Source organism: Stegodyphus dumicola, chromosome 8, assembly GCF_044657685.1.
Source record: "Stegodyphus dumicola isolate Sdum_Otavi_A_Nest chromosome 8, ASM4465768v1".
In the NCBI taxonomy this organism is placed as follows: domain Eukaryota; kingdom Metazoa; phylum Arthropoda; class Arachnida; order Araneae; family Eresidae; genus Stegodyphus; species Stegodyphus dumicola.
The window spans coordinates 123,746,568-123,818,656 of NC_140775.1; the positions used below are offsets into that span (position 1 = coordinate 123,746,568).

The 72,089-nt window shown below is 33.2% G+C and overlaps 1 protein-coding gene across 3 annotated transcripts; it reads left to right on the top strand.

Annotated features, from left to right (window-relative positions):
• Positions 1-827: 827 nt before the first annotated feature.
• Positions 828-49,405, top strand: LOC118185295 (neuropeptide F-like). 3 transcript variants are annotated; one of them, XM_035355135.2, is made up of 3 exons: positions 830-1,116; positions 34,646-34,685; positions 49,140-49,405. In XM_035355135.2, exons 1-3 carry the CDS (start codon positions 938-940, stop codon positions 49,182-49,184), a joined length of 264 nt encoding a protein of 87 aa, XP_035211026.1. In that variant the 5' UTR covers positions 830-937; the 3' UTR covers positions 49,185-49,405. The 3 variants fall into 3 exon arrangements, with proteins under 3 accessions (XP_035211025.1, XP_035211026.1, XP_035211024.1); XM_035355133.2 differs by having other exon boundaries at positions 838-1,116; positions 34,646-34,691; XM_035355134.2 differs by lacking the exon at positions 34,646-34,685 and having other exon boundaries at positions 828-1,116.
• The last annotated feature ends 22,684 nt before the right edge of the window (positions 49,406-72,089 follow it).

Genomic DNA, 72,089 nt, shown 5'->3' on the forward strand with positions numbered 1-72,089 from the left:
CTGATTATTTGCCAGGCAACGTGGAAGATAAATGAAAAGAACTTAAGTATTACGCATAGGCAACATTTGATAAGTTATATGCATTATAAATGCAGATAGCAATAACGTAACGTAATGGCTCAAAATTTTTAGACTGCGCTAAAGACCTTTCCATTTTGAAATTACATTTTTTGCTATATGTTGTGAGATTTAGATAAATTACTAAAAAGGAATAAAGATATAAATTAAGGAACAGGCATACTGTTTTTAAATTGATCGCAGTAGACTGTTTTAGATTTCGCAGTAGACTGTTTTAATTCGAAAGTTAAAAGACTTTTTCGCGTGGAATAGCATCTCTCGCCATAGGAGATTAATGACTTGGACGAGTAATATAATTTAAAGTGACCAGGATACAAGAAACACTCAGTTACACGACTTTCTATTTTACAAATATTGCTAAAGAAGGTCATACATTTTCAATAAAAAGCATATAAAACTTTCATGTTTACCTAAAAAAGGGCGAGATTTAAAAAAATGCCTTGTTTTTAAGAATGAAACATAACATAAAATAAAACACCCCCTCAAAAACATCTTCCATATATTACTTGGCCTTAAACAAACATACAAAAAGAAAATTCTTATCAAGAGAGAGACAGAGAGAGAATGTAAAGCTCACCTCGGAACATTCCGATATCCACCTATGAAACGGCATTGATTTTGTCATGTGCTTTCTTACTTTCGACCAATGGAAAGCTCTCTTCAAATTACGTAGGCTTCGCGACTGCCATTGGCGGGCGTAAATTTAGGGATACATATTTGTTTGATTTTCATTAGTTCTCCACCGATAAATAAAGCAGTTTTTGCCCCTTTACTTCCATTTTCCAGCATCTCTTGCTATAGGCGTAACAGCCGTGCTTTGCAGTATAGCCGCTTTATAAAGTACAGTATCCTGATATACATGATGAGTAAATTAGGAATCTTCCTGTTTGCCTTCAGCATGGTAGTGGCCTTGCTTGTAGTTAGCCTACCAGCAGGTACAAGGGCCAGTCCTAATATAGACGAGGCGGCTAACATGGCCGAAGCACTGAGGTATTTGGAACAGATCGACAAATATTATTCGCAGATGGCAAGACCCAGGTGAGAATAAATAGTTGTTAAACTAAGCAAACTATTAAAAACCTACATTTGCGGCGCATATATGACTTTTGAAAATTGTTTTGCTAATTACATTAATTGTGCAAGCGTTAATAATGTTATTAGAAAGCAAACATATATCTTTTAAATTATGCAGCTTGATAAAAGTAATGAGTTGTTGTAACACAGAAATTTAAATCAAATGATCTCCTATGCTGCGTAAAATGGTAACAGATTACAGAGCTGGCAGTTTACCAAGCCGTGTTGAAGTGGTGTGTAAGTGTAATGCGATACAAAGAACGAAAATGAAAGCATTACACTCTCAGGATTTTTTCAAAAATTTTTGTTGTTGAGGTGCCTAGTACAGGCATGGTCTTACATCCATTGATTCAGAATCTTTAATATATCTTTAAACGCGGTTTAGGTCAGTAAGGAGAAAAAAACTAAAAGAAGCAGTCATAAGCGTCCACGTGTAGGCAGATTGACACCCATCCCTAGCATAACCAAGATATAGCACTACAAACACCCTCAAAATTGCCTTCCCTCACATCTCCCCGCTAGTTTATTGAGAAACCATACAACCATTACTATCATAAACCATAAAAATAGAAGTTTTATCTGACATATTTTAAACTAGTGGGAAGTGAATATTATTTTTTAGGTTCTCTTGTAAATATTGTTCTTTAAAGTCATGTGTAACTTCATTTCTAACGATATTTATTTTTCCACTATTTACAGTGTTTTTTTTTCCTTTCGAATACAGATGTAATTTGAGTAATCAGAACTTTTTTTCCAGATAAAACTACTTGAAAATACAGGTAAATGATTACTAGTTCTTTTCTGTTAACATGACCCTTTTTGTACGATAAAAAGTCTGGTCAAGATTACTTTTTCTTTCCGATATTATGAGGAACTGAGGGCTTGAACCGCTTCCAAAAATTGGAGGTTTTGGAAGTAAATAAACATACCTGACTGCCCCCGCCGTGAGGCGGTTGCAACGTTTAGACTCTTGATTCAGCACGACTGTTTGGCTGAACATAAGCTATACCCTTCGCAGTAACTACAGCATTATGGATGGCCATTATACTTCTTACTGAAAAACTCTTTGTAAAGCTACCGTGGTCAATACTGAGAGGTAAGAATTCGAATGAGACTTTCGTCTTTTGTATTTCGCTCTTTTGTATTTCGTTTTTTGTTTGTGTTTATTTTTACTCATTTTTGCAAGTTATCTACCATTGGAAATAAAAAATATTTTCTGTTAACTATGTTAACATATGTTGTTCTTCTTTCCTCTGCTTTTTAACTCGAGCCTTGGACGTCGTCTCGATATTATTCCATGAATCAAGAATTGATTCCGTACTGTTGATGAATCTCTACTGTCAGTTGTAGCCAAAACACAAGCGTCCAGACATGCCCAGTACGTTCTTTTCCTGCATCTTCACGCTCGTCGCGGGTTTATATGTATAAGAGAATGGGAAAAGGAAATGCTCATGGAGCATGTTCTCAGGCTAAAACCCTCACAACTCTTGAGTTCACAGCCCACGTTGATGGTGGTAAGTATGTTGGTGGGAATCATTGGTCAATGAGTGTTTGACTCCTCTTCGTTTCTGTGCCTATACTTATTCTTTCTTACTTTTTTTCATTTTCGCTTTGGGCATTCATACTATTCTTATTATTTACGAGTAATCGCAACTTTATTACCTTAAAAATTCTTATTTGCCGAATAACGTTCTCAAAACTTAAAAGTAGTCAAGCTACGACTGCTTAGAAACTTTTAGGGAAATGAAAGATGTTTTAGGGAAATATCTACTATCCTTTAAAACAGTACAGTGTACTATATAATACAAGAAACGCATTCCCCTTTTTTTACACGCTTGCAGATTCATTTAAAATTTCAGAATCCTTTTTTGTCATAGGTATGCTTTAATGTACAATATACTTCATATTTCTATGTTGAATGGTACAGTTTATAATGTATTTTAATGTATATAATACTTTCTTTATTAAATCTTAGCAGCGTCTTACTTGTATAAGTTATCAAATAAACTTAACTGTAATTCAGCATGTTACATGAATATCCTGTTTCATGTAGCATTTACTATTATCTGGAGTTAAGTGAGTAATGTATTAGCTATGGACACAGGGCCATTTTGTACGGTGCTATAAATTTCTTTTATTTATTATGTTTTTGCTATAAATGTTCATAGGATTCACTAGGCAGCCGACCGGTAAACTAGCAATTTCATGAATACTTGTAATTCGACTTGGGCTATACGAACGGGTTGGCTGCAAGGGAATTTTCGCGGTTTTCCGGGTGTGTAATGTAAATATGAGCCAGGAGACAGTTTCTTTTTGAAATGACTAAACGAAAATATCCCTCCCGTAGAGCGGGTAACTCTCGAATACTTTTTCACAATCTAAATAATTTTAAGCCTAGAAAATGTTCATAAAATATGTTGCTATCGAAATGTATCAAAATAGTAAAGTATACAAAGAGCTTTTAATAAATTGTTATTGAATGCATTGAAGAGTAATTTTTCAATTTCGTGGAGGAATGTCTAAGAGTATTTTCTCACACTAATGTTACATCACGAGGAGATACATGAAAACAATAGACAATCAGCAGGGTTGAAACCCGGGTTAAGTTACCAGTGCATTCTTCCTATGCATTCAGCCAGTGATGGACGAGTCCAACCAGACGTCCAGTTATTCGAACACTGATTTTCTGAAGCTTGCAGTTTTTTTATTTAGTCTGTGCATTCTTGGCTCTAAAAAAGTGAAGACTCTGAAGTTTTCCGTTTCAGAAAACCCTCTTCGTATGAACTATCAACATCAATGGCTAGACATGGAAAAACATTTTCGAAATTCTCTGGGGGTGTTTTTAGGTTAGGCGATTCAGTATTTTCGCTCGAAACATATTGAAATCGCTTGCTTTTATTTCATAATATGTATTTTCTTCTGTATGAATGTGTGATAAATATGAATGCAAGTTCAGAACGATGGAAAACAAAAATGGGCTTTGCCGAAACCAAATAATGGAAATACCTGGTTTTCGGAATCACGAATTAGATGTTATTTTTCCTCGTCGTTTCAGACAAAAGGATTTTCAGTGAGAATATATTCTATTAAATGAAGTTTCACTGTAGGTAGTGAAGGACAGCTAGTGAATTGTAGACCGCATGCGACCCATGATTTGATTTTCTGTGAGAGACCCAGCAATAGGCTAAAAGAATTCAGTATTGATGATAGCGCATTCTTAACGTATTATATTTTAACATTTTTAACCATCATAAAACTATCTTCAGGGCTTAACTATCAGCAATATGATTTTAAATTGGACTAGACTGGATTATCGATTAGACACACTACGGCTATTTGCCTAAAGGCTTTCGTGGAGGACTTTCTAATAGAATTTGGTTAGTATTCATGTTACACGTAAAAAATACCACGAAAACTCCCATGCAGTTCTTTCGCCGCCACTTAAACTCATATCGTTAATTATCTTACCTGTAGCTATCTCATCATCGTGATTAGTTATCTTACTCATTCATCCATTCAGGCAGAAATTATGAATGAATAATTAGTATGAATGTGTGATAAATATGAATGCAAGTATAGTGAATTAGTGTGAATGAATTGTAAGACTATCTGCTTTATGATTTTAAAAGCTGTAGTACACGTTCTTATGTTTCTATAGAACATTATTATGGCTATGAAGCATGTACGTTACGAGAAATATTTGAATAAAAATAATCGTATCGCATTACTTTAAAACAAACAAAACTCTCTTCAGAGTATTTTCTGTTATTTACTAACTTTTCGTGTGCTTTATTACTATATCTAATTTTCACGATTTACGATATATTTTATCTCAATATATTTTACCTGTATTTCTCCCGTTAGTGTTATTTTTCATTATCATTTATTTGTTTAACATTTGTTTTTACATTTTTCAGTTTTATGCAATAAAATTTTAAAATGTGTTTTGTTTATTAGGTGTTTAGTTCACGTATGATCCGCTTATAGCAATTTTATCTAATTATTTAAATCTGCTTACCGTTCCGGTTTGGCTTTTCATACGTTTTCGGCACTTTCATTTGTACAGATCAAGCTCTAAGTACTCTAGCTACTGAAGTTTTCATTTATATTCTCCACTATTTCCATTCATTTCACCGCTCTATTGCTTTAAATTCTAAATTCCAATCTCGACGGAGCACATGAAATGGCATTCACTTGAAAATTAATCACCTAGCTCATCATTTTACAATAAATGTAGCTTTTAAATGCAGACTATTTCCGAGAGATAAATGGCAGCAGTTACTCAAACCTCTCATCTATGCAGCTGTTATTTGAAGGCTCGGGTCATGCTGCTGCGAATAACCATTATTGCCATGGTTATACGAAAACGACAGACCGTCAAAGAAAGAGCTAACGCTCCATTTAGATACATTATAAGACCCGGAAGAAAGCACCCCCCGGTGGGATAATTACGAGAAACTGAGATGTTGGTCCAATTCTCTAGCTATAATAAACACAGTAAACGATCTTTTATAAGAAGGGAGGATACATTTCCCGTTTCGACACTTGTATGAATAATATGCACTTCAATGCATATTGCGCCTATCACTAATAAGGGCACAGGTATATAAATAAGATTCCGAATCAACTCAAAGTGCAATGCGGTGATATACGGTATTTTAAATGGCATTTCCCTTTTAATATTCATACTGTTTATATGCAAGTATCATAACTAAAAGGTTACATTACATTTTATCTACACGTAATGCCTATTCAAGCACTAACTCATCGTGATTTTGAAGTATCATACATACACATACCGTATTTTCCGGCGTATAACGAGCATCTATAATTTCAAGCTACATTTTAAAAAATTTTTAGGTATGTTCCTCGTATAAACGTGCACCCAAATCTTCACGAATAGACCTAAAAGATACATGTGCAAAACTCTTGTTTTTTGAGGTCACTTATTCAAACATTTGTCCTAACTTTTCGAATAATGGTAAATCGCTTTAATAAACAATAAGGAGAACAATATGTGTGTGAGTAAAATGCTTGAGGGAGTAATTCCTGCAAAGAGGGTGAATTGTATTCAATGCAAGTGTCCAAAAGAATGCTACTGTAGAGCACTTCCGTCCTGAATGAATTCATGGAATCAGGAGTTTGATGTTTTCTCTTTCTGTAGTCGTTTGAACCCGAGATTTTGAAGTGAAAATCGAATGCTTTAGTAAATCGCATTTGCTTTAGTTGAAATACTGTTGATCGGGTGCTCCTTTTAACAGTAAATATGGTTTCCGCGATAAGAAACAAACCCAGTGCTGGTTTCGAACGCAAAGCCATTAATTTCGCGAAAGAAAATGGAAATCGTGCTGTAGCAAGGATGTATGGTGTTGGTGGTGAAAAATGGAACGGATAGCGATTATTTATTTATGGATCAAAATATCAATGATGATGAAGATGAAACAAAATTCGATGATACGCCTGAAGGTATAATGGAAGACGAATGTGATTAAACTCTTCATACAAGTATTATCCGATAATTAAAATGTTTAATTTCATAAGGTATGTTATTTTTTTTAAATAAGGACAATTTTGGTGCATGTAAAAATGTAATTTTTCCTTATTTTTAAGCTATCATTTTTATATTCGGTGTATAACGAACACCCTTAAATTTCGGTCCTACTTTTTATATTAAACGCGCGTGCTATACGCCGGAATATACAGTATATATTTTCCTTTAAGAAACATTTACAGAGACATATTTCGAAATTTTGTGGGGGTCGTTAAGTTACTTTTCGCAACTTCATACACATTGTCTGGTAAATATCGTCTTATAGGACACAAAAGATCTTTAAATATTGCACATTTGAACACATCAGTTCCGAAAGTCATTAAAATATCTTTTTAATTATAACGATTACTTAACAAACTGCGCGTTTAAAAAGCAAAAAGCGAGCTACTTGATGATTTATTCTCCTAGCTTTGGCCGCTTGCCAATATATTGCCAGTTCGCCAATATATTGCCAGTTCGGTTCGCGACTTCCTCATGAATAAATTGAATATGAATTTGTCTGTCATAGAAATTCCTCAACAAAGGCATTTATCTTAAGGCAGATATTCTTCACGAATTTTGTCACAAAAATGTATACAAATTAAATAATTTAAAAACTTTGTCAAACCGATGCAAGTGCATATAATTTATAAATAATTAGGAACACAGGCAGCATTCCTGTAACGTTAGTATAACACCGATGAAAGTGAAAGACAACGTGAATGTTTTCTTAGAAACGCATTTTCCGAGAACCAGTTCCAACGACATGTCGCTATAATCAATTTTTTTAGTTGATGTCCAGAAAACTGCTTTCGATGCTATGTTGCACGTACGCTAATCAGTTGGAAGAGAGAAAAGATCCCGAGACCTAACTAGGTAAAATTCAAACCAAAGATATCGTCGAAATTATGAGTTTGAGTATTGCGTTAATTTGTTTTCCGATGTGATAGCAACTTAATAAAAAATAGATTTCTAAAAATTCATGTTGCTTGCTTTGGTACGGAATCGAATCATTTGATTTTATCATTTCAAAATATTTATGAACTAAAAACTAAACTCAGTGGCGCAACAGCCCTAGTGGGACGGCCTGCAGTGCCCCGAAATCTGCTTTCTTGACCTTGGGCCCCGGAGTGCATCAACATATACGCTGGGCAACTAGTCAGCTTGTTGCAGGACCCCCTTTGTTTTGTGCCCAAGCGAACTTTTATCGAGCAACTCAAGGGATGAAAGGCTGAGTCAATCTTGCCCAGCCCGGGGATCGAACCCGGACCTGTTGCGTAGCTGCGCCACGCGCTAGCCACTTCGCCACCGGAGGGTCAAAATATTTATGAATATTTCGAAATATTTCGAGATTTTCAGTAATATATTTTTACATCTTAATTTTTTTTTTTTTTTTTTTTTTTTTTTTTTTTTTTTGTTGGTCTCACGAGCGGTCAAGTCGCTGAACACTGGTAGTTCGGTCCGAGGTTCGAATCCCGCGAACGGGCTGGCTGCATGGGCGTTTTCGTGGTTTTCCCCATGTGTAACGTGTATACGAGCCAGTTTCCCTTAGAAAGTCCTCCACGAAGGCATCCCTCCCCTTAGGCAGATAGCCCTCGTGTGCTTTTGCCATAATTAAATGTACCAACTTAAAGATTTTTTCCAGTCTATTAGCAATTTAATGAGTCTTATTAGCATCTCAAAGATTTTTTTTTTACCGTCATTGTTGCTTTCATGTTGTCCGATAAGAAAGACGACGTTTCTGCCAATTGAAGCGACCTGGGATCTTATTTCTGTTTTTCACAAGTAAAATAATAATTTATCTAACCATTTTTTACCTTTATTTGTATAATATGTTTAGAGACCAATTTTTAAGACGTGTCGAATTTCGTACTTCATTTAGCGTAGCTTCACAGCAGTCCTCAGGTTGTCTGCTTCTCAATCACTGAATTGATTTGAAAATATTTCTGTACTTTTATTCTTGAATCTTATTTATGTTTGCATATCAATAGAAATAACTACCAGCAAATGCTTAATTCATTATTTCTCAAGTGTGCAAGGTCACCTTTTTGGGAATGTTTTAATCATTCAGGAGGGATTCTAGAAATCAAAGAGGCAGTAAGGAATTTTTCAAAAGGAACAACTGTACTTGAAGTAATTTTCTGATAATATTACAGTAAAGCTTAACTTAATTTACCTAAGAACTGGAAAATACTATGCATGAGGATTACTTTGAAAGTCTTGAATTTGTCTGGAATTTGTTCTTTGCCTGAAAACCAACTGTTTGTTCTCTCAAACTACTTGATTATGCTTGCTTGCCATTCTTCCTTTCGGATGATACACCAGCATATTTAGTATGCTCTGTACTTTAAGTTAGTATGACCCTGAATATTTTCCTTGGTTTTGGGAAATCAAATGAGAAAAAATTTACATTATGAGGAAGATAACCCTCTGAATCTCTTAGAAAGTGAAATGTTTGCCCTTTCTGATTGAGATGTTGCCTTGTCATGATAGAACAGGCTTCCTAACAATCCAATTTCTCGACATCAAATTCTTAATTTTTCTAGCACATTAGGCAAGAATTTTGTTATATATAGTTTGATGTCACTGTTTTAATATGCCCATGTAAAAACACATAAAAATCTATTCCTTTATCTTCTAGTATCACAGTTCTAATATGTGCAGACATAAAAATGTATCAGCTTATCATTTTCTTTCAACATTTTACTCGCTTTTATTTTGGAGGGAGCATCTTCATGGCAAAGACCGTATATGGCATTCAGCCATTTGTTTTATACATCATGCAATAGAATAAAAGTTCATCCCCTCTTATAATGGTTAAGTATCAGATTTTCGTCAAATCATTGAGCATTTCCCTTTTTAATTCCACCAATGTTTTTGAGTCAGCTTCGGGGGTCTCTTTCAAACAATGAGGAATTTGGTGACTACAAGATTCGACTATCTTCTTGATGGTGTTTCAGGAACTTTTTTCTAACAGTTGCCAATCCATTATTTAGCCTGTCTTCAATTTGAACATTAACTGAATGATTGTTTTCTTTTAAAGTCTATGCCACAGACATATGTTTTGATAAGCTCAAGCATTGGCAATCGGCCAAAGCAAACTTTATCTTGCCAAGAATATTACTGCCTTTTTGTTTCACTGAACGACCTGTAAGTTATGTCTTGGGAAGGGGAAGTTTTCATAAAAGTAGCATGCAAAAGTTTAAAACATCCGACGTTCATTTTATCCGTCTTTAAAGTAGTAAACGCTCTGGCATGAAAATGCTCAAAAGTTACACTTTATAATATTATAAGGTATTTCTCCCGCTTTCCTAGCGTGCCTTGATGGTGTAGTGGTTCTGCACGCTGAACCGGTATTCCAGAGGTTCGTGGTTCGATTCCCGGCGAAGGCGTTTGCATACTTTTTATCTTGTCTCCTTCCAAAAAATGCCTAATGTCTCTACAATATTTTGCAATTATCTTAGAGAGAAAAATTAAAGGAAAAGCTATAAAAGGCGCTCTATGTCAATTCTGTTAAATAAAGTCCAATGAAAGTAATTGGTTGTAGCTTAAGATCAATGTTATCATGTAGTTCAATGAAATTCCACTACTCTACACAGGAATGTACGAATATTTGCACTCGTTCTCTTTCTAGACGTATGGAAAGAGTGCAAGCGGGTGCTTTGAATTCTAATTTCAAGAACTGAAGTGTATAAATAGTTTGATAAAATGTTTGCATACGAAGACAGAACATGTCCTTGAAAAGGCATTTGACAGATTGTGAGAAATCGCTTGCTGTTGAGAGATTAGAAACAGGATAGACATTGACGCAGCCCTGAAAAGATCTAAACGTAACTAACAGGGCCATGTTAAGCATCTGGAAACGATTTTAAGATACTGATGATCTCTGCATGCATCGAAATGAAGGTCGAAAACTTGCAGTAACAGACTATTACAGACAACTGATATTAATCCAAATTACAAGGTAGTTTACTGTAGCTATAAGAATTGGACTATCCAGATTAATACCGTGAGAGGATGCATAAAAGAGGGCTGTATGAAAAGAAGCCCATGATTTATGCTCACTAACTCGGGCTGCAAAACACGCCAGGTCGCACTGGTGCAAATATCAAGGGACTGGCGACTAAAAGCCAGGAAGCCATGAATGCGTGAAAGTTTTAATTGTGAAATGGTTTCAGACATGTTGCAATCTGGAAAAGCAAAACATACACAATAAACCTAAAAACACCCATAAAAGACATCGGTACAAATGTGGTGAATTATGGTGTGGACGGATATCATTTTGAATACTGACATTGCTTACACATTGACTTACATATTTCTATCAGTGCAATTATGAATACTGAGTTAAACAGAGATGATGTTCTTGATCCTTATGGCAAGCTTTTTTTTCTGCTGAAAAATGATAATGATAATGCCCATCAAATGTAACTAAATAAAAATATGAAATAATGTGCTTGCCAGCCTCTAAAATAAGTTTTCATTGCATATTTTATCAATATTTTCCTCGCATAAAACACAAAGTATTTTACGTGAAACATAAGAATTGTGAGAGTATAGGATAAAAAATAGTAGCAATATATTGATAGTTCCGAAAAGACGTTATTACCATAGATACAAGCACCTACAATTCTTCATTCTAATTACCTGCCATGTCGACCACTTTCTGTTAAATTACTGGAAGGTGTAGTACATTAGCAGTAAGTCCGCTTACGTTGACCTTGCAGAGACTACACGGATTCAAAGAGACGCTAAAGCACAGATAATAACCGTGATTAGAGCAGCCCCGCAAAGACCGCTTTAAGGCATATTTGCTTTAGAAAGAAGAATTCTATTATTTATTATCTTCATTGCTATGCTCTTTACAGTTATTCTAATTTATTATTCTCATCACTATTCTAATGGATTTCAGCAGTAGTTCTTTAATTTTCGCGAAGAGATCATAGTCAGGAAGACTTATATGGAGTGAGTATGGCACTTTACAGAAAGTGAGGTGGGATCATACTTGTAAAACTAGTTTGAAGTTATAGTGACTGTCTAATTCTTCTAATCCTGTTCTGACTTGAAACATTAATTAAGAAAATAATGCGATTATTGTAATTTCAATGTCACCTGCCACACTATTTCAGTATACTATTAAGGCTGGAATTAATGTTCTTATGGACTCTTAAAATCAGCGGGTGTTTAATTTTTCTTAATTTTCTGTAAAGAATTTAGTGTTTTATCTTTATGCATGTTAACATTTGAAATAACTTTTCCTTTAATTTAGAAATAATTTGGAAAAAATATTTAAAAAATTGGACTGATATTCAAATGCAATGAATCATTTCGTAACAACAACCTCCCTAAGATGACTCCCTTCAAAGATGACTAGTATTTTGTGAACATAAATTGATATCGGTATTTTTTGTTACGTCTGTAAGATTAAACTTTCCCTGAAGATCAGAATCATTCGGAAATGCTCATGGTTGCTTTACAGAAGATTTTAATTTTTTTTATAAAATTATGATTAGAAAATGAATCTTGTGTTTCAGCAGTTTTAGTTACATTCTTTATTTATTACATTTCATTCGTATTTTTAATTAAAAAATATGAGTTTTTGAAAAACTGTAATATTAAATTTGGTTTTCACTAAATGGAATTCAGAATTCGTCCCACTTCTGCATTGAAACTGATTTCTGTTTCTGTTAACTTATGATTCAACCGAATACAAAATAATAAAATATGCAATTAAATATTTTATTTGTTTCATTTTCATTAATATACTTGAGCGGCTATTGAGACTTTGATGACACGTATATGGTTAGTGCAACATTTCGATTGGCCACTGCTGGTCTAAAGCTTGTTTTTGCGCTCGCTGTTCTCACAGGAGAACTCTTTATCGTGGTAAACTAAAGATTTAAAGTTTAAAGATGTTTCGCGGAAGTAAAATATCTTGGAAATACCAGTCTGGAAAATTCTGAATATTTTTTCGTTGAGACATTTATTTAGATCATGACGGAACTTGTGAATCCTGAATGATGAAATCAACATTTGTTGTAAGCCCTCCAGGGGATTTTTGAGTTTTCGCAATGACAATTTCGGAAAAGATTTGTCCTTTATAATACAGACAATTTGTTACAAAAGTTCTACAACGCATGTGACCATCGTGTTTTCTCAAGACATATCTTATTCGTCCTAACTTTTAAAGAAAAACAAAACTGGTATTTTGTATCCATGAGGGATTTCAAATTTTCTTTATGTCTGTAATGACCTTTATATCCTTAAAATTAGTTTAAATGTCTAGAATGCCTACTTATTGCACGAGTTTTGTTCTTGACTCATATTTTTGTTATCGTTGTACACTTTGTCTAGACATTTTCTCTTTCATTAAATAACCGTCATCTACCAGTTTTTATGATGGATAAAAGTAAAAAATTCAGTTTGTAAGTAGAGATGACTTGCATAAATTGCTGCTAAAACCAACTATTTAATCGAAGGCAAGGATATATATACTGACTTTAATTATAAAACTGAAGAGAAAGTAAAATCGTTTTATGTAAATTCGCTTAACATAAACGGTTTATCTCTCTTATAGAATTTTTTTGCCGCATCTTTCAAATAAAATTCTCCAGTTATATGAAGAAATTTTCTTTTGAAAACTGATTGAAGTTGACAATGTTCCTAGAGATCATTTCTCAAAATGAAAATTTATAATTGGTTTTGTGATAAAATTAGGGCAATAATAATGGAGCCAATTTCCGCAATTATTTTTGCAAATTTTAGAGAAATTTTTATGATTTCGCATTATTAGATTTTTATATGAGTTTCGAATTAAAATTTTTTATTATACGAGTATTTACAGTTATTAGTCAATTTTCATATTTAAATAAATTTTATGCTATTTTTCATTCGCATTTGCCAAATAATCTTACCTTAAAACCCAAACTACGAGAGTGAAATTTGATTACTTCAACATTCGCTGGTCTTTCAGAATACGTAAAAGACTCTCTTCTCGAAGTTGCTTGATGTCGGTGCAAATGTTAATGTAAATTGTTAACCACAAAACTTTTTCGCATGATGATTAGTGTGAATACCAAGTCACAAAAACCTCACGGATTTTTTTTTTTTTTTTTTTTTTTTTTTTTTTTGTTGCTTGACCGCCTTGCGATCAAGGATTCTTTTTCCTTTTTTCTGGTCAAGGATTTAATTAGACATAATAATAAAAAAAAAGAAATTTTCTAGTAGTTTAAAGTCTTATCCTATGTATAAAGAACATTTTCAATTTCAATTTTTTTTAAATCATTTGTTTTTATAATTATACCGTTTTCAGCATTTCCCCACATCAAGTGAATATTATTGTTTTCACTTACGGTTTTTATATCTTGACAAAATAGGAAATTGCTGCCATTAAATGAGACTGACAATTTTACCTCCTTGTACGATGTAAGGGAATTATTATAATCTAACAAAATTTCGAGTTTCATATTTCAACAGAAATATCCATTTTGAACGTTCCCGAATCCATTTGGATAATTTTTTTACGTGACGTCTGCACGTACGGACAGAATAAAGAACTGCTTTTTTTCAAAATGGATTCAAAGAGAGACTATTTCGTGACGTCTATACGTACGTACAAACATACGTATGTACACTGCGAAAAAAAAAAAAATGGGGCAGTTTTGCATCTCCCGTTCTACTGGGCCCATTGACGAAATTTAAATTGCGTTTCTCATGTCTCGAAAGGGATATTATCAAGATATATATTAGGCTTAGGATACATATTAGATTTATATATAGCATTATTCTAACATAGGTATTTTGACACAAAATCGGAACTTTTTCTGAAACAACATATAACTTTTTTTTTATATTTCGATTCTGCGACTCAAATTATGCCTAGATATTATATTTTGTAATTTTTGGTGAGAAATTTATGGAGAATTTTAAAAATTTATCTTGGCGGGTTTTTTCAGTTTGCGCCAAGAATAATTCACTTAGCGAAATTCTTAATTTATAGTAATCTATTTACTTTCCTTATTTTTCATTGATGCACGACAGGAAAATGGTCCATAGTTCATTCTTTCAAATAATTTTGACAAAGGTGCGTAAACCACATTTTCGTTATTATCGCTTATATTAATTATGCCAAATTTTAATACTCGCCAAAATGTAAATTCACATTTATCTTAGAAAATTTTGAAAAAAAAAAATCTCTTAATTTTTTTGCAGATATGCTTAGAAATACATCTACTTTAAGAAGATGTTAAAAATTTTATTGGTTACAATTCAAAATATTTTTCAAAAAATTTATAAAAAATATTTTGAAATACAAATTTTTAAAATAAATAATAAAAAATGTTCCAATTATATTTGGATTAAGCCTAAATTTCGAATTCTGGATGAACGAATCAAGTAAGTTTAATAAAAAAGAGATATTAATAAATAAATATCAAATTCAATTTACACTGAGAAGCTAAAATTTTCAGAGCTAATTTTTAAAAAACTACTCGTACGATTTTTACAAAATTTGGCTGTTTGTCATAATTGGAGTTATAGAATCAGAATATGGAAAATAATTCGCATGCAATTTCAGAAAAAGTTCGATTTGTGTCAAAATACCTATATTAAAACAATGCTATATATAAATCTAATACATACCCTAAGTCACGTTTTCGAGACATGAAAAACGAAAGTTGAATTTCGTCAATCGGCCTACTAGAACGGGAGATATAGAAGTGTCCCATTTTTAGTCCAAAGGGACAATTTGCCCTGAAGGACTATTCATTTCATCTTGGCATTTTGCATCGAAAAATTTGAAAGGCTGTATCACTTTTCAAATCGTTGCCACCATATATTATCGCCCTGTCTTATATTTAAAGAAATTAAATAATTAAGAATCTGCATAAATGTATGTATGCTTCTCTCATTGTGATAAAACAACGCTACCTAGAGCCATCAAAATTTGAATAACGTAATCTTCCATAGAATATCGGCATGTGGAAGCCCTAATTTGAATTTGAAATTTGTTTTATTATCGATTTCAGATTTTGTAACACTTCAATGAATTTTTATTAAAGAAACTAAACGATTTCAAAGCGAGCATTGGCAACACTGTACGAAAAAAATTTTTTTTTATCTCCAAGGAGCGAGTCTCTGTATCGGAAATTCTAAAGATATGCTCATTTTAAAATTAATTTGTGATATTGCTGTTGAACTGAATTTAATAGTTTGAGTACGTAGAACACGGTATTTAATAAATAAAGGTAACACACAAACTTTAAAAAAACGCCCATTTAGACGTAATTTAAAATCTGAAACCTTTCAGTTATTTTTTTTTCGCAGTGTATGCAGAATGTATCTCGCATAACTGAAATATTATTAGCCCCAGAAATTACTTTCTAGCCAAGGTTTTTTAGTTTCGCCAATAAAGCCAAGATGTCAAACCTGTACATTAATTGGGATGTAACATTAAGCAGTTGAGAGTATGTATTTAAGAGGTTAAAGGGATATTGTAACTAGTATTTCAAATCCTGGTAACATCCCTTACGCTGTTGGTGGGACCTAGATAGGATGTCCTAAGGATATACTGGGATGTGACATTAAGCACTCATGAGGATGAGTTTAGGAGGAAACTGGGATATTACGGGATGTCCTGAGGATGTAGTGAGTAGGACTTTAAATCCTAATAACATCCCATACGCTGTCAATGGGACATAGATAGGATGTTTTTAGGATATAATGGGATGTGTTTAGGAGCTTAGTGGGATATTCCGGGATGTCCTGAGGATGTAGTAAGTAGGAGTTCATATCCTAATAACATCCCGCACGCTGTCGATGGGACTTAGTTAGTGTGTCCTGAGGATATCCCGGGATGTGACATTAAGCACTCAGGAGGAGGTGTTTAGGAGGTTCGCGGGATATTCCGGGATGTCCTGAGGATGTGAGCATATCCCGCGAGCAACATACTCGGGATATCCCAAGGATGTTTTTTTGCTATGTGGGGTATCTCTAATTTCTGGAGGAGTAACTTTAAAATTAGAAGTTCTGTTTAACTTAAAATTGCTTCAGGTGTTAAGTAAAAATTTACATACCAGTCAGACTGCAATTTCTCCCTTTTTAGTCTTCTGATTTTTTTTTTTTTTTTTTTCTTTTAAATATTCTTCTTTCACACTTTTTGAATTTCAATGAAAAATGTTCCGAGTTCTTGGACTGTAATCTAAAGTTTTCATGTAATATTTTTTTTTTAATTTGTTAATCATTGTTGAAACAAAATGTGATAAAAGAAACATAAAATTCTTTGATTTACATTGCAGCAAAAGTACCGAGTGGCCATAATTAAACTGACAGTGCTCACAGTGTTCTGTAGCGCGATCTATTTTCGAGAATGACGCCACATTTTGTAGGAAGATTAAACAAGACGGGGAACGAAGGATTCCGCGAAAAAACAAATTAGTTCCAAAAGTCACCGCTAGGGGAATATTTGGCGTAGAGTAATAGAAAATAGAGTGTTAACAAATGCAAATCAATACGGAAATTACCTTTTATTTTGCATTCAAATGAAGTTCAATGTGGCTACCGTTGTTGTGGACCACATATTGCATTCTGTGCGCAGCATGCACAACAGTAGAAAGTAACATGTCTGCAGGAATCTCCCGTACAGTCCGTGATATGTTATCCTTCAACGTAGCCAGGTCCTGGACCACTCCTTGATAGATATTGGACTTAAGGTAACCCCATAGTCAGAAGTCGCATGGGGTAAGATCAGGCGACCGAGGTGGCCATGCAGTTGGAAAGTAGCGGCTAATGACTCTTTCTGTTGTGAATTTCTATCGTAGCATCTGTTGCACCCGTACCGCAACGTGTGGAGGGGCTCCTTGCATGAAAATGATTTCCCCCAGGCATTGTCTTTGCTGAAGTGCCAGAATGACAAAGCTGTTCAACATGTGGCGATATTTCTCTCTGGTAACAGAACAGGTTTCCGGTACTGTCGGGGTAATGTTCTCATAAAAGAATGGGCCTACGATAAATTCCGCTGTGAACCCACACCAAACAGTTACCTTTGGTGAATGTCAGGGAATTGCTGTGACTGCATGTGGTGATTTGTCATCCCGAATTCGACAGTTCTGGGCATTCACAGTTCCATTCAGGTAAAAGTGGGCCTCGTCTCCCCATAAGATTTTCCACGGCCAAGCATCATCCACCTCCATTCTGGCGAGAAAAGTGAGAGCAAAAGACAATCGCTTATCATGGTCGGGGTACAGTAACTCCTGTACACGGCTGATCTTGTACGGATAAAAGTTGATAATCTTTCGTAAGATTTTCCATACCGTACTATAAGGCATATCCATATTCCGAGCTACTCCACGAGCGCTAGAGGTGACAGCAATATTGTCTGGTCCTCTGTCGACAATCGCCGTGGCAACTGCTTCGATTGTATCCTGTGGTACAGGTTTTCGTCCTCTGCATGACTGAACCTTCAGAGAACCTTTTTTCTCAAACGTCGCAACCATTGCTTTTAGCCCATTAACTGACACAGGACGCATTTTTACTTACGCATTTTTTGTGCGTTCTAAAAGCACGAAGAGCGGCTGACGCGTTGCACTAGTTGAGGTAAAAGAATTTGACCAGTAGCGCACACTCGACTAAAGAAGGAGACATTGCACATAAACTTTCAATCCGATTGATTCGAAACGTAACACATTGCCTTTTAAAAACCAAGCAGCTGGCACTGTGCGAATGGATGTAACGTGAAATTTGAATAAAGAACTTCTTCTTCTGCTCAGCGTACGTGATATTGCAGATCACGAGACTTTATCGATGTTTATGTAGATTTTACGCTTTTTTAAAAGTGTTACCATATTGCACTTAAACTAAATCAGAAAATGTGCATAATAAAAGGTAATTTTATTCCGTATTAATTTGCATTTGTTAACACTCTATTTTCTATTACACAGAGCCAAATATCCCCCTAGCGGTGACTTCTGGAACTAATTTGTTTTTTCGCGGAATCCTTCGTCCCCCGTCTTGTTTAATCTTCCTACAAAATGTGGCGTCATTCTCGCAAATAGATTGCGCTACAGAACAATGTGAGCACTGTCAGTTTAATTATGGCCAGTATGTGTCTGGTCTGCAGGACGGTTCTATATATTTAAATTTGGTTAATCCAATTAACTAAGAGGAATAACTGTTGTTGATTTTGATATTTAGACTTTTGTCCTACTCAGCTGTATTTATCGCCAAAAAACGCAAGTCGTGTACATACATGCATACGTGAACAGGGTATATAAAATTCAATTATTGATGGAAGAGTATTAGACTTTCAAAGAATCTTTAGTTGGTAATGCAATTAATACGAAATTTCACATGAGGTATGTTCAGAACAGAAAATAATTGCGCTTATTTATAGCTTAGATTCATTAAACATTCCGAAATTATGGCTTGCTCTTTCCCCAAGACTTTGACATTTCTCCTCATATTTCATATTTGATACCAGATTCATTGACTGCAATATTAGAAAATGGCAGCATTTTGACTTCTATGCAATTTCTATTCGTAACAGGTGATTAATTAACTGCTTAAAAGTGTGAAGTTCAGTTTTGGCATCAGATGAATTGAAACGATATCAGTTATGGATGCTCGGTCATCAAATAAAGAATTTTTCACTATTTCAAGCACAGAATAAGAATATTCATAATTTCAGTACTTGATGCTTTTAAGCCTTTTAGCTCCCTGTTAAGTTAGGTTTAATTTAAAAAAAATATTTACTGTTTATTTCCTTATTTATTTAAACACTTCCAAAGGGTGTTACTACTTTTCTTCGGAGAATAAATTTCTGTCCGATATAATAAAAATCACAAATATGAGATGAAGCATTTATTTCTTGTTTAATTTATTATCTGTATTGTAAATTATGATATTAATTCATTTTACATATTATATCATTGATTAAATTATCTTTCATAATGTAAAAGTGCTTTACTCATTGATATAACAAAATGAATAAATTAGAACATCATTTTTAAGGAATAAAATAAAGTATGTTTTTAACACCCTTTAATATTTCGATTGCAAAATTCTTAACTTTAACTCTTGTATATGCTATAGTCTCAACTGAAAATAAAATTTAAGAATAACTAGTTAATGTTTAATTAGCATACAGCCTGCAAACACCTTCGTATTTATTTATTAATTATTGTTCATTGAACGGGAGTTGGTTTGTTCCCCTTGAAAAGTCAACTAATTTATAATGTAGTATTAATGTAGATCGACAGAAAATCGTCGGAAAATTAAGATAAACAGTGAAATGCAAGACCAGAAATGAAACAATAAATAAGAAAGTAAGGCGTTTTGGTAACAGAAATTGTCTTTCACGCTGTGTCTCATTAGCAGTTGGGAAGTAAGCAGTACATGGCATACAATAACTTTAACGAATTATGCCTTTGAGTGTACAGTTTGAACCTTATGTAACTTCGGAAATTAAAACATAAGCAATTAATAATGCTATAAAATTCTAGTTAATTTATTTGTTCTTGGATACTTGAACTTTAGTGAAGTGTCTAGCGACTATTCGCTGGTCTTCTTGCAACTTTAATTATAAGCCCAAAGAAGGTGATAATACCTTCTGTTTACTCAAGAAATAATACAGCCGTCCCCTCTCGGGATTACAGGAAAGCCCCCACTTGGGTTTTAACTTGAAATAGAAAATAAGGAACTAAACTATTTCTAACTAGCTAAACTTTAGCAGAAGCTTACAAAAATAACTCACCATAATTAAATCTCACCGGCGAATATTAACTCTCACAGGCGCATAAGACTACGGCCGAAAGTAGTGAGATAAGCTTAAAGCAACGACGTGGGCCGAAGGCAGAACACGCTGTACTGAAACTTCTGAGCTCTTCTACGGAAGTAACTGAACGGAACCCATTAAATACTGGTTTTACTTTATTTACATAAAACGCGATACTGAAATCCCATTCTGGCAGGGAGTTGTAGGTGAAAAGAAAGAATTTCAAGGAAAGTGTTTCAAAATTAAAAATAACTATTAGAAAATTAAAATAATCCCTACAATGCCAAGGCAGGACTAAATGCTATACCTTTGTGCCCGCATATTCCTTTCAATGAACTGCGTTAGAGGATGAGACTAATATCTTTCTTTAGTTAAAAAAATAAAACAATAACAATATTTGATATATTAGTTAGAATTAGAACCTCAGAGGAATTTTTTTCCGGGGTTACCAAAAAAAAAAAAAAAAAAAGACCGCTTTTTACACACCGCTTCTCACACGTATCAGCAAAGGTGGACACACTCAATACTTGCGAAATATGCTTTAAAAAATTGGTAAATTGATCTCAATTTAAGGGTAATAAAATTAGATATCGGTTGCATAGCTTATTATATATGAATTTTTAAAATGCTTCATGGAATTATAAATAAATCTATGTTTTGCTATTTTCCTGTTACATTTTAAGACAGAAAAGCAGAAATAAATGCCGGAATATTTAAAAATCTAAAATCTTTGTTTAAGATCTTTAAAATTTTATTTATTAAGAGCAAAATTTAATTTTGTCATTTGGCTTCAGTAGGTTTTATATTTTAATATTTAATGTTAAAATCATCTTCGAGATGTTAGACTGTAATATAAAGTATACAGATTGCAAATTTTGCATATGGGCACTAGGATGTAAGGTAAAAAAGTAGCTCCACATATCAAACCCTTTCCATCAATACTTATTACTGAAGGTTTTCAATAATAAATTGCTCATAGCCTCTGTCTTCCTTGACGCTACAAAAGCGTTTGACCGCGTCTGTATTCTTACTTTTAAATCAATCAAGCTTAATTTTCCAGATAATCTAATTCGCATTATTGTATTTTCTTCATAAGACATCACTCAGAGTCCGTATTGGAAATAAATACTTGTTGCGGGCATCCATTATCCAGGAGTGCTCCAAAGCTCAGTTTTAAGTCCATTTATTTTACGATATCCCACAGCACCTTATAATTCAACTAGCATTTTTTATTAATAATACAGCGCTCTGGCGCTGGCCAAAATATTTATCACTATACCAGAAAATATTTATCACTTTCTCGTTTTTGCCATTTCTAGAAGAGTCTATATGTGAAGAATTTTTTATAGGAATATGGTCTGAACCGTCTCCTGCCCAAGAAGATATATGTGGAGATTATTTGTGCTTTGCGCCTCAGTTTTGTGGAAATTTTTACGGTGATAGAATTATTGATGTATTCTAAAGCCCAAATCCACCCATTTTTAAAAATATTTCTGTATCTCCAATAAGATTTTGTACATTAGAAAAATAAAGCACATATTCACATTACAAAACTGGTAATAAAATAGTTTAAAGAACATGAAAATGAGCTTCAACATCTTCCAAATTCCTGTCCAGTCTGTTGCTGTAAATATCATTGAGCCTATCGGGGAAGTTCTAGGGAGACATATTTCGATGTTCTGAATATTTTCTCCTCCACCCCCCTGAAGTGAAATAGCCTTTTTTTATAACAGAAATAAAATAGAGAAGAGAATCATCATAATGTGAAATAACAACTTTTTTATAAATAGAAATAAAATATCTATTTTAAGAAAATATATTTAATGATGATAGAAGACATACGGGTCACTTCTAACAAATCGCTGTAGCACTGGAGTACATACAATATTAATAAAGCATCAGACTGTAGAAGCAGTCTCATTGTGCACCTGCGTATATTGAAGAAAAGTTGTGTCTTAGAATCAAGAAATATTGCAATATGGAATAATGTTTAACAAGTGTTCTTACCTGGAAACATCAGAATAGTCGTGATAATTAGAGATGTTAAAAGAGGAATGTAGAAATTTTACCTAACGATGTATGTGCATAATAACTACGATAACTTTACTTTTTTAATTATAATAATATTTCAATGTGCTTTAAAATTTCTCTCATTTTCCATAAACAAAGCAATTGATTGTATTAGATTATAGATTTCATAGAATGTTGGAAATCACTATACAACAGAGGAAAAGAACTCTTGAAAAAGAAATTTTTTCCCTTACATATGGATACCATCATGTACTTTCACTATAAAGTTCTTCGAATTAAGAAACCAAATTTTGTAGAAAATGTCTAAACGCTGTGGTTGGAAGTTTCTGGAAAAATTAAATCCGGCATTTCATAGGTTCCCTGCATACCAAAAACTCCAATTAGTAAATTGTTCATTTTGTTTTAATAAATACCAAATAGTTCTTCATGTGCAAAATTATAACTTGAAAAACCCTTATATAAATTTTAATTACCGGGGAATTCATAACATTCTTTGTTAGTGTGGTTTAGCATACATGAACTAATGTAAAACTGCTTTTAAATTTCCCACTCGGAAACATGCATCTTGAAATTTAGAAATTCAGAAATGAATAAATCTTCTATCTTCTATTATTGTTTAACTACTCGCTTAAATTTATTGCCTTTAAAATTTTTCATAAAACAAAATTCATTTTATGAGTTAGAAGTTAATATAGTTAAGTTTATCAAATGCTATCCACTTTTCTTGAAATGTTTCAAAAACCTCCTATCACGACTTTTCACTTTTTCCACTTTCTTTTTATTCTACAGATGGGGCTACGCCTGTTCGTTCCTTTTTATTATTTATTTATTTATATTTAATCTACATTGGGTAACGTATTGAGAAAATTTAACAGACTAATTGAATAGATTTTACTTCTGGAAGAAAAGGAACTTGGTATCATTTTTCCTCAAATTTCTTCCATTGAATCAATGTCAGTCCAAGAATGAATTTTTCTAATTTTAAATTTCAAATTTCCGCTTTTCTTTTCCTCATATTAATATAATGTCACGTTCTCACACTTCATTCGACCTCTTTATCCACAAAATTCGAGGTAAACAGTCTCTAAAGGTCATAGTCTCTTTTCATGGTCTAATAAAAATTAAACATATTTGAGTTTAAGTTCAGGGGTTACTTCCTTGGCTAATTATTAAGAAAAAGCAAATAAAAGCACTTTTCCTCTTTCCAAATAGAAAAAAAAAATCAAAATCTTTATCAGGAAAAAGCATAGAACGTTGTTAACAACTGACTGTGAAAAAGCATCGTAATTCAAAACAAAAACTGTTTAATGCAGAAATAACATCAAGCGGAAAATCCATACCGTTGAAAGATTGAAGAAAACTGGTTTAAACAAAACTAAGAATGGCAACAATTTCATCTTGATGAACCTGACGAACAGTAGATTTCGGGTTATCGTTACGATATCTTAAAACTGGTTTCAGAGCCTCTGTTTTGGGTTAGAGTCTAGTCACACGATGAATAATAATGGCTATAAATGTATGCTAACAAAGGAAAAAATTATCTGCATTTGAAGTCTACCTTTACTTCACAGAGGAGTGAAATTTTAATGGATACATTAAAATGGTAAATGGAGAATGCCAAACATTTATTTCGAGAACACAATGAAATATTACCATTCTCTTTCTCCGAGTTTTTCTCATGGGTACTTTTCCTTTTCAATAAATAATTCGGAAGGAAGGTCTGAAAACTTCAGGTTACAGTCCAACATCTAAAAGAAGAGTTTAGCAATTAAAATAAAAAAAATAATTTTAAATGTGAAAAATCACAAAAATTTTTCTCAACTATTCTTAGTTAATAATAATACCTACTCTTGCCAATTCACAAAACTGAATCCCTATGTTGAATAAAATCAGTACTGAGCTCAAAATAAATTTTAATTTTAAGGCTTTCGCATTTCCTTCTACATTTCTTTTTCTGTCTTCCTCGTTTTTTCGCTTTTGATCCTTGTACGAAAACAGAAAGGACTGGATTTATTAAGTTAAAACAAAACTCACAAGGGCTAGCAGCATGAGGAGGCCTCAGTAAATATTTTCGAAGGAAAATTGGTTTAAATTCAAATTGTACCCGAAAACAAAATCACTGTAACAGAAGAATATAAAAAAATATTAAGAATGCAAGTTGCCAATCGAATAACTTTAAAGAAAGAAATATTTAGAGAACTTGCAATTCTTATGCTACTACAAAATTTCATCGCAGCCTTTAAATTTTATTCATTATTACTTGTATTTGGATGCAAGCAATAGTAAGATAACTGGTTAATAAACGTAAAACCTTATAAATTAACTAGCTATTTTTTTTGTCACACTGCAATACTAGATGCCATTATATGCTATCGCATTCGAAAATGAGGACTTCTTCAGAGACGATCCTTTCTTAATATGGAGCCGAGTTTTCTTATAAGTAAACAAATTAAAAACTGGGAGGAAAACTTTATTACTTGTATTTGGATGCAAGTAATAATGAACACAATATAGTTAGTCATGGAATAAGTCAAACAACAAAGTATAATAAGTCAAACAACAAAGATCTCTTATATAAAATATAGCACACTTAATTGCGTGAAGGGAAGAATTATAGTGGGCAATTTGTCAATTTCAATGCAACTCGTTTATTGGTATTACATAATATGAGCCTATTTTCGTATTATGCCCAAACCATCTTGCTCTGCGCAAATGCTAGTTTTCTAGACTTGTTCATGATGTGCACAAGAGCCAATTTATAGCAAAGATTTTCGCTAGCAGCATGTGATTTTGCCCTTTCCTCAAGTTTTTCTCCCAGTGTTAACTTGTTTAGTTACTCGTATAAGAAACACTCTCGTGGCTCCTTTCTTAATATGAGCTCCATATTAAGAAAGGAGCGTCTCTGAAGTTCTCATTTTCAAATGCGATCGTATATAATGGCATCTAGTATTGCAGTGTAGTAAAAAAAAATGGTTAGTTACTTTATACGGTTTTACGTTTATTAACCAGTTATCTTATTATTTTGCCTGTACTAGTATTTCTACTTTTGTAGACGCCTTCCAAGATGGAAGTGAGTTAACGCAATTAAGAACAGAACTCTCGAAGTTAAGGAGAGAGCTTTTGGCAGCGACTGTTGACCATCTGAAATCTAGTTTAGCAGAGGCTTCTAAATTTACTTGAATAAGTCGTAGTCTTTGCTAGCTCTGTTTACTCCCGTTAAGTCGAGGGTCTAAACCAAAACACATACGCAATATTTGTGTTGCAAAATTTTATATCTTAAAATAGTTAAGTCTTTTTTTTTCTATCTTTGGTATTTATTTTAACCCGACAGACAGCGGAGTCTTCTGTTAATCCACGAACTGAATAAATTGTTAGACTGAAGATAATAAAAAGGTTTGTTTCAAACCTTCTCTTGTGTTGGTGTAACTTTACTGCAGAAGTTCTCAAACGGGAGAGGGGATTCCCCTTTGGGAGAAATATTATACTTTCAGAGGGGGATACGGTCAGCCTCTTATTTAGCTGTTAAGTATTTAGTGTTAATTTATGAATATAAAAAACTACTTTTATTCAAGTTTTTGTTTTTATCAACATTTTCTATACCTTTTTGTTGTTTGATTTAAAAACATGTTAAAGAATAATGAAAATCGAAATAAATGCGTACATATTTCTCTAGTTTTGGAAAAGAGGAGGGAAATGATCTTTTAGCAGTGATGTAAGAGGTACAAAGAAAAAAAGGCAAACACCTTGAGAACCACAATTTTCCTGGAAGATTTAGGATACAGCGATAAGCCGCTTGTCTGTATTTACGGAACTTAAGATAATTAGGATCTTCAGAAATTATTAAAGACAAAGCATAGGGGAGCTTCCTTTCTAAGGTAAAGGATAGCTCTTAAAATTTCCTAAGAAAATTTGGTTAGCATAATCCCAAACGCCCTTTATAGAAAGCCCATTAAGCGAGATTTGAAGCCATGTCAAACTATGAGTATTCAGACATCTCATCCTTTCATCAAAATATACCTTAATAACATAAGATGTGTTTTATTAACTAATAATATAGTGAACATCATCAGAATTTTGGGTCACTCGCTCAACTTTTGTATATTTTTCAAGTTAGTCCCCGTTGTCCTGAAACGCTATGGTCCGCTGAATACTGGAACATCAACCTGGTTTGAGTTCGAATCCAAGTAAACGGGCTGGCTGCATGGTTGGTTTTTCATGGTTTTTCCCGAATGAAACGTAAATATGAGCCATTTTTCCTCAGTGTTTACGAAGTGTTTTACGAAGGCATCTGTCTTCTTAGGCAGACAGCTCTCGTGGCTTTGCCATATTCAAATAACCTAACCTAACTCTAAAAGCTGTGCGCTACCTTTTGAAACACTTGAAAACATTTGACTAAAATCTATTGAAAAATTGTTAATAGCATCTTATGTATGATCTTGATATAAAGTTATTATTTAAGAAAGGTAATTATATGTTCTGAATCTCAAACGTTTGGTAAATGCTTTCTTTCTCTTAATGTAAAATTTCTGAGATAAATAAAAAATAATCAAAATATACTTTTAAATATTAACTGCTAAGCATTTTTTATCGTAAAAGCCTCATTCACGACGATACACTAAATGCATAGCAAAATTCATGTATATACAATTTCTACAGTCGTTACATGGTTAAAAAAATTTCTTCCGCTATGTCATTTTTTTTTTTTTTTTTTTTTCCAAAACCCAAAATATCTCAATTATTTACCACCTATAGACAAGTGGTTAAGATTGCTGAAAACAGTAATTTGTACCTTAAATTCTAACTATTAAACTAACTGCATGGAATTTTTATGGTTCCCATATGCATAATGATGCTAAGCAGGGATCGGGAGGTAAAAATGCTGAACACTGGTTGTTCGACCTGGGTTCATATCTGAACCGACTGGGAGTTTAGATTTCTCTGTGTGTAATGCGAGTGCGAAACAGTTTCCATAAAAATGTCCTCTACGAAAGTATTTCCCTCTTAAGACAGTAAGTATTTCTCCAATATCCCGCATGTGCCCCCGTATCTATTACGTTCGAAAATATTTCTCCCGTATCCCTCCCAACCCATTTTCTCTGTGTAACATTAGTGTGACACTTCCCATAAAAATGTCTTCTACGTAAGCATCCGTGTCTTGGACAGATACCATCGACTACTTTGCGTCAATAAATTGACCATATCAAACCAGTTTCAGTTACTTAGTCCTGTAATTTAAATCGCATGGTTTATCAATGTTCTAATCGAAAACTTCTCTTAAAACACCTACTTTAAATTTGCATTTTATTCTATTATTCTTTCGCTGTGGAAAACTATTTAGTTTTCAAAATATATTCACAGGATAGTTTTCGACAAGGTGATAAATATGGCCGAATCTGAATTCCTTTAACACTGCTCCCTATGCAATCTAATTAGTACCCCCAGGCAGCTAAATTTTGTTCTTTTTATTAATTCTTTAGTGTCTTGAAAGCCCTCTTTTCTCTACTTTAATTATAATGTTATTAACAAGATGGGTTTAGAAACAAGAACTACAAATTGACAAAATTTAAGAAAAAATTTTTAAGAGGAAAAAAAAAAAAAAAAAAGAAAGAAAAAGAAAATTTTCGTTAATTCTTGATTTGTAAAAATACATGTAACCAAAGTCGAACCAGCTATTTTTAAGCAAAAGTAAAAATATGACTTATAAGTAAATAAAATACTATTTTTCCTCATTAGATTAGATTTTGAACATCATGAAAGAGGAAGTCTTTAAATCTTTTCTTAACTCTGCATTAAGTGTCTTCTTTTCCTAAAGCGTCACTTAAAAAGACTGAATGATGATCCACTACCGAAATTTCACTGTATTCATGTACTTGAATTACATTTCTGAGTCACAGAGATACGGAGAAAATAGATTCCCTGTTTCCTTAATTAGGTTCAAAAGCGAGAAGATATATCATCAAAAACGGAAAACAAAATTTTTCCGCATATATTTTATTGTTTAATTTATTACTTGCGTAATATTTGGGAATATATGAAAATACAAATTACTAGCAATAAAAATAATTTTATACAGAAGTATTTAAAACAAGTTTATTGAATTGAAATTGCAGAAAATTAAATGAAATGAGAACTCCGCTCATTAAATATTCATGACTGGTACAATTTGTCTCTTTTATTATCACATTTTTTTTTCTTTTTTTTTAGCTCTTGCAAGTAAGCGATCTCAAGTAACCTGAAGCTTTCAAGGTCCTTTAACCTACTTTGCTGCGCTCAGTGGTAATTCCCTTTCAAATGAAGCCGTTCTCCAAAACTGATATCATTTACCTTCAAACTATAAAATTAAAATCGTGTAAAATACGCACTTATATTCTTTCCTGCTTGACAGCTACAAAAATTCCCTTGGTTTGTATAATAACCGACATCGCATCACAATGATATTCTTTCATAAAGTTGCCAACACCTTTACGCAACTCAGCTACTGTTCAGAAAGATAGGAAGTTTCATAAATATACTCGCCTCTTCATGCAAATTAGCTTCTTGCTTATAAAAATACTAGAAAGCTCGGCGGTCATACGAAATGACCACTGTTCTAGATATTATAAATTTTAATTAAAATGATTTGTGCAAAAGTATCTGCTAATTTAAACTGAATTGCCCAGAACAGGCGGCGAGTACGCCCCTTTGCTTACTGCCCCAAGGAGTTTCCCCCTTCTACTTGCTTAATTGCTTAAAGTAGAGTGCAATGAAGGAAACCACTGGCGGTACATTTTTAAGAGCCACCGCTAGCTGAATAAATAAAGGTGATTTAAATAATGAAATATTAATTCGCATATCAAAGATCTCTTTGTACAAAACATTTCTTGTGTAGATCTTTCTATCATTTTTAAGCTCGCCTTGCAGAGGACCATTCATTATTTTTAATTTTACGTCCGTTCTTTCACGAACTCTTGAACAGGCAACATAAAGTTGACCGTGTCCAAATGCAGGTTCAGGTAAAAAAAATGCCAACATGCTTAAGCGTTTGGCCCTGAGACTTATTAATGGTCATAGCAAAGGCAAGTTTTACAGGAAATTGTCTGCGTCTCAATTGAAACGGCAACCCTGTGTCGTGGCAACTTCACCCCATTGGCTAGTACAGTTACACAAGCAACCAATAAACTACCGGCGGCAAACAGACAGTTAAGCTGCATATATATATATATATATATATATAAATTGTAGTAAGCTCGCCTAAAAGTTACCAAGAGCTGCTGCTCCAAAAGGTTTAACACGTTTTCAAAAAATTAATACACATGAAAATCAAATCATTAGACATGTAAAACATTAATAAAATTAAAAACAGAAAAAGTTAAAAAGTAAGCGGAAAATGGTAAATTAGCCCAATTCGACTTCCAAACAGGCTTTTCAAGGGAAATTTCATTTATTTGAACGTCGAGTCAAGCTAACCCCATTACGCGTTTCGCCGAAACAGACAATTGAAACTTTTTCGCTAAAAATTTTTTTTAAAAATTAGACAAAGTGTCTTGGAAATTTTAATAGTCTCAATTCTCTGTTCCAATTTCCCGACGCGTCCGCTCAGAATGACACATTAAGGTGTTAAAATATGTTAATCAAAAACTAAACTTCCTAAATCTAGACTAAAATTAAAATTAAAATCAAAAACGAAAATAAATAGCGATGAGCTATTAGTCCTAAAAATACAAAAACATACGGGCTGGGCCTGCAAGCTTAAAGATTAACAATTTAATTTTTAAATAGTAGATTTTAGAAAACTGTAATGAAAACCTGTTATTAATATAAAATAAAACAAAAATTAAGAAGAGAACAAACTAAGTGGGTCTTGCTAAGACCAAGAAAAAGTTGTAACAAAAGAAACAAACTAGCTTGAAGAATTACGACTTTTTTAACAAATGACTGTTTTTTCCTTTTTCTCTTGCTTTAATGGCCAAGTTTTTATAGTTTTAGCTGAATTAGCCATTTTCACTTCGAAAAAAAAATTTTTTTCCATCCTACTACAAGCCAAGCGCCATTTTTGAGATCTTTACACGGTTTCCGAGGTTTCCGGCCCCCCTTCGATTATATGAGACGAGTTGCAGATAACGAAAATCTCTTCGCATTGGCTAAATGCCCACAGCACTTCGCTCCCCCCTACCTACGTCATCCAAATGAAAGAACAAGAAGTATGGCAGCCATTTTTCAACAAGTTTTAAGAGGGACAGCTTTGCATAGCCAAAGGTCAGTTTTTGTTTCTTTTGTTACAACTTTTTCTTGGTCTTAGCAAGACCCACTTAGTTTGTTCTCTTCTTAATTTTTGTTTTATTTTATATTAATAACAGATTTTCATTACAGTTTTCTAAAATCTATTACTTAAAAATTAAATTGTTAATCTTTAAGCTTGCAGGCCCAGCCCGTATGTTTTTGTATTTTTAGGACTAATAGCTCATCGCTATTTATTTTCGTTTTTGATTTTAATTTTAATTTTAGTCTAGATTTAGGAAGTTTAGTTTTTGATTAACATATTTTAACACCTTAATGTGTCATTCTGAGCGGACGCGTCGGGAAATTGGAACAGAGAATTGAGACTATTAAAATTTCCAAGACACTTTGTCTAATTTTTAAAAAAAATTTTTAGCGAAAAAGTTTCAATTGTCTGTTTCGGCGAAACGCGTAATGGGGTTAGCTTGACTCGACGTTCAAATAAATGAAATTTCCCTTGAAAAGCCTGTTTGGAAGTCGAATTGGGCTAATTTACCATTTTCCGCTTACTTTTTAACTTTTTCTGTTTTTAATTTTATTAATGTTTTACATGTCTAATGATTTGATTTTCATGTGTATTAATTTTTTGAAAACGTGTTAAACCTTTTGGAGCAGCAGCTCTTGGTAACTTTTAGGCGAGCTTACTACAATTTTTATATTTTACTTATTTTGCAGCATATTGCGCAAGATGTTTTCTAGACAAAAATGTTTTTTTTTAATTGTTATTACTGCTTTGCTTGATAAATTATATATATATATATATATATAGGGAGAAGTAACATCATCTCCTCCGAAACGGCCGGCTCCCGGGCTTAGCGAAGCACACCGTTGGATTCCGCAGGTCCGTGGCACGCCATTTTGACCATTCGCGTCTTCTTGGGACTTTAATAAGCCGAGATATTAATTAAAAAATAATTTTCCTCTACGTTTTCCCTACATTTTTCACTTCTTTTCTTGGGTTTTCCGTATTAGAAGGATTTGGCTACGTGTCAAATTCATTTTTTTTCCTCGAATATCTATGGAACGGCGCCGAATTGAAATTCGAGACGCGTATCCTCGGATTTCAAAAAATTCTCCAAATCCATCGATACCGTTCTCCTCTTCGCACGACTTTATTCGGCCGAGATATTAATTAAAAACTGCGGAAACGTTAATTTCCGCACTCATTTTTCCGAGTGGCAACAATAAACTATCGGCGACACACACTTTAGCCGCTTATATATATAAAGAAGTTTCATAAAGGTGAATGTATAAGGTACTTCTCCCGCCTTCCTAGCGTGCCTTCGTGGTGTAGTGGTTCTGCACGCTGGGCCGGCATTCAGAGGTCCGTGGTTCGATTTCCGGCCAAGGCGTTTGCTCATTTTTCATCTTGCCTGCTTCCAAAATACCTAATGTCTCTACAAATGCACTTTATACGCCAAGATACCCTTACGAGGTTTTTTTCAGGTTTCAGTTTGCTGCTCGGATTAACAAGGGAATGAAAGTTCTACTTGCATGACTATGCCTTGGCATAAAGGTAGCGACATTTTTATGACAGGCGCTGCACTTATGAGAACCCTTCTTATTTTAACACCAAGTGCCTACCGAAAACTTTTTCTCGATTTACATTGTTTCGATTTCAGTTTGTAGGTCTAGAAAGAATTATTATGTAAGTCCATGTATTATTGTATACATCATGTTATTTTGTTAAAGAATGTCTTATATTTATTATGCATAACCATCATGTTAAGCATTTTTATGGCCTGAACTTAGCATGGTATGACTAGAGAAAATTGAGGTAGACATCACATGATCCTATTAAATTATATACAATTTTTTGTAGCACTTCATTTAAATTTATTTCCTCGAATAGTTAACCGAACCCTCAAGGCAAGTTCAAAGTGACATCAAAAACTACAAATTCTCCCGATCAATTTTTGTTGTATGGGAGTCAAATTTCTTTAATTTTATTTTTTCATAACAAGTATAAAACTTTCCCAAATATAAGGATAGGAACACGGAGACCTAATTATAAGTTAGATTTCATTATTTGTCGAAAATAATTTTTTTTTTTAAATTTGATGTTGCCAAAACATGAATATTTTCGTCATTTAAAACACTTCTGTGTTTGGAAGTATATGAGTACCACAAATGTTTGCGAAAATAAAGACCCAGGTACGGACTTTGAGCTGGGTAAAGGGGTATGTATGTATATATATAATTAAGTGCAGAATTAGAAGCTATAGCAGTCCCATATACGAAATTTCAATGTTCTTTCAATGTTCAAATCAATTATGTTTCAATATGCGAGGAAAAAGGAATTCTTTATTCTGCTCGTATGCATAGACGTCCCTCAAACAAAACAAAAACAAAAAAAAAAAAAAAAGTCCAAATGATTTGGGAACTTTCAAAATGGATATTTCCGTTGAAATATGCTATCCCAAAACTTTCGTGATTACAATATTTCCTTTATTTTCCTTTACAATACTTTCTTTACTTCAAGGGTGTAAAAATGAGATGTGGATTTAGCATAACGAGGTTTTAGATTAAAACCGATTCTTATGAATAATGAAACTCATTCCAATGGCAATGAAATCTAGTATGCTATTCTTTGGTATGTATTTTACCCTTTTACAAATTTATATATATTCTTCTGAGCATTTCGTTTTAGAATATGAGTTTTAAAAAAATGTATTGCTATGTAACACTACATTCTTAATTTTCTGTTGCTTTCATTAATCTCCTTTTTAACTTGTTACAAATATTGCATGTGATTGAACTGAACTGAAATCCTAACACTAAAAATATTTTTTTGTGAATAATAATTAATAAAAAATTTAGCATGTAGTTCCTTCTGTCATTTTAGAGCGTACATTTGAAAATACGCTGGAAAATTTTCCCACAGAATCGTGATTAGATTTTAAAAGAAAGCTGTAATTTTCATTTCAAATTATATCGTTATAACGATGTCAAAGATAGGATGTTTCAGGCAACACTTTCAGATTTTACTTTTCTTTGTCATAAAAAGGTACAACAAAAAAATTGGAATGAATTTCAAAAAGAATCTATTTTTTTATATGGCGCAATATCATATACTTCATTTCTATGCTGAAACAAATTTTTTGCTTTCGTATTATTGATTTTCCCTTCGTTATATTTCTATGACCTTCTCTAATTATGAAAATAATCCTCTTTTTTTCCCAAAGAAAGAATATGTTGGTGGTAAAAGATATTTTTAAAATGGACTTAAGTGCTCTCTTTCATAAGACACTTTTTATTAGCAATTAAAATTAATGTACTTTTTTTTACGAGTATTTTAAATTACTTCCGAAAGCAAAAGTCAGCAAAATAAAAACGGGAGTCATATAATTAAAAAAAGTGTTTAAAAGGTCCCAAAGAAAGCATGAAATTCAATATTTGTTTAACAAAATGACTTTAAACATTTAAACTTCTATATTTCACTAGTTCATAATGAATGCTTCCCTCCCCTTTCGAGGAAGAAGTATCTGTGTGTTAAAATATAAAGTCGCCACTTTTACCTGAGTATAACTTCGCTAAACGGAAATTAAAAAGACGGAAAAAGATTCCACATTCCACATTTAGTATTATTTCTAAAGCACCTCTAAGAGTCTTTCGAAATATCCATATAAATATGTTTAATGAAGCAAGAACTGTAATTATTGTGTACATTAGGGACGGAAATTGCTAAGAAATTCGAAAATATTAAAATAAAATTCTTCATTATAACATTTTATGAAGATATAAAACGCCCCAAAATTATTAGCTCTTTCATTATTATGTTATTGTATTAAAAGATTTATTTATTACAATTGTTTAATGTGTAAATCCATTCAGGCGGTTGTGAATTGCAACTTTTTTCAATTTCAAGGTTTTTCCTAATTCAAGCTTTGTATATTTCTGTTTTTCAGGTATGGACGCAGTGTTGGACTTCATAAAAAAAGTCAGGTTGTAAGTGTAAGCATGTTGGTTTTCTTATGTGTGATGCGCATGATATTAAGAAAGTATTTTTCTATTGCATATTTCATATTTATATAGCAAGACTTAAATTGAGTTATTTTTTTTTTTTTTTTTTTTTTACTTTTTCGCAAATAAATGACTATCAGAATTTGAAGCCGAAAATTGAAATGAACACGATTGAAATTCAATGAAACTGGACCCCAAACTATTAATTTTTATAAATAATTAGCTATATTACTCTGCTTCTCCTGCGAGTAGCTCCAGCGAAGGTTAAATAACAGAAATAAAATCAAAATATGCTTAGAATTCTTCATACTGTTCGTAATTGCTATTACTTATAGACTTATATATTAAATCTTTAAATAATATTTTTACTTTTTTTGTAGGACTTAGAAGTTCTGAAAGTAGTCAGAAGAAAAGTACTGAGAAGCAAAACAATATAATTAATAATTAACAATGATTCTTCATTTCTGGTGTATAACGAAATATGCATAGACAAAAGAATTAATGCGTACTTCAATTGTTTTATACTAAAAGTTATTAATTTTTCTAAACAATACAATGGATGGAACTAAATATAATATCTGTTAGATAGAATAATCGGTTCCAATAGTGAAATGCAGGACGACGACATTGACCTATTTGAAAGACCTACTAGAAAATTCCGAATGTCAAATCACTAAAAATCTTGTCGATTCATAGATCAAACAAAAGTGCAGAACAAATGATTATTAAATAATAGCAAACAGGAAATGTTAAACTTTGTAGGATTGGCAACAGAAAGATGAAGATATTCACCCAGAGAGAAAGATCTCCGAGTCGTATAACGGCATAACGAGATTTGATTGATGTCGGAGCAGATAAAATTCAAATAAGAATATCACAGCAAATGGTAATACTTACTTAACTGTAAAGAATAGATGATTAGAGTTAGCAACGAGAGATATGAATTCTAAGCATGTAAGACGTCGGCCGTGTTCTAAAAGTGTGCGTGGATTTGTATTTTGCGTATGCTGTAGTCCATTAAAATGGATTGCCGAAAAAGAAAGTGTTAATTTATTGCGTCAGTTAGTTTAAATATACTTCGAACCCACATTAGGATAAACAAAAATAATATGTTTTAGTTATTTAACCTTACTTATCGACTTAAATTTCTGTCGTAAAAATTCTCTTACAAACGGATATATATAATACTCGAAAAATTATTTAAACAAAAAAATCTGAAAGTTTTTCAGATTTTAACTATCATCTAAAATGATTTATTAAGGTTTTTTACGTTCTCGCTAAGCTCGCAATCTACCACTCTGCTGTTGCACTCGCTCCAGCTAACTCGTTTCTTTTTGTATTTTTAGCTTTATTATTATTTCTTCGCACTTACGCCATATATAATTCTTCAGTTAAATCGCAAAACTTTTAAAAGCAGCATATGTTTAAATTCCCGATGCAAGTGTTGGAGTACATTTTTCTATTTTTTCAGCCTTTTGTCAGTTCATTTTATCAATGTTCAGTTTTCTTAGCAAGATCGCTTGCAAAACGTTTTTTTCTTTCTTTTGTTAACGTTTTATATGCTTACTTTGTTTATTAAATATTATGTTCTTACCGCTTACGCCACATAAAGTTCGATTCAACGGCAAAATAACAAAATATTTACAAACAACATATCTTCAGAATTTCCGATAGATAGTCTTGAGCGCTGGAAATACAGTTATAAAACAGTTTAGCCACCGCTCGCTCTGAAATCATTGAATGTGTTAATCAAAAATTCATTAAAGTTTTACATAATGTGTAACAGGTAATAAAACTAATTTGAAATTCAAAATTCGGGCTTCCAGGCGTCCATGTTCGGGTGGAAGACTACGTTAATCAAAATTTGATGGCTAAACGCATTCTTTTTTGACAATGCGAGAAACGTACATACATTCATGCAGATTCTTCATTATTTAATTTCTTTAACTATAATACAGGGCGTAACAGTCTTTAGCTATAATACAGGGTATTATAACTATAATACAAGTTAACTGTAGATTTGGTGGCAAAAATTAGAAAAAGTGATACGCCGTTTTTATTGATTCAACGCAAAATGCCGCTTCGAGACTAATATTCTGTTCGGAACTAAACTTCCCTTTTGCGCTTACAATAATGACTATTTTACTGAATCAGACAAATCTTTCACTATCATTTCTGGTAGCAAACAACATGGACTTTCATGGACATTTTTATAACAAACAACTTTACTGGATCCCTTTGTGGCACTACAGTATTTGATAGTATTTTAATTTTGAACTCAAGAAATCTCCCCTTGCTCCAGAAAATAGGACTGTTTTCTTTCAGTCTTTATTTATTAATCATTTTAACATAATAAAGGTGATTTGTCACAGTAAACTGCATTATATTTTGCATAAACATATTTTCCAGTAACATTTGTCGAATATTGTTTTTAAAATAATTAAGTAATACTAGATCGAACCTTAAAAACATGTTTTTCAGAAGATTTCCAATATTTCGGCTAGAGTTGATGTGCATTTTTTCCTTCTCTGCATCAAATTTGCAACAAATACACTGTTGTTTGTGAAAACTGGAATTTCGCATTTCTGTAAAGGACCGTGCGAATAATCTGAACAGCATTTTATGAATAGTTGTGTTAAACGCACAAATAGAGGGCTGTAGCTGAACGTAAAAAGTTGTTTCGTTATCTGAGAGAGTTAAACGTTTCGCAAGAAGTCGTTATAACCTCACTAAAGACAAAGAGCCCGATAGAAACAAGTTATGCCCTTTGAACGAGGACAAATCTGCCTGGGAGAAGGAAGATCTTAAGTGAAATCGTTACTCGTATAGGACATAGTGCCTCGTCAGTGATGGGCGGGTAAAAGCAAGTGCTCAAGAGAATTAAGAAAGTTCGCAAACCTAGCAGCGTGCCGCGAAATGTTAAATCAACACGAGATCACAGACACCTCTTCCGCACGACAGTTATTGACCATGCAGCTTCACTTCGACAGCCGGCACAACGACACTTCTACAGGTGTGCCTTATTCGGCTTCAAAAGTTCGCTGGTGTCCGCTGCGCCGTAGATTACATGCATGAATTCCTTTGCACGCAACGAGTATGAGCTCTTATTGCAGCTCACTGCATTTCACAAATAATCATTTTGGGCATTAAATATTTTTGAATTGCCCTGTAAATTTAATCGTTTCTTGGTACCGCTACATGTCGTATGTTGATTTCTTCATGCTGTTGCTATTTTCACAAATGGGAGCGTATTTTCCGCAAGTGAAGTGAGGATAATTTTTTATGATTAGGGACACAAAATCCGCATAACGGAAACAACCCTCTTCGATGTTTTAAGAAATATAAAGAAGCAAGTTAAAATCTTTGGCTCTTGGAAAGGCTGGAATTTGAACACGAGAAAGGCTCTAGTTTGTTTTCTGACGATATAGCATTCTAAGTGTCCTTCTCATTATAAAGTAACCGATTATTTTAGAATAAAGTTGCATGTACAAATAACCATTGACTTTTGTTGCAGGATTAAAATTGTTATTAACTCATAAAACTAAATCTATACTTCTGAATATAATTAAAACTCAATTGTACCATGACATAGAATAAACAGAAAGAACATCAAAATATATTACCATTAGAATAAAATTAAAAAGAAAAAAGAAATATGGAGTGGTTTTATTGTGCTTGTAGCAGAAACTTGCTAATCACTACTCGATTTTATTTTGGATGCAGACGATAGTTTACTCAAAAAGCATATTTTGATATTTTGCAGTTGACCTATTATTAAGGTGTTACAAATATATTTTATCGATTGCATTTAAAGATATAAAGTACGGTAGTTGCAAAATATTGTTAAGAAGCCCAGATAAAGTAATTTTTAATTGATTGTACTAAAATTATATTAAGCAATGTGAAGAGAAACGAAAGATTTTATGCACTGTTAATTGCAGCAACAGGCGTTTATTAACCGATAGGACCTTTTTGCAAACTGGAATAAATCACATTTATTTCAAGTGTTAATAAACTTAAAAAATCTTTGGCAATATAGTCTCTAATTCGATCCTGGGGAAGGGTCTCGTCCTTTTCTTTACGATACCTCGTTTCAAATTTCCTCTTCTTTGCAATGCAATCAAGCTTTACAAAGTAATCTGAAAAAAGGCAAAACACTCTGTCGCAATTATTTTCCGCAAAGTAAATGAGTGAAACTGAAATCTTTCATTTCAATGAAAAATCCTTTCATTGCATAAATCATTTTCATGCAGAAATTTGAAAATCACGCTTTAGACGCATACACGAACCTACACGTCATTTAGTGTAAAGTATCTAAAATATTTTCGCAATGAATGCACGAAACAACATTATTTTCAACTTCCTCTTACAGATTATGGAGCAATACTCTTTTATGAAGTAAACGAAACACCACGAGTGAGAAATATTTCTCAAATTCAAGTCAGCATAGATTTACTATAGCTGTCGCAAGAGCATCTGTAAAACTCTATTAAAGGTAATATCATACAGTTCCATTAAAGATAAGTGCTCTTTAATCCGCACGGATGAATTTCATAATAGTAGAAGTTCAATGCATTTTAGAATATTAAGATCAAGTAAGTGATGTCATTTTATATTAAGTATCACTAACATGGCATGACATCTAAACTAACAGTGCTTACTTAATGTACTTTTCAACAGTCTTCGTAATCTTCATGTGTCATTTATTTCAGCTTATTAACACACGAAACACGCATCGAAGAGAAACACATTTATCTGAATTTTGAAGTTTAGAAATCGTATAAATCTAAATACATAGAGCAAAGTTTTAGGAGTAATCTAGTTAAAATTTGAAAATAAGGAAATTGAAAACAATGTTGTTACCATATACCAGGAAACCTGCCAAACGATAATTTACAGTATTTATTACTATGATATCTCAACTTACTTTTTTGAAATATCGTCTGCTTACAGGCAGTATTGCTTTGATACAGTGAACACCTGCTATATGTATTCGAAAACTGAGCAAACCTGCCAAACGATAATTTACAGTACTTATTACTATGATATTTCAACTTACTTTTCCTGACATACCGTAGGCTTACGAGCAGTATTGCTTTGATAAAGTGAAAACCTACTATTATATTCGAAAATTGAACAAATGATTTTATCCGAATGGCAGACATTAATCTCGATTCTTTCATACAAATTATGACAGCAGATAAAACTTGGTGCTTTATTTATAGTTCTAAAATATAACGGGAATCAACTGCTTCGGTTGGAGAAGGTTCACCATCATCACAGAGACTTCTATTGGTGACTTGACTTGATTGGAAATGGATAATTCACGAGAAATTTCTCCCTGAGAGACAGACGATTGAACTTCGTATTTCATAAAGATGTAATGGATAGATTTCTGAAGGTATTCAGGATATTGATCAGAAAACGCTCAATCGCACAACTAATTTGTCTCATAGGCTTATTCTCTGTAAAAAAAGTTCTCTTCTCTTCAAACAGTTTCTAACAAACCAATTGTCATACTTCTGAATCACCTGCTATATTCACTAGGAATGATGCCTGTGGATTACTTTCTCTTCTTCAGTCTTATCTCAAAAGGCTTATTTTTATTTCATTCAAAAGATTCAGGAAACCGCAATGAGAACCTTAAAAAGTATTCCAAGAAAGGAGTTCTACGAAGGAATCAAGGTGCTGTAAGAGCTTGCAGGCGCTTTATTACAATGGTAATACATTTATTGAAGGCTGTTTTGTGTGTCTTCGGTAACTTCAACAGTACTATTTCATGCAGCTTCCAGTTCACCACAAACATCATCCTAAAACTTCATAGGTGCATTATTTATCCGGCCTAGTCGGCGCAATCCACATATTCGAAATATTCAGATAACCGAGATGTACTTTTGACGTCAGAAATACATATGAAACTGTCCTCTCAAATCTTTAAGGCAATTATATTACAATACATTATCGGGTAATTTTAGTCTCTTATATTATATTACATTATCAGGTCATTCATCAGCCATGCGACCTTTCAGGTGTTGCCATTACAAGAAACACATTATTCCAATATCACATCCACGTGGCTTAGCAATGGCTAATTCTCAGTATACTGTCATTCAGCAAAGTGTAAGTTTCAATTTATCATTGAAATATAAACGATCTGTAATTTTTTTGAGAAATTGAGTAATTTAAATGCAGCGAACAAAAGAATTTAATAATTTATACTTATTATTTTTAATTTATACATTTGTTTAGCATGTATTCAATTACATTCTAAAAAACGTTTAATTCACACTATGTCTAACAGATAATCTTTTATGAACACTTGCAGCATCATTTTAATTAATAAAAAATGTTTTAATGCTGTGTCTAATATGCTTCGTAGCAGAATCTTTTTTAACACTTGAAATCAAATGTTATTGTTTTCGCTACTTCAATTTCGTGTTCTGTAAAATTGAAAAACTACTGTTGTTTTCACTTGTAAGAAGTATTTTTTGCAAACCTTGAGTGCAATTTATCAGAGGAAAAAACTGCACAGTTATATTTGAATTGTTTATATATTGAACATCTGGGGATACATTCTTGAACTAATAAGCATATCATAACTGCTTAGCTAGAAATTAATTGTTTCAAGTGTTAAACTGATGTCTAAGTAGGAACAGCAGTTTGAATTTTTACAAAAACATTTATTATTAAAAAAATTAATTTAAAAATTGAAAATGTTCATATTTTTAACGGAAAGTTATCTTTTGAGGTTTCAGACCATAATTTTAAGATTTAAGAATGCAATTTTTTAGCACTGTGATAATAGCTAACAAATGCACCAAAGCTTTTTCCCCCTTTTGTTGTATTAATATGAAAAGAAAGAGCTGAGATCAACATATATTACATAAGGCCAAAAATAAATTACGAATTTACAGATTTTCATAATTATGCCTGCACTTTTGTGGTTTCCATCATGTGTAATATGTATACGAACCAGTTTCCCTTAGAAAGTCCTCCACAATGCATCTCTCCCTGTAGGCAGATAGCCTGAGTGCTTTGACATAACCAAATAAACCAAACCATCAGCATAAAATAAATTAATTTTAGCGTAGTTTTATTAAGTCACGTGTCAAATATATTAGAAATTATATTTTCTGTTACTGCTGATTGATTTAAAATATGATTTCAAGATCTATATAAAAATACCGCAAGAAGTTTTTAGAAACAAGAAAAGGAATTAATAGTAATTAAAAAAGGGGTATATTTTTGCAGTAATAAATGAAACTTTATTTTCCTTTATTAAAAAAATTGAGTTTTTAGTTTGCTAAGTACACTAAATTTATCTGTTTAAATGACTATTTGTAGTTATGAAAATTTGAAAAATTGATTTTTTGTAGATATATTATTTTGGAAAAAATTCTTTTATTAATTATTATTTTCATAACTTTCCTCATTAATTCGTAAGAGGAAATGTCTTCCTAGATTTGCTGTACAAAAGTGAAGCGATGTTGTAACTTTAATGTTATTTGGCAACACCAAATATTTAATATTAAGCACAAATAGTCCTGTTATATCTTTGCTATCCTAGAAAGCCCAATTTTTTATAAATCAGAAAAGAATTTATTCTGTTATTTCCATGGTATGAAGTATACCCATATAAGTACTTTTTATGTTATATGACTAGTGATTTTATTATTAGTCAAAAGGGGCTTTGTCCCTGAAGGACTTTGTTTTCGTTTTGCGATTTTGCGTTGAATCACTATAAATGTCCGTTTCACTTTTCAAACTATTGCCACCAAATATTAAAGTCCTGCATTATATTTGAAGAAATTAAATAATGAAAAATCTGCACAAATGTATGTATATTTCTCGCATTGTGATAAAACAACGGTACACAGAGCCATCGAATTTTGAATGACGTAATCTTACTGCGAATATGGGCATGTGGAAGCCCAAATTTGAAATTTGGAATTTGTTTTATTATCGATTTCCTACTTTGTAAATCTTTAACGAATTTTTGATTAACAAACTCAAGGATTTCAAAGCGAAAATGGCAACGTTGTACAGAAAAAACATTTTTATCTCCAGCGCGTGAGACTGCGTATCGGAAATTCTAAAGTATGCTCAATTTAAAACTATTTTGCGATGCTTTTGAACTGAATTTTATGGTTTAAGTGGGAAGAACGTGATACTTAACAAATAAAGGTAACAGACAAAATGTTAAAAAAACGCCCCTTTGGACGTAATTTAAAATCTGAAACCTTTCAGATTTTTTTAAATCTTTGTTTTTTATTTTATATTTATTATTATTATTGCAAAGGCACTTAAATATACATCATATATGGCTAAAGTAAAACGAGTTATTTTAAATAAAAAGCATTTTTGGCCCTGTGTTAAAAAAAAAAAAAAAAATATTGAATGGCGTATAACGCATCAGCTGAAAATGAATCGTACGTAATACTATTAAATACTCATATGATAGATATTTAACTAATTATCTGAGTAAAACTATAAAAACTCATGTAACTTAACATGTAATAATAATGCAGCTAAAAACATGAAATTTTCAAAAAATCTTTCTTTTTTTTTTTTTTTCTTTTGTTTTGTTTTGTTTTTTTGTTTTGTTTTGTTTTGTTTTTTTACATGTTTAAAATACAGAAATGTCTATTTCTGCAAAAAATAAATTCAAATATCAATATTGGAAATGTGATATAAAGTATGCAAAGTATATTTATCAAAGCAAGGAACATGAAAATTCGATGATGCCTTCACCGGGATTTGAACTGCAGACCTCCCGATTGCCAGCCATATGTCCTCTTTAATTACAGTAAAAAAGCGCATGGTTCCCATTGTAAGGATAAAAAATTCCTTACAACTGAATTAGGGAAAGTTGGTGTTACAAATTTTCAGAAATTAAAAAAAAAAAAAAAAAATTACAAAGTTTGTGATCACGCGCGACCTAAATGTAAGTTTACAGAGATTTTCCATGCTTTGTATTAGACTGTGTATTTGTGTACATTTTTGCCTAGCGTAAAAAACATATTCTACAGCAACTCTAGGAGATATATATGAATATCTCCTAGAGTTGCTGTAGAAGTTAGGTAGAGGTTGCAGTGCTGTAAGATAGCATCTTAGTGCGTTCCAGACATGTTTTATCGAATTTAAACCCAACCAATATGCGGACTACTCCATCTGCTGGATTACTTTGCCGTCAAAGTGATCGGTCAGAAGTGCAGCGCTATGGAGACGAAAATTATCATCCTCTAAATAGATGTTATTACCGACTGCAGTCCTGAATAACTTAGCAGAAGTAACAATAACTTTATCTTTGAATATTTTATTATTCACAGTTTACACTAGTAAAATTACGTATGTCGATTCAGCCTTTCAAAATGATGCCAGCTCATTCCATGGCTCCACCTATGCACCGAAACTTTTCACCCATGTCTTGGGTCTGTTGAGTGTGTTTTGCTCGCTTCAGAGTACAACATGTCTGGAATCGCTCTCGAAACCAAACCAAGAGTCATTGGTTTTAGTGTTACTGTTAGGTGGTCGCAGGCTACGACATGTGGGTTCCTGGGCCGAAGCCCTACCTCAATATCACCATTCGTAATTAAAAGTCCATGACGTAGATAGCATAGTACAGTTACATAACAATTTGTAGATGAATGAAAAGCAATTGAAGAAGAGCATTTTTGAAGAGCACTGTACATAGTATTTCAAGTGAAAAATTTGTGTGGATATGCTAAGCAGTCCATAATGGTGATGAAGCAACGGAGTAAGTCAGCAATGATCGCAGGGTCGAAAGTGATAGCATAAGCCCAGTGGATGATTCGAGAGTCAGTGTATCCTAGCATACAATCATTTTTTAAGCAACCTTTCACTCACAGTGGACTTGGATAGTCTGTACCTGAAAAGAAATTCCTTACAATCTGGATTGACGTCAGTTGTCTATACATCTTTCAGAAGTCATTGCCAAATAACTGTGCTGAGAGTCTATTATGATAGTATTTAATCTTGACCTCGTTGTCTGCAGACATCATCAGTGTTTCAGTTTTCTGAATGACACTTTTGTCTACCTTTAGGTCTTTACAGACCTTTACCGGTGTCTGTTCTGCTTCCATTGCCGCAGTCGCACACCATTTCTCACAGTTCATCATGTCCTAAACTCTGCATGTTTCTGGGTAGCAATGATGAATCCCACTGGAATACGTAATAATATTGCCTTGAATACCAACAGACTGAGTTTCATTGGATTTCACTTAATTAACATAAAGTATCTTTTTATGGTTGTTGTTTAAATTTTCTCACCAATGGATATAATTCTAAAAACCATTTTTTATTTTCTAATGCAATTTTCTAAAATCATACAACTCAAAAAAAAGGAGGGGGAAGAAAAGAAAAATTACTTAGAAACGTTTTTTAGTGAAATCTTTCTAAAATTTCGCACTTTTCAATAGGATATATTTCCTTAGTTAGCATTTATTATTCATGCAACTTCATGAGGAATGCCATTCGCAAAATGTAGCATTTTCCTTTCCTGCGCAAGAACAAATATTAGACATAAGATATTTAATTCATTTTTCAAAGTGTAACTGCAATGTATAAGCGATTTGAAAGTAATAAACGAAATTTAGTAATTTACATTAGAAATGCAGTATTTGAATCTTCGAAGTCACATGAATCTTAATAAAGATTCAATATTCGAAAGTTCGAATCTTTTGCAATGGTGCTTCATAATTTTTCGAATATTAAATTAAACACCAGTTAAACATTTTAACTGAAACTTCTAACAATTAGTTTTGTTGATGCCAGTATAAGCATTCATTCAGTAAATTTTAATTTACATGGATCACATATATCATATCGCGGGAACACTGAGTGTCATACTTGAAAATTTCTAGACAGAATTTAGCGCTCCGTGCTTTTCCATGCTTTATATTTATCTATATTAGCATCTGAAATACAGGTCCACTTAGCTTTGATTTTAAAAAATTGTAAAAGATTGAACTCTCTTTCAAGGAAGCTTTATAGAGCTCAGAATTAAGGAGCAATTCTTTAACTAAATTTCCTTTTTGCAGTCTAAATAAATTAAAATGTTTTAAAATTATGCATCAAATTGTTATATATTAAAATTATATACTTCTATTACATGCATTTTTATCTTCAAAATAAATAAAAGTGTGTTTTATATTAAATCATATTATATTAAAATTATATACTTCTGTTATTACATTAATTTTTATCTTCAAAATAAATAAAAGTATGTTTTCAAGAGCACAGCTTTTGCAAGTAATGAAAAACAAGCTTAAAATTAAAGCGATTAAAGCAAACTAATAGTCGGTAAGACCACAAAGTGCTTGTAGTTTCATCAAATTTCGGCGAAAAGGCTGGGTGCATCAGCAGTTTCATGGATTTTCCTATGTGTAATCTGAATACGAGTCAGTTTTTTCTTAAGAAGTCGTACATGATATTATTTCTTTTCTTATAAAGTTAACCCTCGTATGTTTTGCTTTAATTCACTAACAGTGGAAATAACATTCATCCTAAGAAATCTACTAGGTTTCTTCTTTGATTAATCATTATTTCTCTAAAATAGTTTAGTTTTATAACATAAAGCATCATCAACTAGCTATCATGCCTTTCCGCCTACTATCATTCCGATAGACCGCTAGTATCATTTTAAGTCAGTTTTAATCATTCTTCTAAATTTAATGCTTTTTATCAAAAAAGTTCATACGTGTGTATGCACTAAATTTGTAGGATGCTGCTTATATAGAACTCTGTGTCCTCAGACTCTACTAGACTGACAAGTAAATTATCGCTCCAGCCTGAATACAAATAACAAAGTTTTAGAAAGGTTTAAATTAAACTTTTTTTTTTTTTTTTACTGAACTCTTAAAATTAACATGAGACACTGCTTGTGCTACAGATCAACTCTGCTACTTGCGGGGATTTAAAATAACATAAAATGAAATTAAACTCAATTAATGGACTCTGAGGCTACACACGAAAAAACTTTGGCAGAGCTGGCGAGAGTAAGTAACTGCAAGACGTTCTAATTCGAAAACATTCCAACCCCCCGGCCTGAATACACAGCAGCTAATTTTTATTCTACAGAAAGAAGAAGTTAAAGTAAAGGTTTAAAATATAATAAATGATTAAATAATATAACTAAAATTTGTCAACCTTGAAATAAATGCATATAACTGAAATAATTTAAAAAACCAAAAAGAATTCCCTAAATTTCTACACATTACGATCATTCAAATAGGAACGAAAAAGAAATAGTTAAGTGTCATGTTGATCATAAAAAATGCTGAACACTTTTAGTGGTTGTCTGCTTAGAAAGGTGATCACCACACGAGGTTTCACTGTAATAAAAAATTTAATTAAGTGCAATATTTAGAGGAGTGGATTTTTAACCCAAAACAGCTATTAGTATGGAAACGCGATTTTGCGTCGAATAATTATAAATGCTTCATTTCACTTTTGTTTTGAGTTTGTTGCCGTTTGGCAAAATGTAAGATATTCTTTCAAATTGAATCTGTCTGTTGTGGATTGTCAAACTAAGCTATCTGAAAGCAACGGATGCAGTTCTTAATATTCGTTTATTACTTTCGAATTGGATTTGTTTAAATATTTAAGAATACATTTAATTCCTTATCTAATTAAAATACACAATATTTTCATAGAATGGCGTTACATATTTTTTATTATTTATTTCATATTTTGTAAAACTTTAATGAACTTTTTTGATTAACGATTTGAAAGAGAGAACTGTCAACATTGTACGGAATGAAATACTTTTATAGCGAGACTGTCTATCGGAAATTCTAAAGATATGCTATTTTTAAAAACTATTTTGTGAATTTGTTGTTGAATTGAATTTTACTATGCCGTAAATGCGAAATTTAGTAAGAAAAAAACATAAAAAAGTTAATAATGAAAGTTAAAAAAAAAAAAAAAAAAAAAAAAAAAAAACTTTGTACGTCATCAGACTAAGAAAACTGAACATTGATATGATGAACGGAGAAAGGACTGGGGAGGGAAATGTACTCCAACACTTACACTGCATCAGGAATCTAAACATTTGCTACTTTTAAAATTTCTGCGATTTTGTTATTGAATTATATATGGCGAAAGTGCGAAAAAAACGGTGTTTAGTTACAAAAACTCTAAAAACACGAAAAAAAAAAAAAATCTGAAAGTTTTCAGATTTTTAATTACGTTCAAAGGGGCGTTTTTTTAAATATTTTGTCTGATATCTTTATTTGTTAAATATCACGTTCCTCCACATTTAAACCATAAAATTCAGTTCAAGAGAAAGTATCGCAAAATACCTTTAAATTGAGCATATCCTTTAGAATTTCCGATACGCAGTCTCCCGCGCTGGAGATAAAAATGTTTTTTTCTGTACAACGTTGCCATTGCTCGCTTTGAAATCCTTGAAATTGTTATTCAAAAATTCGTTAAAGATTTACAAAATATGAAATCGATAATAAAACAAATTCCAAATTTCAAATTTGGGCTTCCACATGCCCATATTCGCACTAAGATTACGTCATTCAAAATTCGATGGCTCTGTGTACCGTTGTTTTATCACAATGCAAGAAATATACATAGATTTATGCAGATTTTTCATTATTTAATTTCTTCAAATATAATGCAAGACTCTAACATTTGGTGGCAACAGTTTGAAAAGTGAAACGGACATTTATAGTGAACCAACGCAAAATCGCAAAACGAAAACAATAGTCCTTCAGGGTCAAAGCCCTTTTAAACTAAAAAAGAAAAGCAAAAAGAAAATTGGGGGTATCAGCAGGAGTAAGCTTAGAAGAGACCCGTTTAACACTGAGCAGGCGTAAGTGCAATAACAGATTGGTAGACTGCGAGCTCAGCAAGGTAAAAACCATAACAAACCCTTTTGAGCGGCCGTTAAAATCTTAAACTTTCAGATTTTTTCCCCCTTCATTATTTTCGCATCTGTTGCCGTGTTGTAAAAAAAAAAAAAAAAAGAAAAAGAAAAAAAAGAAAAGAAAGAAGTCTTTTTGTGTGTGTCTAATGATATTTTAACGATCCTTCAAATGCGGAACCAAAAGTATCATTTGATTTCCGTAATGATACTTCATAATTCGGTCAGCACTCTTGAAATTTTCATGCATACTTGATATACTATTAGGTATAAAATAGGTTAACGTTTACCTGATGAACTTCAATGGTGATGCCACCGCGTACGGATAAAACCGAATCTTTAATAAAACAGAAAAAATTATGTTTTATTGTAGCCATTTGATAAAAGCCGAATCTTCGATATAAAAATAGAAGGAAAAAAAAACTCAGTTGGTTCTTTAAACGAGTTAGAAATGAAAAATGAATTTTAGAGCAGAAAGTCTAGCTTTTTAAAAAGCTTTTCAAAGAGACAACTGAATTGAAGTCTGGTTTTTCTTTTCTTTGCAGACATTACGTTCCAAGAAGCCATCAGGTGATCGTGAAAGGAGGTGAAATTATGACTGAAAATGGACACTTCGAACTTCTGAGGAAGCTGTGATCGTCACGGTTTTTGGCTCCTTCCCCACTCTCTCTCTCCTCCCCTTTCGAAACTTTCGCAGGAACTGCGAGGCATCAAGATTTCTTTTTTTAATTCCCATTCCTGCCATCGAATGCTCATTTTATCCTTTGTATACATTCAAAGCATTAATAAAATCGCCGATAATCGTTTTGGACAGCAGTTTCTTTTTAGTTGTCTTTGTCTGAACAATTTCCGAAGTTAATTTTTTTAAACTTTATATCTACATACTGGCCACTTGCGCAGCCATCCTTCGGCCTGTCATGCATTTCGACTTGGAGTTACGTATATCAGACCAAAGGTCTTGTAAATAGCTAAATAACACACATTTCTATTAAAAATTTAATTGCAAAACCATACATGTCTATAACTATTGAAGTTCAGCTCTAATTTGTTTTTTAATATAGAAATCTAAATTTTTGTTTATAATTTACAAGTTATCATCTCAAAGAACGATTTGTTAATATAAAAGCGCAAAAAATCATAAAAGTCTCTAAAAGAAGGATTATGTATCATTAGAATTTCTTTTTTAAATTACAAAACAAAACCCCTCAAATGTTCATAAAAATTAATAATTAAATTCAAAATTATTAATGATATATCATGAATTAAATTCATTTTTACTTAATATATTTTTACATTAGTTACGTTATTAAAAAAGTAAAAAAATATCACGTTAAGAACTGTCTTTTAAATCGGTTAATTTGCTAATCAATAACAAACAGATTAAATTTAAAACATAAATTAAATATTTTACCTATTGCCAAATGATAACACACTGGCGGACGGAAGATAAAAGTATTTGATTTCGGATAGTAGTAACAATATGCTTTTAAATCGCTGAATTTGTTGATTAAATCGGAAAGATCTTACTCTTTGTTGAATGGTAAGACTAAGTATTTGATTTCGGGCAGAGTAAAAAATTACATTCAAAATTGCTCAGCTTGTTTATCAAGAATTCATTAAGTTCGCACAAAATTTAAAATAAAAAATAAATTCAAAAATCGGGCTTCGAAATATTCCTGTTTGATTGAAGGACTACGTCAAGGATGTCAAACTCGCGGGCCGCATGCGGCCCACAACAAATATTTTTGCGGCTCGGCCAATATATCGGCAAATAATAATATATAATAATAAAATAACATATCGACGAAGAAAAAAAATTAAATGTTTACTGCTAAGTAATTAATGATAATTTATTCAGTGTTGTTAGATTACTCACAGCGAGCTGACACACACACTACTTAAATTACAAATGCGTGTGAGTAGCTTGAGTTCAGCTACCTTCGGCTTTTGGGGGACACATGCACTCAGAACTTGTACGCATCCCCCGATAGCCGAATGTGGCCGAACTCATGGTCTCAGTTTTCCAATCATAGTTTTGTACGATATATTGGTGCATGCATGTGCATGCACTTTGCTTTATTATTAATTATTACTTAATTCATATTGTTACGGATTTCATAGTTATTTATTTATTTAGTTTTTTTTTATTTAGAATTGTAATTAGATTTGCTTCATGTTGCCTTAGCAACGCAGACGATTTTTGAAAAGACAGCTGCGTTGGAAGGTTAAAAATACACTGACTACCAATAAGTATTTGGACATCTGTGGTAGAAAAGAAAAACTAACTTTATTCAAAATCAACAGTTGGTAGAGCCTCCACGAGAGGTAATTACAGCGTGGACTCTCCGGGGCATACTTTCCACAAGTCTTTGTATGACAGTTAGTGGTATTTTCTTCCACTCGGCTTGGAGAAGACATATAAGTTCATTTACCGATTTTGCACGGGTAGTGCACCCCTGAATTCGGCGATGCAACTCATCCCAGAACTTCTCGATAGGGTTCAGGTCTGGACTCTCGGCAGGCCAGTCCATTCGATGAACTCCATTGGCTCCATACCAAGCCTTGGTTAACGTCGAAACATGACAACCGGCATTGTCGTTCTGAAAGTAACAGGGGTAAAACCCGTAAAACTGCCACAACGTAGGAAGCACATTGTCATCCAAAATAGAGCATTAGGCATCGGAGTTGAGCTTACCATCAATGGGGACCAAGGGTCCCAGCCCATACCAGGAGAAACACCCCCAGACCCCAGCCGAACTTGACTGTTGGCACAATGCATTCTGGCAGGAGACGTTCTCCAGGTAGACCCCAGACCCAGACCCTGCCATCCGAACGGTAAAGGGTGAACCTTGATTCGTCACTCCAAAGAACCCGTTTCCACTGATCTCTACGGTCCAATTTCGATGTGCACCACATTAACCTAGCAGCGCAGTTGGACTTTGTGATCGAAGGTTTATGGGCAGCAACACGACCATGAAAACCAAGCAGATGTGCTTCCTTACGGATGGTATTCATTGAAACAATACTCCCGGATGCCTGTTGAAGTTCCTCGCGGATGAGGGCCATCGGTTGGGTGCGGTTCTTCCGAATTTCTCTGGACAGCACTCGTCGGTCTCTATTTCCCAGTTTCGTTGGTCTGCCGACTCGGGGCACATTCCGACAATCACCGCTCACCTTCCACTTCTTAATCACATAGGCCACTGTCGATTTTGGGTACTTCAAATCGCTAGATATGTCCCTTAAGGATCGGCCACATTTGTGATACCCGATAATTATACCTTTCTCGAAATCTGAGAGCTCTGAACTGCGAGGCATCTTGCATGCGACTAAAGCCGATGCTGTTTCCTACACGACATATATCGGCGGAGACCGTGACGTACCTTAGGACCACAGATATCGTCATTTGCATAGGTGTCCAAATACTTATTGGTAGTCAGTGTAGAACAGCGCGTGCATTTAATACCTAATAAATAAATATCTCGTAATTGCTGTTGTCATCCACAAAAATACAGATATTTATAGATGTTTCCAGTATATTCGAGAAATTAATTATAAAGCTTATAAAAGCCGAGAACAAACAACTCATCTCAGTAGTAGCTGTAGTTCTAGCGAACTGTTTGTTTACTTAAGGCTGTGATTGATTTGTAGCGATTTCGCTGTGAGATAGAATTAGTTTCTCTGTTTTGAATTGATTTTTGCTAAACGTTTGACATTTTGTGATATTGTTAGAATATTTTTGAAGAAATATTTCAGCATTTTGATTTATATCTTGTGGAAAGAATACATTTTTGTTAACTTTTTAACGTTAACCGTGTTTATTCCAGCCCTTTGTATTCAGTATGTCTATATCAAAATCAAGTGGTAATAAAATTAAACGAAAAATTGCTGACGAACATAGAATATTCAAGTAAAATGGGAATTAGAATATTTTTGCTGTGAAATAAAAGATAAAATAATCTGCTTGATATGTAATAATACTATTAATGTATCAAAGTTATATAATATTAAACGTCATTACGAACAACACAAATCGAAATATAACAATTACGAAGGATTAATGAGAGAAGAAAAGTTGAAAGAGCTCAAGTTAAGAGTGAAAAAGCAACAGTCCATGTTTAGTAAAGTATTGCACGAAAGTGAAGCAGCGGTACATGCAAGCTACGTCTTGTCCGAGTTGATAGCTAAACATTCGAAGCCTTTTACTGACGGTGATTTCATCAAGGAATGCCTAATGAAAGCTGGAGAAACTGTTTGTCCTGGAAATGTGAAGGCTTTTCAATCAATTTCATTGTCTCGAAATACAGTTGCGGAAAGAGTTACTGAAATAGCCGCGAATTTAAATGATCAGATCAAAGCAAAATCATCTAGTTTCGAAAGTTTATCCATTGCCTGTGACGAGAGCACGGACATTAGTCGCAAAGCTCAACTAGCAGTGTTCCTTCGTTCTTGTGACAAGAATTTTAACATTTTTGAGGAATTACTGGAACTAATACCGATGCCTGGTACTACCACAGGAGAAGATATATTTACTTGTGTTTTTGGACTTCTGCAGAAATACAATCTACCTTTGGCAAAATTAAATTCTGTAGCTACAGATGGCGCTCCATCAATGACCGGGAAAAACAAGGGCTTCGTAGCATTACTAAGAAAAAAACTTAGTGAAATTCACGGTTCAAACATTCATCATATGCATTGTATTATACATCAAAAAGTTCTATGCACGAAAGTAATAAATATGGAGAATGTTTTGTCGTATATAAAAAAAAGTTATAAATTTTATAAGATCTCGAGGTTTAAATCAGCGTCAATTCACTGCTTTCTTAAGTGAGTTAGATAGTGAATATTCGGGTTTGTCCTACTATACCGAGGTACGTTGGTTATCTTGCTCCAAGATTCTCAAACAATTCTGGGATTTGAAAGAAGAAATATGTCAGTTTTTAAAAGCGAAAATTCAAATTCAAACAAACTTGAACAAGAAAATTCAAGTTTGTTTTACGATCCAATATGGATGCAAGATTTATCTTTCTTGGTTGATATAACCAAACATTTAACTGATTTAAATTTATCGTTACAAGGAAAAGATTATATCATTACGAACATGTTTGACATAATTAAGGCATTCAAATGTCAACTAGCTCTTTGGGAAAAACAACTTAAAAATGAAGATTTGACGCACTTCCCGACGTGCAGCATGAACAAATCAAGTTTAGATGATATTTGTTCGTATCAAAAATACGCAGAAAAAATTGCAAATTTAACAACTGAATTTAAAACGAGGTTTAATGATTTTAGTTCCCTCGAAGACAAATTTTTTTTTTGTTGTTTCCTTCGATTTTCTCAATAAGTATTGACTCAGTACCCAGCCATATGCAAATGGAGATGATCGAGATTCAATGCAACTCAAATTTGAAAGCAAAATTCATTGAAGTGGGCGTGCCTGAATTTTACAAATATTTACCAGTCAGGTTTGAAAATACTCGAAAATTCGCATATGAAATTATTTCCATGTTTGGTAGCACTTATCGGTGCGAGCAGTTATTTTCAGTCATGAAAGGTAATAAGTCTCCTATTAGAAACCGTATTGATAATGCTCACCTTGGGTCAGCGTTGAAAGTTATTACTGCAAACAAAATTTTCCCGAAATAGGAAAGATAATAGCAGAGAAGAGATGTCAAGTATCAGGACGTAAACATTAAATTTTTGTTGTTCTTTTCTATATAAATATATATATATATATATATATGTTTATTATTGTATTATTCGAAATAAATCTACGTTTCTATGAATATTGATCTTTTTTTGCGGCCCGCTTAAGTTAAACTTTGTTTGTTTGGCCCAAGTGTACCTATGAGTTTGACATCCCTGGACTACGTGTTTAAAATTTAGTAGCTCTAAGTTCTGTCTTTCCAATAGTGCTACGAATTTACAAACACAATAATTTTCATTTTTTAATAGAAGAGATTTTAAAGCCTAATGTGAGCAACTTCAGCATATCTGCCACATTACCAAATATTGTCTTCATAATAATGCACTCTTCATGTAACACTCAAATGAAGGTTTAATGAAGCACTTTTTCAGGATTCGTAGGCCTTTTTTCCAAATCCAGGCTGCCAATTGAAAATTTCTCAATCCTCTCTTTTTCCAAAATATGTACGCAAACTCAAAAATGATAAGAGAAATCAATACTAAGAAAATTCCAACTGCTTTTTCTGTGTAGACCAAGGTTTCTGCAATTATTTGACTTTTAGCAACAGTATCTTCCATGATTCAAGAAGTCACTTCGATTTTATAAAAAATAATTCGTAACTGTAGTATAATGTAATGCTATTTTGTGTCATGGAAAGTCGGACGTAGTAATAAAGACATCAGAAATTTAGAAACAGACAAAGTCGAAAACTTCATACAGATCATCACATACATCAGAATGAATGCTTCACCAAAGCAAATGGGTTTGTAAGTTAAAAAATTACTGCAAAGCAAGTAGGGGGATGAATAATTTTACGAAGGACGAATTAATTATATTCAGGCAAATTAACTTATATTCATTTAATACAAGCGGAAAACCTTATGAAAAATGAAACTTGTAACGAAACACGTTAAAAAATTTAAGTCAAAAAAAAAAAAAAAAAAAAATCAGATACATAAACTAGCATTCTGAAAATCTGAATTACTATCTAGCAACTATAGACGAGATTTCCGTATTAATTAAATACAAGAAAAAAGTTTCTACTGTTGCTAGCTGATAAAACTAAACTTTTACTTTTGAATAAAATTTAAAAATCTACTGTAAAAAGAATTTAAATCATTAATATTACTAAGCATTGTACTGTTTGTTTCGGCGTCTCTTTTTTTTTTTTTTTTAATTGTAAAGTTGAATAAATAGCGAATCTTAAAACATTAAAAGATACGTTACCATTTGAAAAAACATTGGAAAAAGTAATGCTTTCGTATAATGTGGAAAATAATTAAAGAATTTAGCTCTCTAGACTGGTTATGTCTCACCGGTTGCCGGATTGGATAAGACCGTTGAACACTGCTTTTGCATCGAAGTCACGATGAATCGCTTGGTTCGGTAGGCCTTTCAAGGTTTTTCGCATATTTAATATGAATGCGAAAGAGTCCTTTCCTTAGAAGGCCATCCACGAAAGCATCTTAAGGCAGATAGCATTTGCGTGCTTTGTCGTAATTAGATAATCTAACCCAATCGAATCTTCTACTGATTACAACTTCTGATCGATATTTGTAGCGGATTAAATCGACCATGTGAAAATAATATCTATCTTAAATATTAATGATAAATAAATAAAAGAAAAGAAAATAACAAAAAGATAAAACTTTCTTCAGGGATATTTAAAATGTGGCAAAAATCAAACTTAAATTGAAATTTGTTTTGCAGTAGATATATCTAACTCAGTATCTCAAGTGGACCGAATTGTCAGCAGTTTGGGCCGCAAGGGGGGAAACGTCGCTTTCCTAATTAATGAAGTATTTAAAAAATGAGTAAATACATAAAATCCTTCTGGGTACTATAGCTTCTAAAACTTGAAGGAACATACGGAAATCCTGGTGGTACATAGGTACCTATTGTTTCTTTCCCTGCACCTGCTATCTTTTCTGCAATCATAGTCTTCTGATATCCAACAAACATGCTGCTCGCATTCGTGATTTTTCAGCGCAGAGGCAAAGTGAATGTCTGTTAACTTGGATCTCGCTAGCGAGTTGTTCCTTTAAATTAGTGAGATAAGTTTTTCATACTGATACGTGCTGCCGAACATGAAAATTAAATGCATTGCAAGCTTGGTCAAACATGGACAAACTTGGGCCAATTCGGGGATACTCACATCAACGAATTTTTGCTTTAGACCTGAGTCGCACTGGATTTCTATTAATTCCCCCTTGGACTGTGTAAGAAATTTTCTATAATCTTTTAATCCGTATTTCTTTTAATCTGGTTGGTCACATGCAGCCCATGAGTCGTGAGTATGACATGCCTTATATAGGACAGGAGTTGGCGAGCCAGAATGTTATGCAATATGCAGCAAGTTCCCGATTAACAGGGGTAATACCAGGAACGATGTCCAAGATTAACTCATAACCACGGTTAATCCAAGAGCAATTAAATAGTACAGGGAAGAGAAATAACCTATACTATCATTAACAAAAAAAAAATATTAACTTAATTGCATTTTTGAGCAGTTTAATCTAGAATAGGTGTTCTCAACCAGGGCGAATTCTCGTGTGGAGGAATTTCATAATTTCGGGGGGGGGGGCGAGTGCGGTCAGCCTTTTAATTAATCGTTAAGTTTATTACTATAAATAAACTACTTTTATTCAAGTTTCGTTATTTATTAACATTTTCTACCCTTTCTCTTGTTTAATGCATGAAACACGTTGAAAAATCATCTAAATGTATATAAATATAATACATATTTATTTTTCGAGTTTGGGAAAAGAAGAGGAGAACTATCTTCTAGCAGTGGTGAAAAGGGTGCATGGGAAAAAAAGACTGAACTCCTGATCTAGAAGATAAATTCGTCTGCTGTTTAATTTACTCAGTATTCAAAATCAAAAGAACACGCAATAAATAATGGACAAATAAAATAATCAAAAGTTTAAGTTGAGTTGTAATACCATTCCTTTAAAATTTGGGTAGAAAAGTATCTTTTTGTTTTTCTTCAAGATTTATTTGATAGATATCATTTGCTATCACTTTAACTCTGCGAGGGGTGACTTAAACCTCGTGAACTTTTTTAAACGTCATACAGAACACAATAGTCCATTTAATATTTATTTGTCAAATGCCAGTTACATTGGCCGTTAGGCCATTAAACTCCTTGCTTGCCAATAGCGCTGAAATCTACAAGAAAAATCTGTCAGTGCTTCACCCTCGTCCAAATGTTCTGCCGTCATTGGCCGTCCGCTATTACATTAAACACACAACGGCTAATCAGCTAGTCCAATGCGAAATAAATGATTATGTAGACAGTCAAAGTTTAAACGTTGCTAGTGCGGCAACTCAATTTGGGGCAATTTTGTGTGTTGATAATTAGGCAAATGATGAGAGTAAATGGGGGTAAAAGAGAAATAATCGCTTTTAATTAGTGTTAGGAATGTAAATTATTCGGTAGGAGTAAAATCAAGGATGTTTTGTTCATTCATTACTCTTTGGAAGTAAATTTTTAAGTTCAAAGTTATATTTTTTTGCAGGTTTGTTTTTGTGAATAATTTGGTTAATTTTTTTCAGTTTATGAATAAATGATTTCGACCATTATTTTCAGTTTTGCTCTCTTTGCACATATAATTCCAATTGTTTTTAGAGTAAGAAAGTTTTTATTTAAAAATCCTATAATCTCCATAAAAGATTAATAAGAATTCATTCAAAAATCAGACCACGAAAATGCTTTCTTTAGCTGAAAACAAATGAAATTTGTGAGACATCTGCTTTTGAGCGGTAAATTGTGATGGAAGCAATATCATAGTAATTTTGCTTTCAGACCGTAGTCTGCATTTAAAATGATCCAACCGTTTCATAAGCAGGATAAAGTTAACTACTGGAGAAACAAAATACCAGGATAATTTTTAGAAAGTAATGCCATAAATTTCCTTCTTCAGTATTCAGTAGTACTCCTTGTTGCTCCTTTCCCTTCTTGAGCATACTGGTTATGAAATTTGATTGTAAATTTCAGACTTGCTCTTCTAGTATATTTAAAACAAGAAATCGGAGCCATATACAATTTCACCTATTGCTTAATGATACATTTATGCTGTACTTCTGTCATTCTGATGAAAGAGCTTTATATTCTGATAGATAATGTCATTTGTCATAGTATTCTTCTGCCACCATCAGTATTTTGTGTAAGAAACCTTTCATTTCTTCGAATGTTCAAGCTAACGATATTTCAGTTCTGTTTTAAAAAATCTTGCCTTCTTCTCTCTTTTAACTTGTTCAGTTTATAAATGCTGTACGAGGTTTATTTATCTCAGTAAACTTGTAGAGACATTAAGATTTTTTGGAAGCCGAAGAGATGAAAAATTAGCAATCGCCTTCGCCGGGAATCGAACGACGGACCTCTGGAATACCGGCCCAGCGTGCAGACCACTACACCACGAAGACACGCTAGGAAGGCGGGAGAAATACCTTATAAACTTTCCTCTTTCTAATCATCTGGCCTAATTATTTTCTGGTTAGATCTCTACAAACAGCTGTGTGACTAAAGGGCACCATGAGTATACACTAAATTTGGCAGTTTCATGTTAAATAACAAAATTTTTTCTGGCAAACTTATATTTTGTTGACACAGATCAATAGGATTGTGAAACATTATGTCTCTTGGTCTTCATTATTCTTTACTGCTATTTTTTTTAAATTATAAATTTTCAAATAATGAAAACAGAATCCTTAACCTTTTTCATTAAATTGGATTATTTGGTTTCGTTTATTCAGATTACGGCAAAGCACACTAGGGCTATCTGCCTAAGGGAGATGAAGGACTTTCTAAGGGAAACCTCGTTCGTATACACGTTACACATGGGGAAAAAGACGAAAACGCCCATGCAGCCAGTCCCTTCGCTGGATTCGAACCTCGGACCGACCTACCAGTGTTCAGCGACATTACCGTTCGGCCGCTGGTGGGCTCATTAAATTGGAGTGTTCATTCTTGCTACTGTTCTTGGATGTCTCGTCAATAGTCTGAAAGATGCAACCGCAACTGTTCGCGGCTGGTCAGGAACAAAAGCTGGGTTTGTTGAGAGAACACTCTAAGGCTTGCCCTCACAAGCCCGAGTGGAAAAATCTCTAAAAGTCTTTTGATATGTTAGCAATGTCAGAAGCTTAATAGAATGGAGGCTTGCACTCGTTTTTGGCTTTTGGAGAACCGTAGCCCCCTTTTTCGCATGCATATCAACCATCTCATTCCCACAAATACCGCAGTGTGAAGATACCCACTGAAAAGATATCTCGTGGGAAAGTTCTTTTATGATTTCCTAACACTGTTGAACACATACGTTCTTACACTCTTGATAAGAGGAGATGGCCTGTATTGCTGAAGTCGAATCAGACAGTACAGCAGCCCTCCTGATCGAGCTCTGTCTCAATGATAATTGTTGGAGAGCTACATGAATGTCTTTCAGTTCTCCATCAAAGTGAGTGGAGTAAGCTCCTACAGGTATGTAGAAACTGAAAAGCTTGCTAAACCCTCCAGCTCCAGCCCCCTGAATCCTATCGGTCAAAGAGCCATCCATATATACATGTATCCATTCCTCAGCCGGAAAACGTTGCTCAATTGTTTCCAAAGCTATAGTTCTTATTTGCTCTGGACACATTTCCTTCTTATCTACTTTCATTTCCAGGTCCAACCGCACATAAAGGAAGCTATAATCCAAATGGATTTAACAAAAACAGCAGTGCCGGTTTCAGTGTTCTTATATTATTGTATTATTCTAGGCGAGTGACACACTGCAGAAAGCCATTTTGTGTCTTCAGATTTCGCTGTTTATTATAATCATAATTCCTCCAATGAGGGTTACTTGGTAGACGAATAAGTCTCTGAAAAAGGATGAAAGCATTTTTCTGAATCAGGTTTGTCCTTGGTTGGTTTGCCGATACCAATTGCATTGCCAGCATGGGAGTCATTTTAACAGCCCCGGTTATAATGAGCAATGCCTGATTTTGGAAGACCTCCAGACGTTGTATCACATCTCGCGTAGCCGAGATCAATATCTCACAGCAAAAATTTAGTATTGGTCGAATATACATTTTATACGTCGAGTTGAGAGTCTTTCTACCACAACCCCATTTAAAACCTGCTAAGCGTTTAAGGATAGGTAATCTACGCTCCGCTTTAGCCACTACATGTTCTGCATGCTTTCTCCAGGTTAAGCGCTTGTCAAAAATACAACCAAGATAGGTGGCACCATCCGTCTGCTGAAAAACCGACTTTTCATACATTAGGAGTAAAGTGTTGTCTGTTGAGAAAGAAAAACTGACAAGTAGTCTTTCCCTGATTAACTCTCATATTATTAGCAGAGCACCACTCCTCAAGTCTCTGGAACGCAGAGTTTAAGATTCGGCTTAAACCATCTTCATCTCTTTTGTTAGCTCTGGCCCATACGACAAGATCATCGGCTAAAAGGGCAATGTTCACGATCCCATCTGATTCTAAGATGTCTGGTAGGTCGTTAATAAAAATGTTAAAGAGAATAAGGCTAATAAACTGTGTCTTGAGGCAAACCCATTTCAACTTGTTTATATTTTGAAGTGCTGGTGCCACAACGAGTAGCACAGAAACGTTAGGTCAAGAAATGTTTTACCCAAAGGAGCATTTTTCCGCCAACACCGAATGTCTGAAGTTTTTTAACAGCCTTTAACCTCCAAACGTTATCATAAGCTGCTTGGAAATCTACGTACACAGCCAGTACCGAATTTCGTTCATCAAGTATATCTTTAATTGACTGGCTTAAGAATACAACTTGTTGACTTGTAGAATGGTAATTTCTAAATTCCGCTTGTTTGGAAGATATTAAGCCATTGGTTTCCAAGTACCACTTAAGACGGGAATTAGTCCATTTAATATGATAATAGTCAATAGTTCATATAAATACAATAACAGTCAATAGGCCATAGAATGCGTAGTTTACAATGATAGCCTGTATAATGCATAGTCCAAAGTATTAGTCCGCAGTATACATAATCCATAAATACAATAAATTGGATACAGCAAAATTATAGTCCATAAATGTTTTAAAAGATAGAGTAAATATAAAATATATTCTATTAATAGTCCCCCAGTCAAAAGATTGCATACTCCAATATACAGCCAAATAGTGCAATAATGCAGTAAGAGAATTTAATAAAATTAGCACTGGCATGAATAATTGCTACCATCACTAATTATATTATAACACACATTAGATTATAACCCAAAAACAATAGCATAATATTATTAAAAATTACTGTAATAATATTATGCTATGTAACATATAATCCAAAACAACACCCCACAGTTCATAATTATATAATCTATAATTATGAAAATAATTACGAATAATAGGTACAATAGTTAATAAAGTGACATATCATGCCATTATATTACAGCAGTTCAAAAGTATTGTTAAATAATAATAAATTATAGTAAATATTAAATACTAATAATACCAAACAATACTAAACACTATACTGTAATACATAAATAATACTAAATAATAAAAATATATAATAATAGTGATTATTAAATCATAAATTCTATAATACAAAAATTATATTAAATACTAAATAATATACTTAATAATAACAGAATCTGTTTTGAAGCATTAATAAATCAGAACTTTCGTAATTGCTTCTACATTTCTTAGTTTGACTTACTTAGTCAATTGAAATTTAATGTTATACGTTATTCATTTTATATAAGAAAGAAACATCATCTACGGAAAAGACAAAATCAATTTTGCATTCTCCGTAGGAAGATATGTTCTTCAATGATGTCTTATGATTACAAGCTTTAATGGCTCCGCATTTAAATAGACATAGATTTTAAAAAAAATAATGAATGAGCGAGCTATGCTCGATTAATCCTCAGCAAGTTTTATCTACTCTCGATTAACTGGAATTAATTTGACCTGCATATTCTTATATCAGTCCTTTAAAAATGAATCAAAGCTTTTGACCGTTAATGGGATTGTAGTGATGAAGTACTCGAAGAGGAGGACTTGCTGAATAAAAATGGCTCATTCATATTACATATGAGGAAAATTACGCAAACGCCCATTCAGCCAAACCTTTAAGCTAATTTAAACCGATTTTCGAATTGCGTAAGTTTGAATAATAAATATATGTATATATACAGTTTGGGGAATTCAAAATTAAAATGATAGACAGAAGATAATTAGAGACTATAGAAGTTATTTTTTGACGGAATGCCGACATTAAAATTTTCGAAAGATTTCACATAAAAATTGTACTAGTAGTCAAATTAAAGATGAAATAGCTATACGCTTGTGCTTTTAGTCTGAATAAAATCTGTTAGCATTATCAAGAAATGTATTTATTTATAATAACCTATTTTTTTTCAAGCAGAGGCTCTATTAGTCTTGACCCTCATTTTTATCAGTATCACTTTATCAGGTTCTATGTTCCTCCTTACTTGCTTTGGGAACATTAAATGTCCTGACTCGGAACAGGGAGCTTACTAAAGCTATCTTCAATAAATTTGAGAAGTAGACAAGATACACAGGAAGGGTATACGAAACCCTTTATTTTTCTCTCTTTACAATGATTTCCGGACTTCGGAATACAGAGACCAACCACTTGTGGTCTGAACGTAAGAATATAAAAATATTAACTAAACTTAACTTTGGATTAATCAAACAAGTGCCTACTCCAAGATTGGCCGTATATTAACAAAAAGCCGTATGTAGTACAGAGAACTGCTAACACTACAGTACGTTTAAAATTATCAAGAGGACTAAACCTCTGGCCTTGAAGGCAACCAGCAACCGAGTAAAACTACTATGGCAAGCGGCCTGCTTCTAATAGCTCCTTCCTCTCTCTTTCTTGGCAAAAAGCCACAACTTAAGTATTTGGCGTTCGCAAGACAAATTTGCATAAATAAGTTAAAGCTTTTAATTCTGGCCGGAAGTAGAAAATAAGAAGTGATAGTAAAGATTTAAAATAAAATAAACGTTAGTAAAACATAAGATCCTTACAACTTTTACGTGCATATCACTTTGTCAAATAATAGGATGTTGCCACCAAATACTATGCCATTTAAAGAAATAATATAATGAATTTTTTTTAAAAAGTATGGTAACATTTTTAAAATTCTATTGGGTATTATAAACACAAGTTGCTTTTAAATATTTTATGGTTTTTTTCTATTGAATTTTATGCAACGTAAGTTACGAAAAAAGTGACAAATAAAGTTAAAAAGACAAAAAAAAAAGTGTAAACCATTTTACTAAAAAACTAAATATTAACAAGATGAACTGAGAAAGGGCAGTCCAGACGGAAAATGGTTAGTGGCACTGACTGCCGTACCGAAGGGACAGGGCTCGAAACCCGAAGAAGGCACGGATGTTTGTGAATGTATAGTATCTGTGCGTTATGGAGGCTCTCTAAATAAGCGGCGAATTGAAAGTCCTTTTAAGATTCTGGTGGTAGGGAAATAGGGGTGGGGATCCGCTCCTCGGGATGCCCTCAAATTGGGGGGGGGGCCGGGGCAGAATTAAGCATAAAGTTGGATTATCACCTCTATGGTTCTCAAGGCTCTGGCCAACGAGAGACGCAGTCTTGTACTCCTTTCCACGATAATAACTCTTGGACCTTTTCCTGATTACATCCGATAAGTGAGATTAGTAACAACAACTGAGGGAAAAAACTGAAATAAAAACAAAGGAATAGCAACCTTAAACACGGTATCCATAATTTTAAATATATGCTATTTTCTAAAATTTTGTAATTTTACTGTGAATATTATGTAGCGTAAGTATGAAGAAAGTTATGTTTAATAATAAAGTTAAAAAAAAGTTGCGCAGGTCATCTTGTTAAGGAAACTGAACACTTATATTATAAACTGAAAAAAAGACATGGCAAAGACAAAACTACATGGCAACATTTAACGCTCTAATCGTGAATTCTAAAAACAAGCCGCTTTTAAAAATTTTATTATTTTACAGATTAAATTGTATTTTGCGGGAGCGGGGAAAACAGTGCTAAAGTTAAAAAGACAAAAAGTGTTTTGCAGATAATCTTGTGCTGAGAAAAGACTGAAAAAAAATAGACAAATATATGACAACATCTAATGTTCTCTGATGAATTCTAAATATATGATGCTTTTAAAAATTTTAAGATTTTACTGTTGAAGTTTAAGCGACGTAAGTGCAAAGAAAGCAGTGTTTAATAATAAAGTTAAAAAGGCAAAAAATGTTGCATTAGTAAGTGTGAGTCTAAGAGCAGGTTGGTAGATTGCAAGCCCAGTGACAGCATATAAAATCTTAACAAAGTCTTTGATTTGACTTTAAAACTTAATCCTTTCATACTTTATTATTTATTTATTTATTTATTTATTTTATTTCTAAAACTATTTCTAGAACCCTTACTAAGTAAATTTCAAAGAATGGCTAGAAGATGAAACCCATCTTAGTATGGAATGGAATGAAGCAAGAAATTCTACTATATGGCATCTTGTAAATATGCCAAACTGCATAAAATTTAGATATTTGTACATAGTATAAATTGTGTATAGAATAAATTAGATGATATCTATTAAATATCATCGAAATAAAATAAATTTTTACACTGATAAGAAATACTTTTATTGTTTTTAAATCACAAAAATTATTAAGGAATAATATTTCGAAAGAGAAGTTAATGATATAATATCGTGTCAAATAGTCAATGGACAGTCAGTATCACGGCAGCGTAGTTTGAGATTGGAAAACATTTAGAAAAGAGTTAAAATAATTGTAATTCTACCGAAAGATGACAAAAGCTGTACAGAAAATTACATCTAATAGGAAAAATTACCTCTTTAGGATTAGTTAAATTCATGTATACTCTTAAGAGAACTGGTATCTGGTAGCACCATGTAAAATAGCTGCACATTTTTAGATTGCTATTTTATTACGAAAAATTAACACAAATAGTCATCTTAATGCTTCAAATTGAAGAAAAATATGCCAATGTAAAATTTAAAGCTAGTCAAAAAAGTAGCATTAGTTTGCTGTAGATTTTGAACCATACCTAAACATTTTGCCTAATTTTAAATTCAACTTAATGCTTGATAAAAATAGAAAATTAAGGTACATAAATAGGCAGTGTCATAGATAAAGTTTCTGCGTGTGCTAATTTAATGCTGAATGTATCTAAATTTTATTTATCATACAAAATAAGAATTAAATAAGTATAATTACAAAATCTTTTTTAACTTATGGCAAAAAAGGTACGGATATTCTCCAAAGGTCTTCCACGGACCTATCTTCTCACTCTGCTAAACTTGAAATCAATAGGATTTATAAAAAAATCCTTTCGTAATGCTGCTGTTAGTGCTACTGAAAATAGGTCATGGAGGGTGCTATTAAAAGTCTTTTGTGTCTCGGATTCTGCTCGTGCTACTGCTGTGGTTGAGTTTAGACCAGTGGTTCTCAACCTTTTGAGACAAGTGTGTTTTTGTGAAATTTTCAGTTTGAGTTCATTCACAGAAAATTTCTATGAGTTGTTCGGTTTTTTTCACGAGATTTTTTAATTTAATCGTTAAAAACACTTTTTTTACTTACTTTGTTTCTTTGGTTACCACCTATTTTTTTCTTGCGTGCCACCGTGGCACGCGAGAGAAAAATAGGTGGTCGGTTGAGAATAGCTGGTTTAGACTATTGACTGGACATAACTGCCTTGGTGCTGATGTTTCGTTTTAATCTGACTGCCTCACCTTTATGTGGTTTGTGTGATTCTGGACAAGTCATGTATGCTGCTCATCTGGACGTATGCTCTACACTTAAGGGTTTGGACTGTATTGTAAAGAAGTATTGAAGAACTCGTTGCCTAATGACCTGATGGTCAATGGCCAGGCATTTGATAAATAAATAATCTTTTTTAATTGAAAGCTTTTTATTTCTTTGATGGGCACTTAAAAATAACGAATCAAACATTAATTTTAAAACCAAATATCATTCTTAATGCTGTCCTTTTTTTCGTAAATATGCGGAAACGTTTTCTATTTAGAGTGATTCACTCACATTTGTTTTCGGGCACTTGTGTCTCTCAGTTTTATTTGCAACTATCAGTTACTAAATATTAGCGAAATGACTTAATTTTTCTTCAGCATATACTGTAAATCATCTTTTTTAAAAACCTGCTTGTTTTGAAAAAAGTTACTCGAAATGTTTTTAGCAAGGAAAAAAAAAAAAAAAGATTTATCCAAAAGATTCTGAAAATGAACTCGCATAAGTATTCGGAGTGCGTTAAAAAAGCAGTTTCTATTTAATAAAAACGTGAAAATAATGAGATATCCAATATTTCTTTATATATTCTTTAGCTAAAATTACTTTTTTCATGTGCTATGGATTTAACTAATTTATTCGAATAAGAATTTCCGTTTTTTCCATTTCCCTCCGTAAGGATAGCTTTAATGGAGCTGTCGAAGAAATGTCATGTTTATTTATGCTTTTCTCCCGCTCACTGCATACATGTTTGATAGGATTTAAGTCCGGAGAATATGAGGTAGTTTTGATAACTTTAGGACTGTTGTATAATAACCGCAAGCCAACATTTAGGGCTGTGCGTTTCGAATCGTAATTTATATATTTATACTAATCCATATTTTTTTATTAAAAGAAGATTTCCCATCCCAAAAGCCGGGAAACACGTCTAAAGCATTATGCTTCCATCTTCAGTGTATACAACAGACTTTTCGGATTCAATTCTTCATTTGGCTTTCGCCTCACAGCAGTTCGTCCTCGAGCTCAGATATATTAAATTTTGACTCGTCTTCAAATACAACATTATTTCAATACGATGAGTCTTTGATTCCCATGAATTTTGCTAACGCCAGGCGCATTTTCATTGTTTTCTTCTCGACTAAGAATGTTCTTCTTGCTGATCGCCGATTGTACCCATGTGCCCTACTGACTCTTCTTCAGAGTTAAGTTTTACTGCAAGATGTTTTTCTAAATCCTCTGCAAGTTTTACAGTATTAATTTTTTGGTTTCGCTTGATTTTTCATAGCTTAGAATGTAGTCCAGACTTAAAAGCATTTTCAACAGTTCCTTGTTATTTTCATTGTTTTACGTAATGCATCAAGTGTAAGTTTGCATCAAACATTTTTTTTTTTTTTAATATTTTGAATACTTTTATGATCTTTAAAATAATGAATTTACTATTCATTATTTTAAAGTTTCAAACAGAACTTGTCGTTAATTTGAAGTGTGTTGCTATATTCACTTCGGATGTAGAACATTTAGCTAAACGAGTAATAATTTCCAAATGCAGACGATAATTATCGTGATGAATTTTTAAGTTAAAGAAATTACTAGAAACATCGTCTTCCAAAACATTTCAACAAAACTTTCGAGTATCATAATTATTACAGGAGATACTGATTAACATTTTTGAAATAAATTTTTTTTATTAAAAGAATTATTTTGATGACTTTTTTTTTTTTTTTTTTTACATTGACAGTAAAGTTTGCTAAAGAAAAAAATAATGTTTAAAAACAAATCTCGAAACCGTGTTTCAATATTTAGTCTAAGATCTATGCAAATGAATTTCAAACATACAAGTGTCCGAAAAAAATATGAGATACTGTAAAAAAAAAAAAAAAAAAAAAAAAAAAAAAAAAAGTCTTAAATTCCTGTAGTAATGAGAAATTGATACTTGAAGAATTAAATGTCTTTTTGAAATCAAATCAAGTCGGGTATAATGATTAATGATAGTGCATGAGAAGAATTTGTAGGGAAATTCTTCAGTCTTCATATTTCATCTAGTCTGTCTGACACATTATGATTAAACCGCCTTTACCTGAGCTACAGTGGCTTATATCTGTATTTGTAATAGTCACTTGTGTGATATCTGGCGACTGTTTGGCGATCAACAGAGCATGCTTGGCGCAGGTAGCTCTTCTTCGAGAAGGGTTAATGTATTTATTAGGAGTTGCATGTTAGCCTCGGAAGAGGAAGGTAGTAGATTGTACTATGCGGTAGGAGCGACGTACTGCTCTGAGTAACTATTATATTATGCTTTGAATTATATATTTAATAAATGTTTGTTTCGTCTTGCTAAATGGTGCCTTATTAAACCATGAAGTCATCACAACACGCTCTCTTACGAGAAAACCAGAGAGGTTAGAAGCTTAGAGCGTTGAAAACGGAAGAGGCGTAAAGTTAAGCCTAACTAACGAAAGAAGTGTTCATTTGCAAAAGAGAGTAAAAACGTGAGATTTATTTAATCGAGAGTTTGAAAGGCTTGATTCTAAAGGAAAATAGAAGAAAATGTTCAAAAACGCAAAGAAAGAGGATTTAGTAACAGTTCTATTGGAAATTGGCGAAGAAGCATCCCCAGATTTGAAGCTGGTAGAACTGAAACACAAACTCCAGAATAGCAAGGAATACATCGAAGATGCTGATTTCGTGAAAGAAATTCTGATTACTACAGTGGAGAATAGAAAAAGAAAAGAAGAAATGGAAAGAATGCAAATGGAAGAAGAAAGAATAAGAACAGAAAGAGAACACGAAATAGAACTAGCGAAGATTCGAGCAACTCAAAATGAAGGAAGTAGAAGTCCAACACCTTTAATCCAAAACACAGAACGAGAAACCGAAATTTCCCTGGACAAGCTAAGCTGATCAAAGGAGTAGAAACACTGACTATACCAGTACCGAAGAGAGCAGAAGAATGGAATATATTTTTCGATTCTATCGAAAGAGCATTTAAGCACAAGAAGGTTCCTGAAGAATACAAATCGGAAATATTATTGAAATTAATTGGAGAAAAAGCTTCAAATGTTCTTGTTTATATAAAGGAGGAAGATCTGCAAAATTACGAAAAAGTGAAAACTCTTGTTCTGAAGGAATATCAACCTACTCCTCAAACCTGTTTAGAAAACTTCAGAAAAACTAAACGTTATTCCGGCGAAACGCATATCCAGTTCGCTTCAAGACTAACAGCTACATGGGACTATTACTGCAAGTCAAGAGAAGTAAAGGATTTCGAAACACTCAAGGAGTTAATTATTTCCGATAAATTATTCCAAGCATTAGATGAAGAAACAGCTGCACACGTCGCAATACGCCAAGGAAATAAATGGCTGAAGCCTCAAGAATTAGCTACAGAATGTGATATTTATTTCACGGCCAAAGGAAAATCTTTCGACGAAGTTCGAAATGGAATTAAGCGATCACCGAGATTCCTGGATACAACATGTGCACACGACAAATATATTCCACCACCCATGAGAAAAGAATATCCAAAACACGAAAGATTTCACGCGAGAAGAAAAGAATGTTATATTTGTGGAAATTATCAACACATCGCGAGAGATTGCCCAGACAAAAGAAGAAAGAACGAAACTGCAGTAAATAAGAAGGGAAAGGATGATTCCAAAACTCAAAAAAATTCAAACAGAACATCAAAAGAAGAAGCCATCGTAGCTAAAGTAGACTCATCCCATCTACGATCTGAATTCGCAGAACGCATCGTTCAACCACTGCAAAAAGTAGATATTTTTATTAACTCTGAGAAAATCGAAGCTATCGTAGACTCTGGAACGCAGATAACGATCGTACATTCATCGCTCATTCCAAATTTAGAGGAGAGAGAAGGAGGTAAAATATTGCTAACACCTGCTTTCGGACAACCAATTGAAGCAAAAGTTTGCCGTGTACCTATTTACCATAAAGATCATGGAAGCAATATATTTAATTTTGTGGATACATTAATTGCAGTGACTGATAAGCTAAATGTGCCTTGCCTAATAACTCCAGAAATATACGAACTGTTGATTAATCCTGCGGCAGAAGAACCAAACGCAGAAAGAAATAATTACGGAAGCGAAAACTTACAAACTTTATTCGCCAATGCACAGTCAAACGACAGCGTCGATTCCCCCCCGCTAATGCTTATGGAGGAGAAAAACGAAGAGGAGGAAGGGAAGAAGGCGAGTGTTTATGTAAACACAGACTTATCGTCTGCTGAACGCCTACGCGAAGAGCAAGTTAACTGTCCCTCGCTGAGAGAAGCATGGAAGCTAGCAATAGAAAAAAAAAAGGAAATTATTTATTTATTGATCATCTTTTACATCACCAAGAAAAAATATTAGGACAGAATGTTTTTCAGTTAGTGCTTCCACTTAGTAGAAGAGCACAAGTGTTGGAATTAGCACATAGTTCCATTTTCGGTGCACATCTTGGGATAAGAAAAACAAAGGAGCGAATACGATATTCATTTTATTGGCCTGGATTAGCACAAGATGTTGAAACCTTTTGTAAAACGTGCAAAGATTGTCAGTTGAAAAGTCCAGAAAAGCGATCTGACAAGATTCCCATCACACCGGTCGGAAGGCCAGGATTACCTTTCGAAACAGTTAACATCGACATTATTGGACCTATTGAACCTTCCTCTGCTAGGAAACATAAATATGTGTTATGTCTGGTAGATCAACATTCCCGATGGCCAGAAGCCATTCCACTGAGAAGCTTGACAGCAAAAGCCACTTGCGACGCGCTTTTGGAGATTTTCATGAGAACAGGAATCCCTAATACAATAGCTAGTGACAACGGAAGTAACTTCGTTTCAAAATTAACTAAAGAATTCCAGAAAAGACTAAATTCTCACCCTAGGTTCTCTACACCTGCTTACAGTGCTTCAAATGGATTAGTAGAAAGATGGAACAAGTCCTTCAAGCAAATGTTACATCATGTCATCAGGACTGATCCTTCGAATTGGGATAAGCACATCCCATACCTGCTCTTTGCATACAGAGAAGTACCAAACTGCACCACGGGTGTCTCACCATTTCAGCTGATGTATGGAAGACAACCAAGAGGTCCTTTAGCAGTACTGAAGTCTTCATGGTCAGGAGAAATACCTATACCACCTAATCTAAGTGAATCGACAGTGGATTACTTACAACTTTTAAAAATAAGGTTAGAACAAGCAGCCGAACAAGCCAATTTAATTGCAAGTGATAAACAACAAAAATATGCTGAGTACTTTAATCGGAGATCAATACCAAAAAATTTCAAAATTGGAGAAGAAGTTTATTTACTCATACCAGATTCAAATAACAAACTCTATGCACGATGGACTGGTCCAGGAGAAATCGTGAATCATTGCCCACCTCATTCCTATAAAGTAAAACTACCTGATGGAAAGATCAAACATGTTCATGCAAATAAAATTAGAAAATTCCAAGCTAGTGTCAATGCAGTTGGAGTGATATTTGAAAATGAAGAAGAATTTGGAGAAATTATAACTTTACCAGGAAAAGATCTCTCGACCCCCCTGGAAGATTTTAAAATAGATGCAAATCTGAATTTAGAAAATTTGAATCCGCAGCAGAGAAGAAAATTGATAGCTCTTATCAACAAACACCGAGCACTATTCACCGGAAAGCTGAAAATAGCTAAAGTTGAAGCTAATAAAATTAGATTAATACCCAATATGGAGAGGAAGAAACCTTACATTTATAGGATTCCTGAAGCATTGAAACCCAAGGTCGATGAAGAAGTAGAAGAATTATTGAAATCGGCACTAATAGAAGAAAGTAATGCAGAAATAGCTCATCCAGTAGTTTGTGTAAGCAAAAAAAATGGAGATATCAGATTGTGCTTAGATTATCGAGCTTTGAATGCAGTGACGAAGCCAGATGACTTTCCTATGCAAAATGCCATTGATTTAATGTACAGTATAGGAAGAGCCAACGTCATAACAACTTTAGATTTGCTGAAAGGATATTGGGCAATTCCCATGGAGGAACAAAGTAAAGAGTACACATCGTTCAAAACTCATC

Excerpts from the sequence above, each read along its gene's own strand:
- LOC118185295 (XM_035355134.2), top strand. The coding sequence starts at position 938 with ATGATGAGTAAATTAGGAATCTTCCTGTTTGCCTTCAGCATGGTAGTG. Across the intron at positions 1,117-49,139 it reads TCGCAGATGGCAAGACCCAG|ACATTACGTTCCAAGAAGCC; the intron begins GTGAGAATAAAT and ends TTTTCTTTGCAG.